The sequence below is a fragment of the Varanus komodoensis genome, unplaced genomic scaffold, assembly GCF_004798865.1.
Source record: "Varanus komodoensis strain SLA01 unplaced genomic scaffold, ASM479886v1 scaffold32, whole genome shotgun sequence".
Classification (NCBI taxonomy): Eukaryota; Metazoa; Chordata; class Lepidosauria; order Squamata; family Varanidae; genus Varanus; species Varanus komodoensis.
This window is the reverse complement of record NW_025335798.1, coordinates 24,220,437-24,292,525: the sequence shown is the minus strand read 5'-3', so window position 1 is coordinate 24,292,525 and position 72,089 is coordinate 24,220,437. Positions and strand designations below refer to the sequence as shown.

Below are 72,089 nucleotides of genomic sequence, written 5' to 3'. Positions count from 1 at the left end.
ATCCTCTTTAGGTGCTTTGTAACAGAGCTAGAATGGTGACATACCTGCCAGGATTTTATTCTTTGGTTAGAAGAGTTGTAACTCCCAAGTCTTTTTCCACAGCAGGATCATCGGACTCAGATGAGCCTTCTGTCGCTGCTGAACCTCCTGACATATGTAAGGACAATTCTAAAAAATTTTTTACATCAATTAGCATTTAAAAATCATATAACTGAGGGAATAATTCATATATACATGAAATTTCATCTGTATTTCATGATACTTGGAACTAAATATCATAAAATATGATGCTGTTTGGAACTAAGTTTCACTAAGAGCAGGGACCTAATTTCTCAGATTCTTCCTTGAACTATCTGGTATAATATAGCAATATGAAAAAAAAAATCTTTTACAACAGGAATGATGTATGTGCTTTTAAATGACATAAATCTAATCTGACTTTTGACAGGTCCAAGAACTGTGTGGCCAGATGAAGTAATGGGACCATTTGGTCCCCAAGACCAAAGATTTCAACTACCGGGTAACATAGGTTTTGACTGTCATCTAAATGGTACCACATTTCAGAAGACAGTGCAAACTCATAAAAAACTGCCTGACATATTAGTTGAACCTTTGGCAAGTGAAAGGCATGGATTTGTGATGGCTCAATACATCAGTGAATTCCAGGTAAGAAGCTACGTGTCAGTGCCACATGATCCATGGGTACTTATCTGGGAGAAGGGTTCTCTTCTCTCAGGGATAAAACTATTGTGTGGCCCAATAAGGCCCAGTTCTTACTGTGCCATAGATGTCAGTATAACTACTTACTGGACAAGAAGTTCTGCTTTGTGAACTACAGAAAGTTGTGAGGCTTGGTTCAAGCATTTTTGTTCAAGCATTTTCCAGTACGCCTCTCTTTCCATTTAAATAACTGGTGGGCTAGGGTGGGCTAAATGTTTGAACAGTGACTCCTAATGTATTCTGACACCATAAAATGAAGGTAGCAATATTGGAGTAGCAGTGATGAATCTACTGCTCAGGAGCAGTTGTGTTCTTGGCTTCATGCACATCAGTGAGAGGGCTTTAAAATACTTGGTGTAAAAATTGCATTGTCTACCTTTTACCTTGAGAAGATGTTGGGTAATAGTTAACACATCATAGAATAATGCAGATCAGTCAAAGTATCCCATCCCCTCCTTCCTCCTTGCTTCTTTTAACTTATGGCTTATGGACGCTCTCAGCCTTTATGCACAACTCTTGACTATCAAATAATAACCAATAATATTTTTCAAGCTTATGTTGTGGGACAACACTGCAAGTTTACTTAGAAGTCAGTCCCACTGAATTCAGTGGTACTATCTTCCAGGTCAGTCTGTATAGGATTTCAGCTTGAGACTAAATTCCTCAAAAGCAAGTAAAGGGACCTAAGGCACATCTTTTGCTTGCCTACTGACTACATTACCAGATACGCAGTCCAGACTGGCTGCTACAAGTATGTGTCATGATATTACAATGATATTGCAAAGCATTTCATACAGGGATGCTATTTAGGAAACGTATAGGATTCTATTCCGCTTTGGGGGAGTACTTGGATTTATGGCCAGTTCCAGACTCTAAAGACGTTGACTTGCAATTATTCGACTGTTTCACAACTTTTTCATCAGAAAATACTTTGGCCACATTCTGATAGATTCTGTGGCATAAAGATCTAAATTTCACCATCACTTCATATGTACATATCTCTAGCCTAGTCCGTTGGCCTTCACTGTAACTCTGCATAAATTGATTGTGTAGCCTGGAACTCAACAAGCACGCTCCTTTATCCACACATTGCTGGATAATATATTTAATAGTGAAAGTGAACTGCATCTTTGTGCTGATCTTGTCAAGAGCACAAATCCTACTGTGTTTTAACCGTGCTCATTCATTCTGTGGTGGTATTCTGAGATGAAATTACCAATACTAATGAACTGAGCCTCTCTAACCTTGTGTCCTGATTTTTGAGGTGAGCACATTAGTGCATAGCTACCAGTGACCTAGGAATATAATGTCGTGTTGGTCGCCTGTAGCGTATCATAAAGAGGGAGGCACTTCAGTTGGTCAGAGTTGAAGGATACAGCTTTTTCCGAGTTTTAGCATTCTAAAACTGGCACAGCATTCTATACCAAATATTCCATCACACTTGCTATTGTATATTACTTCAACCTAATAATAACCTGTTGTTATTTCTTAGAACCGTGATTTTCCTCATAAACAACAAGAAGTTAGTAATGCCAAGAACTACTTTGAAACAGCAAGGGTAGAATGTGCAATACAAGCATGCCCAGAACTGTTGCGCAGAGGTATGTGTGCATTTTCTCTCTGGCATTTTCCCAATTTTAATTATCTTAGCTAATTTCATAATCAAAGGGAAGAGTGCTTTCTTGTATAAAAAGAGTACTTTTGATCTTTGCTGCAGCTTCAGAGTATTGTGATCAGTTTTCTTTTCAAAATCTTTGTTGTTGTTTTTTATGAAATAGTATACTTTAATAAATGAGCAACATGTGTAACTCAGCAATAAGGCAGTATTTCTTTCAGGAGTGTATCTCTCTTCATTATATCTGGGGTTGCTGAGTAATACAATGGTTTTTTTTTAAGACTTTGCTTTTTTAAAAATTGGGTGGTGGAAGAAAGCAACTGTAAAACCAAGTTCTTTCATTGATTTCTTACTTCTTTGCAGATATTGAGTCAATGTTTCCGGAAGTAAAATCCAATAATCTAACAGTGCTTACAGTTACACAAAAAACATTAAATGACATGACTGCCTGGAGTGAAGAGGTAGAAAATGAGCGAGAAGGTCTGATAGAAAATGTAAGTCTAGGTGTCTTATGATGAAAAATAATATGCTTTTCATTCACAATGAGACTTTTTCAAATGTGCACAAATGTCCGTACGTTATAATTATAGAGGGATTTTTGCAGTGTTTTTCACACACATGCCTTTTCCACTTTAGTTCTCAACCCACAATCAGCTCCTTTTGTAGGTTGTGTGGCATGATGTGGGAACCTGGGCTGCTGGGTTTCTAGAGACTAAACTTATTGGTGAACCTGTATTTTGTCAACTGCTTGGTTATCTAGCTTCTAAAGAGCCCAGTAGTTCAGTTTTACCTATTCAGCTGCACAACCTATAAAGGAGTCAGTTGTAGTTTTTGTGCTCAAGCAGAAGTGGTAGGCACACAGAAGGCAGCTGTTTGCACACCCCGCCCAACCCCACACTTTTAAATCAATGGTCTGTCATTATGTGCAACTGAATCACTAAGAAGGAGTAATATGGTGCTCCCTCTGATACTCCAACTTCAAAGAATATTATAGACATTGTGTAAAACAGTTCTCATTGTCCAGCAGAAAGCACATTTCTCTTTAGCCTAGGCAAGCAACAGGTTCGTGCAACACCAGTTCAACAAAGGATTTCTTTTGTGCGCATTTTTGCATTGGTTGGATTGATTTCAGCAACCCAAACATTTTCTTCTTGAGACTGTGCTAAAGAGACTCAAAAAAAGGACATAGACTTTACACTTTATGTTGTGAGCCGCCCCGAGGCTTCGGCGAATGGGGCGGCATAGAAATGTTTTAATTAATAAATAAATAAATAAATAAATAGACTGCGTAAAATACCATGAGTTAATGAAACTGCTTTAAAAATACTGCTTTCTGAAAACATGGTTATATTTGGTTCTTGTATTTAAAATTCCTCTTTGTACAAGACAAAGTAGCCCCAAACTATTTTATATGTACCCACTTTCTAGTGAGACTGCATGCTGTAATGTTTTGCATTTAGTTTCCTCAGTGAATGTTTGGATCCTAAATCCTGCTTGTATTTACTATAAAGCCTACATTGGGTTTAGCCACTAGAGGTCATCCTTCCTTAAATCCCATGGTTTTTTGGTAGCTGGTTACTTGAATTTAAGAAATAATTGCATCCTGACAGATCAGTGCTTACTGCTGGGTATATACTATATAATGGTATTTGCTGGATGTGTTTTCTTTACTTAAATAGCTTTCAGTTAACAACAACTAGAAAGCCGTTCCCTTCACTGTATTTGAATTTTTTTACAGTCGCAAATAGCTTATATACAGTTTAAGATTATGTGGGCTGGAGAAGAATATATTGTTCAATTATCCCTGTGAAAACAGCATACAGAGGAGTACTCTATTTTAGTGTGTTAGTGTGTCCCTGTCTCTATGTTAGTCATGGTCTGTTGGTCTTTGGCATTGTAATCTGGTCTAATTATATCTTAATTGTCGTCCTCCTTCCTTGTGCACCTTCCTGTCAGTTCTAATATGTTAACTGTAAGGGTGCTGGAATGGTAGACATAACCTTCTGGCCTAAAGGTTACTAACAGCAAATTCACAATAGAATGGGCTGTTTGTTTGCATTGTAGGCAATCTGAAATAAGTTTGGGGGACTAACTTAGCATGAACTACTTGGGCTAGAGTAATGAGAGATAGTTGCGGGCAAATGAAGGTGTTGCAGTGCTGAAGACTCACGTTGTTTTAATTAACATCAGTTAGAGTGCCTATTGTGAGACGATAAACTAGGATCAAAAGACTACAGTGCATAAGACATGTTTGTATATTGTGTGTTGGTGTTTTATTGTCTTAATTTAAAATTGAAATGGGCAGATTAGACCTCTGAGCTTTAGCTTAATAAGAAAAAGTAGGTCCTCAGTGAAGATAAACTTGTTTTACTTTTAGGATGATTCATCATCAGAATTGCATTGCAATATATGAATGTATGGATCTCTCCATTAGTATGTGTTACAGGACAAATAGCAAATGTATTGATTGCAAATAGTATGGCTCATGGCAATTGTTAAGCTAAGATTAATATAAAGATAAATATCTGTATATATATGTATTTTGAATATTTCATATTATCTAAACTTGTTGTGCTCAGTTGCATAAGTTGAGGCAGAAGTGTATTTACTCATCGGCACTGAATTGCATGCCATGCTTGTGTAATATACCTTCTGCTTGTGCAACCATTGGAAAAACACAGTATCATTAATGAAATCTTGCCATTTGCTTCAGCCAGTCTAAATGCTAATTAAACTTTAAAAATAACAAATAAAATAAACTTCCCTGGTTTGGATCATTATATCTTGACATATATGCAGGCCTTTTGTCCGTGCACATAGTTCCTTTCTTCCTTTCATAGTCATAGCATGACCAATCAAACTAGGAAGCTTTGAACTAACCATAATTTCCCCTTCTGTTTGAAGGAAAAACCATGATTAAAAGTTTTGAGACAAGGCAGGATATTAAACCAACTTCAGGTTATATGGATATGTTCAGAAGTAAGCCCCTTTGAGTGCAGTTGATTTATTAACTGACAAATATAAGGGATTAAAGGCTAAACCCCTTATGGTTAATCAGAGACCTTCTTATTTGATTGTGCCGTGAAAGGACAGCAAAAGCCAAAATATGATTATCTGATGGTGTCCAAAGTATTGAACATCTGGAATACAAATTGACTCAGGAAGGCATTGCCTATACCAAGTGAACCTCCTAGATCACAGTCAGCTTCTACAGCAGTTCATATCCCTTGTATTGGGCATTTTCTTGATATGACTAATGCACTTCCTTTTGCCACAGTGCTAAGAACACATACATATGAGGACCTGTGAGTGTCAGGTTGTCACTTGATTCCCCTGTGATAAACTCGCATGTCTGAACCTGGCAAGTACCTTGATCTGGTGATTTAAAGCACACTTCACGACCCTAAAACAAGCTATGGCAACCATAATTAGGGAAATGAGCTAGCCTGCTATCAACATATCCAGGGTGGTGCTGGCTAACAAGCCACCATGGTTTATTAACCACTCTCACATGGTATGAATTTTGCCAGAGTTCCAGCTATAATCAAAGTTTTCTTCCACACCCTTATGTAACCCCTTTTGAGGCTTTCTTTCAGGCTTTTCTCCTGAAAGAAAAACATATATTTAGAGGTTAACACAATCTTTGCATATATCTGTTTTCAAAATACTTGCTATAGGTTTTGGGAGATACTACCATTCGTGCCTGACACTATGGCACACTGTTGTTATATTTAAAATGAATGTATAAGAAATTTCAGGATTGCAAGGGGGGGTTATACACTATGAAAACAGACAAAACTTTGGAAAATATGTAAGGTCTATCTGTTTAATTTTTTGAAATATGAAGTTAGCCAGTATGATGCTGCAATCCATATAAGCAATCCCATTATCCAAATGGTACAAAACTATTAATCCTTGACTAACACACATTATTTCTTCTAAGCTTCATGTAACCATAATATTTCAATATAGGTTATCAATTTTAATCCTCTTAATACTGTCATTCAGCTTTTTCAACCAGAAGTATGTTCAGACGTGCATTAACTTTGTGCAGGGAGAAGCAAAAGGCATTAACCTTACTTGTATTGAGCATCTTTCTATTTTTCCTGTTCTAGTTTATCAACGGTGCCAAGGAAATTTGCTATGCTTTATCTGCTGAAGGCTACTGGGCCGATTTCATTGACCCAACTTCAGGATTGGCAGTAAGTATTTCTACCAATGGTAGAGAGAAGATTAAGCAGCATTCATCTCAGGCAAGCTAACAATGGAGTATCAGTTCTGCCTGCCTGCTGTTTACTGCTAGTTCTTCTTGAAGCCATTCGTAGGCTTACTTGAATTCATTTTTGTAGCCTTCCATTTGATGTTTGTGACAGTCCGTCTCACTTTCCAGCCATATCAAAGAAAGCCCTATCATAGTTGGCAAATTAAGAATTAGTAGAATTTTTGTTTGCTTGCAGTTGCCACATTGATATTCTCCCTTTCCTCCAAGGAGTTCAGGGAGGTACATTTGGTTTTCCTCACTTTCTTCCCACAACACCCATGTGAATGTTATAGGTTAGGTTATGGAAATGACAGACTCGGGTCACCCAGCTAGCTTCACGTTGAGTGGGTATTTCAACCTAAATCTTTCTCATCTTATTCTAATGTTCCCCTGCACTGATTCTTGTTCTTCTTTTGAACTATTAAAGTATGCAAGGTTCATTCAGATCATGATGGTGATGTGTTAAGGATGGTAGAGGCTTCCTTGATTCATTCATGTGCAGCCATATCAATATCATTTCTAATTTGTTAATCATTGTGAGGGAAGTTGCCATATCAGACTCTATACCAAGGTACTACGAATATACCAGATATAAACTATCGGTAAATTCAGTCATATAAAAAGCAATGCCTTACCCTTAGTAAGGGTATTTTATATTCCCTGACTAAGTGTGTCTATGAGTTTTCCTTACACTTGAATCTTAACAGTGCTGATGTGGATACTTTGCTAGAATGTGCTACTGCAGTATGTGGCATGCTATTGATTCAAAGTTCCTTAGTGTAAGAATCAAAAACACATTTTTGATATAAATATAGATGAAGCAATGAACCTGTGTCATCATATGATCTTGCAGGGAATTTCTAGTTAGTATGGAGAATGGTGCATTATAATTACTTTTGCACCAGCATTTTTAGAAGACTAACAATTATAGTATAAAGCATACAAGTACCATACTAAAGCATTTATGTCTGAACTTAATGTCATTATATGCTGAAATACATTCAAGAATGTCACTATAAAGATACTTCAAGTTTTCTTTTTCCCCCTTACAGTTTTTTGGCCCTTATACAAACAGCACCCTTTTTGAAACGGATGAACGCTATCGCCATTTAGGATTCTCTGTGGAAGACCTTGGTTGCTGTAAAGTTATTCGTCATAATCTCTGGGGAACACACGTGGTGGTAGGAAGCATTTTCACTAATGCCACTCCTGACAGTCCTATCATGAAGAAACTGCGTGACAATTAACTACATCTTCTTACTTAAGAGTTGCTCAATAAACACTGTTGGGACATACTGAGCGCTTAATTACACTGATTTATAGATAATAAAAGACCTGTTATTTATTTTTTATGTTCATGGGATATGTAGTCTCTGCACATGATTTATCAGGTAGTACCTTTACTTGAAAGGTAGGTCTATGTGATGTAGTATTCAATATTTTAAAGTGTTACTTTCTGATATTTTAAATAAAACAAAACATCCACAATAAATCCTGTTTTGGAATACAAATCCTCAACAGTTTAATAACATTTCCATTAGTGTGTTCCTGATTATTAATTAAAATTGAGCAGACAGTAGTCTTCCATTTTTATAATTTTGAGCAAAGTATTTTTAGTAGGAAGGAAAACAATCTCAACCCTTCATTTATACTAGCAGTACCTTATTTCTGTTTTCCATGTTTTAGTTGGAATCTGTTCCAAGCAAGAGTCTGTGTGTCTGTCTTCATGAGGAATATAAGCACGCAATATTACCAGCCTGTCTTTTAAAGGCCAGCTTCAATTTTCCCTACAGCTACAACAGCTAAATATGTCTGATATGTAACATGTTTCTAATTGGCCTCATATTCTTAGTCATAGAAATCTGTATGTAATTGCATCGCACATCAGCATGTCATAACAAGATACATTTTAAAAGTAGACTGAAATTCTGTACCACTCTAGTTTAGAGTAGGTCCACTGAACTCAGTAGAACATATTTCTGAGAAGACGGGATTGCACTGGTAGTAAAACAAATTATTCCAGTGTAAATAAGAAAATCAGTTTTTATACTAAAGACTCTTTTCTATCTTGTTTCTACTAACAAACATAAAAGAATGTAATATTTTATTTGTATTAGCAAGCAAGATAGCTGATTTCCCCTTTGCGGACCCTGCCTTGAATACAGATATATATTCTGTCAGTAGAAGTCTTTTTTGTTTGAATGAGTACTGCCCATTGAGCCATGGTCATTGTACCTGCCCTCGTTGTGGGGTGTGTCTGTGTGTACACTCAGTGCTTGGGGTATTCATTGCTTTTCAGAGCAACCCACTGGATTGCAGTAAATGTCCATGTAACATCATGGGTTACTTGGGTTAGCATTCCTTATCTGGATGCCTGCTGTTGCACCAAAGCTGTTTCATAAAGAAATAAGCTATTTTTTCAATAGACTTCTTTGAAAGTTCACGGTGGTGGTGGTGGTGGTTAAAGATTTCTGTATGGTCAAGTCTTTGGTTAGATTTTACTTAGATATACACATACTAAGTATATGTAATATATGTGTGTTTATATCATTTATACTTTTTTTTTCATGTAGTCTTGCTCAAAGGTGCTACCTGTTGGCCAATACTCTCACTATCTAAAACTTGGTATAGGAATGCAACAGAATGAGATACCAGAATGGACTTTTAACTGGAAGGTGATATAAGCATCAGTCAGTGGATTGTATCCACTGCCACACGAGTGGAATTCCATTTGTGCAATGGAACTTGCCCATCTTCTCTTCCCCTGTCCTCCATCAAAACCTGCCTTGGATGGTCTCCCATCCCTCCAGAGCAGATTTCAGGGGGATGCAGGTGAAATGAGGAATCCAGTCACCTGGTGGATGCTATTTTGTAGGCTACCGGTGAAGAAATCACAATATGAGGGCTCCTTTGCCTCAAATAAAAAACTTCCAGTGGGTAGAAAGCAGGGAAACATAGAAACAGAGCGAGTCAGAAGGGGTCTCCCGAGCCATCTAGTCTGACCTCCAGTAACAGCCGGCTCCGGAAGTGGTATGGATTAACCCTTTTCCCTCATGTTGTAGTTTCAGTGGCACCTGAAGCAGTGCAATCTTGTTACCTCATCCTGCCGCATGTGTTGATCAAGCCTATTTGTTTGTTTGGTAGTAATCAGTTCTGTAAAAATCAGAACTTTTGATGAACTGTTAATAAAGACTGACTTAAATACCTTTTAAGGGCAGCCTAGTCCTTGAATGATCAGAGGTGTGAATCATGACTTTGAGAAAAGCAGCACTGTGTCACCTGCACGATACCACTGTGCCTTATTTGCTTCTAAGTAGCACAGGCAGTGGTTTAGTTCAGCTTGGTTCTGACTCTTCACTTTCAAAAGGCCAGACATGTGCAGCTCCAGAGCTGTGGCATACAAACTGAGCATTGGTTTGCTACAGCCTGCCAGCGTTTTTTTTTTTCCCCCTTAAGCTGCACAGAGGTTTAAACATGCTATAAAATGTCCCAGTAAAATGCAACATTTGGATCACAGTTATTTGTTTAGTTCTTTGCTTCAGATAGTTCAATTTAAATACCTGTGGTGTATGGGGACAAAAAAATTAAAACGAACCTTTTCTTTGCCTTAATAGAAGTAATATAAGCATGCAAATTAGAGCTCTGTGCATCAAGGGCGAGCAGTGCATGGGCCAAAACATCTGCAAAGGCTCAAGTACCTAAAGCAGTGGAACATTTTCCAGTGCAAACTGAAAACACTGTCATGCATTCTTTTTAACTCCACCTCACTGATGAAGGGAAACTCCCAGTAAATGCAACAGAAGCCTGGTATGTGCTTAAAGTTGAGTATATTTTGAGGCTATGAGGGCAGCAAAGAAACAACCTCACTGCCTCTAACCAGTCTTCCCTTTGTCACCCAGTGGAGCTTTTCAGGATTGTCAAGAGCTTGTTAAAGTTTGGTCCCAGGGACACCTTAGAACCATCCACCTACTGGAGTTTACTTGCTCTGAGCCCTTCCAGGGGAAAAAAAAATCACTTAATTTTTCCAAGATATGAATAACAGTGTTTAGCAATTGAATTTGTGGAGATATCCAGAGCACAGCCTGGCCCAGTTTTATTGCATGAAGTTCTGTTGGTACAGCTCAAGGATATGAACAAAGGGCTTGGACCGGTTTGTGCAACCCCTTCTGTACTAGTTCCTTTCTCCTCCTGGCTTTGGCATGCAAACAGACTTAGTCATCCTGCATGATGACCTATCCTGGGGGAGAGAGAGAGAGTGCAACCCTGTTGTTACTGCTGGACCTTTCAGTGGCATCCAGTGCCTTCAACCATGGTATCCTTCAGGGGCATTTTTCTGGGGTATCTTCTGAGTTGGGACTTTGCATTGCAGTGGTTTCATTCCTACATAGAGGGCCATCCCCAGGAGGTGGTGCTTGGGGAATACTGTTCACCCCCATGAATTCTCCAGTGTGGAGTTCTGCAAGGGTCCATTCTGTTTCCCATGCAATTCAATATCTACATGAAACCACTGAGTGGGGTTACCCAGAGTTTGGAATAAGTTGCCATTGGTATGCTGATGACATGCAGCTCTGTTTCTCCTTTTCACCCTCAGCAGGTGAAGCTGGATGTGCTAAACTGGTGTCTGGACTGAAGGAAGGCTAACAAACTCTCTCCAGACAGACTGAGATACTATTGGTGGGTGGTTCCTCTGACAAGATGGAGGATGTTCAACTTGTTTTAGATGGAGGACCTAAAGGAGCAGCTTCATAGCTTGGTGGTCCTCCTTGATCCATCTTTGTCACTTGAGGGTCATGTGGCGTTGGTGGCTCAGAGTGCCTTGCATCAACTCTGACTGGTGGCCCCACTGTGCTCCTACCTGATGTAATCTATGCTTCAGGAATATCTGAATTACATTTCTGTAGTGCACTTTACACGGGGCTGCCCTTGAAGATGGTTCAGAAGCCAGCTGGTGCAGAATGCAGCTGCCAGATTAATAACCAGGACCTGCAGGTCTGAACATGTAAGACTGGTTCTGGTGCCCTTGCATTAGCTTCCTGTATACTTATGGTTCCAGTCCAAGGTACTGGATTGTAAACCCTACATGGTTTAGGACCACTATACCTGTTGGGAGTTCCTATCCTAACTGTGATCTACTCATGCCTCTGGCTCATTCCTCTGAGTGCCAACTCCAAGGAAAGTGTAGAGAGTGGCAACTAGGGGGAGGGCTTTCTCAGTGGTGACTCCCTGTCGATGGAATAACCTCCCCGTTTCAGCCTGGTTGGTGCCAAACCTGTCATCGTTTTGGCACCAGATTAAAGCAGCCTTCTTTTCTGAGGCTTTTAAAGACAGCCGCTCAGGTGCTTGAGGGCAATTACCAGGTGTTTGCAAAATCACATTTCTTGCCATTCGTTGAATTGTCTTTGTATAGCCTGTTTTCTCAACTGTTTTTAGCTGGTTTAATTTTTAATGTCTTTTCTGATTTATAATGATCGTTTATTGTATTTATAGAATTTGTTTTTATGGATTGTGTAAACCTCCCAGAGAGTTTTGACTGTGGGCTGGTATAACACTGATGAACAGTTTAGAAGTGTGGTATCGGGTTTATGATATCACCTGCCTTCCATATTCTTGTGTGTAAAGCCAATTTTTATTAAGAGTAGCTTTGCACAGTCTAGTTTTACACAGCATACTGAAGGTGGTCAATCAAGCTAGTGCTTTCCATTTGAGTGGTTCAAGAGAGCACGAAAAGTGATCCCAATAGTTGAAATTGCCTCATTCATAACAGTGTAAAGCCTGAGAATTCTGTTGACTGTTCACCATTGTTGCCCTGAAATAAAAAAAACCCCTCAAGACATCTGGAAGGTCAAAGATGCATATTCAGGAGAAATGGATTCAGTCTTTAACTACCGTCTTCATTTCAAGCCTTTTGCCCTCTGCAAGTAATTGAGGAGATATTGTAGCTAATAAACTTTGAGTGAACAGACATGTAATTTTAGACAATTCTTAACAGCTGACCCAAGTCAAGTAAGTCTGCAGAAGCAGGCATCCTGCATTCTAATAACTCTGCCATTGTATAGAATCCAGCAGAATCAACCAAAACTAGTTGCTCCAGATCATAATATAAAGAATTGTCAAAAGAAGTGTATGAATTTAAAGCAATAACTTGATGAAGAGAAGCTGTGCTGTCTCTTCAGAGGGTCTGTAAAATAATAGCTTCATTAGGCTCTTCCAATATTTGCATTGCACATCATAATAATACCATATAAGACTTGTCTGTAAGAGTCTTTGAGTTTTAAGGCAGAAATTTTTCCCGATTTCTTCTGTATTGTGAGAACTTCGCTGTGCATAAAAGTCCATGGTATATACAGAGACATGATTCTCTTCAAAACTGTAAAAGTCAGTGTTTTACCCCACCCCTTAATCTAGCTCTTAAACTCTGCAGTGGATCTGTGCAAGGTTAACAGACCTTCTTTGGATTCATTTTCTGCTCATTTCATCATTTTTGATACACTTGTCAAAAGCTCACTTATCTCAAGTCATTCTTAACCTGGTTGTATTCATAGTCTGAGGGTCATGTGGTCACCACCAGGACTGCATTACTCTTATATTCCCAATCCTAATAATTTTATGAGACTCCAACCTACAGTTTTAAAACACAAAATTCTAATACTTTTATGGGAGTCATTAGTAAGTTTAAAACTGCTTATATGGGTTCCCAGTGGTCTCCCTTACAGACACTGATTAGATCAATGACTTTCATTTAACCATCATTATAAGTTTAGGTGTTCCCAAATGAATTAGTATAGTTTGATTATAAAAATAGTGTGGAGGTAGGTTCCTACAGTGCATAATTTGTACTTAGTACATAATGAATAATGCACGATAGCAACCTATCTAAAATTAACTGGATATATACTTTTAAAATGTCAGATACATAGTTCATTGTCATTCAACATGACCCGTCTGTCCAGTAAGTTCCCCTTGTAAAGAAGCATAAAATATTGGTGTGCTGTTCTTCTACATCAGAGAACTGCTAATAGAATTTCTCAACTTTGAGGAAGCGGAACCTCTGGGATTCATACACCTTGTTTTACATTCCTTTCAATCCAGTTTAATGATCACTCATTCTTGTGTAAATCAAAATGCTTGCCAAACTAAAGCTAATGAAACTTGGTCAATATTATTAGTCTTGTTAGATGTTCATCCACTGCTTGTTCACCTTGTGAAACCCATTTATCAGTGGAGTAAGATGAAACACAAACGGTCCTGTAGGGTCCTGCACTTTGGTAAGCAATATAGAAAAAATATACTGGGTGTGCTTTGAAATTGGCCAAATTCTGAACAGAATTGGATGTGGGTTGGTCAGATCTGGGAGAGGTTTGTATTTAACTGTGACTCCTCTGATGCAGATCCAAATCTTGGCATTCCTGATGATTTTGGGTGTGGGGAAATGTAGATCATGTGCTGCCATGATCACTTTCTCCTCTAAGCTGTCCATATAAGGAGAACAACTTGCTCAGGGATGGGCATAATTTTATAACTGATAGCTCTAGCTTCTAATTTCTGTGAATGGTTTTACCAGGGCTTGCCAGTCCCAGGGCTGGGGAAGCAGGGGTGTCGAAGTAACATACAGGGCTGTGGTGGAGTCTCTTGGATCTGGGATACTGTAGCATTAGATGCCTGACTGGGAAGCGTTCAAGTTCTGCCTCTACCACAATATGTCCCTCTTTCCTCATTCTCTTCAAACCTGTTGCTCTATTTGTCATTTTGGCTGAGCAGAAAGCCGGTCTGAATCTGTCTGTTTTCCATCCATCATAACCCAGTGAAATCCAGTAGGTATCTTAGCTACAGCCATCCTTAAGTCATATGCTGATGTTATAACAATAGCCTGCAAAGCATAGCGTGAGATCCAATTTTGGGACTCCCCTTCCCACAATTCATTGGTGATCTACTTTGGAACCCATAATATTATTGGCACTGTGTAGCTCACCAAATGTTCTTGGCAACATTTTGATTAGTGTAACTATTATTACTATAATAACTATTGTAGGCAACTATTATGACATTGCGTTTACATCTGACCTTTTTTCCCTCTTGTGTGGAACCCAAGACAGCTTACATACTTCCATTTTATCCTCATAGCAACAACCCTGTGAGGTAGTTTGGGCTGAGAGTCTCAGAAACGTGCCGAGTGTCTCAGGGAGTTTCATGGTGAGCAGGGGCTAGAGCCCAGGTCTCCTGAGCCCCAACACGCGCTACAGTTGTGAAGACTGACAAGCAGGAAAGGGCTTGCAGCTATTTGTGTATTTCAAATGATTTGTTTTTCCAAGTCTAGATTTAGATTTGGGCAAGAGTTGAAGCAAGTAGATTCTGAATACGAGCCAAAGGGGGCTTTTTCTTGAATCACTGAATTGTAGTCGGAACTCAATTTTGTGATTGATGCACACCTCAATAAATTCTCCCCATTTATTTTTAAAGACTGTAAAATCATAGTCTGCATCTAACAGTAGGCATTTCTGAATGTTCAACAAAGTTATTTCCTGTTTTCTTTGTGGCTTTGGGTGTGGAGTTGACTGGTACTGAGCAAGCTCATTGCTGGTAGAATTTAAAACATATAATGTTACTAATTACTCATGGCAGTGTTTTCAGTATAACTTAAAAAAAAAAAAAAAAACTAGCCAAAATTCTGTAGTCTTGCGTGACATCCGCACTCATAAGGTATTTGAAAAAATGTTGCATGGGCTGGCTTATCTCCTGTCAGACACGGCCTATAATTTCAAACATGACTTCAGGTGTAGCGTGGGAAGACTAAAAGGTCAGGCATTGACATCGGTGATCGAACTGGACATTGCGAAGATTTACTGAATAATGTCACAGAAACTTGATCACTTTCAAAAAAAGCCTGTTAGGAATCAGAAGTGTTATTGGAATCTTTGCTTTTTCCCTTTTTAAGAAACATTGGATGAGACATGCCATGAACAGCTAATACGGCCATTGTCAAATGCGTTCTGTATTACATAGAAAAGGAAAATAAGGCACATCTACTTGAAAATAAACTTTGACAGTAGAAAGGGGACCCCCTGCTGATGAGCCATATGGCCCTATATGTAGGGCATGCATTAACAGAAATGTAAGCACGTCTGGGTCAGAGAGCAGCAGACCATAAGACCTGGATGGTGTTGCTGCAGTTGCTGCTGCCGCCACGGCAAATGCAGAAGGTCTTTCAGACCCAGATGGGTGAACTGAAGAACCCTTTGGGGTGATCTGAGCTGTATGGTTGCAGCACTGCAAAAGAATGCTACATCCCCATCCAAAGATGCCTTGGGGAAGAAATGCCATCTTCGCAGCTCACTAGGATGCTAGTGTCCAAGCATGCTTTTGCTCCTGTTTGGAAGTTATGGGGCCTTTCACTTCCAGGAGAGGCACCACCAGCTCACTTCAGAAAGGTAGCAGGTTCTTGTTGAGAAGATCTTTAACAACACAGACTTCTGCTTCAACCAACAAGAAAAAAGAGCAAGTGCAGTTATGTTCCTATGCACATAACTTTCTAAGAGCTTCTCAGCTGTTTTCTCCCCCTAACCTTTTCCCTAAACTTTTAGGATTTGGTCTTAGCCAATTAAAAGTAGGTCTGTTCCATTTCTAACCTACAGAAAAGCCTTACGGTATGTCCAGCAATATTATAAGTAAATTCAGTAAGCTTTGTGCGAACCAAAATAACTTTGTTAGGACTTTTAACCATTGTTCAGCCTTTACTGATCCTAGAATCCTGAGGCTGTAGCTCAACCTAATGTTAGCCAGATGTTTTAATGTCAACTTCTGTCAGCTGCAGCCAGTATGTCTCATGTCAAAGATGCTGGGAGTTCTTTCCCCCCCAAAATTGGAAGGTTGGCATGGCCTTTTGCAGATATTCTCAATTATGCATACGACAGTGGACAGTACTGTTCTCAGATGTACATACACTGACAGCCGTATGTGGACTACCTCAAATCTTGTTCTCAGAATGGGCTGCTCACTTCATCCAACAATCTCATCAGAAGGGACACCCAGCCAGGGGGATGCTGATGGTGGGAAATCCAATCTGTTAGAACTCAACAGACTTCCTGCCCACTTCCAAACATGATGGCAAGCAGGCCAAGTCATATTTTTCATTGGCCTTCTGCCTCTAAGACACATGATTGTTCGTGCATTTTCCTTTAAATGGTCAGGAAATTTGTGCAAATCACACTATTTGAACAATTTGCACACATTTATGTAAGTTGTGCTATTTGTATATACTGGAAGAACTATAGTTCTAGATCAGACTAGAAGTGGGTCATCTCTGACTTTCAATAATGTGATTAGGGCAACTTTCCTTAGTGCTTAAATGTGAAAACCTTGGATCATCTTGGAGAAGGAAGCTGGCTTAACTCATACAACAAAGTCAACCATAAGCATGGAGTTAACAAATCGAAATCTTGGGGCCAAATTGTGAAAATTCATTGGATTCCTCAAAAGTCTCTATCCCCATACATCCAGAGCAGATTTGCAGAGTACAGAGGTGGAGACTGCAGTAGGAAACTGCTGGTGTATTCCAGCAGGGGAGGAACCCAGCTAGTTCTCAACTTAAATGCCTGGGAATCTTGATTACACCCCTAGGCCTTTCTAATATACAGACACATTCTCTTCATACGGCACAATGAATGCGCACACGTCATGGAGCCAAGCATACTGCTTTGATACCGTTCTCCTTTATGCATTTATTGTATGCAGAATAAAAACGTGTAAAGGTCTTACGAGGACTCATCAGGGGAAAAAAGGAAGGTAGTCACTCTAAGTGTGTACATCTCTGTTCTGAGTATGCGAGTGTTTGGAGGAAGGGATTCTGGTCCACACTTCCTTGGCCAAGGGGCTTTATTATTAGAAAAGCCCCAGCTTGTTCTGCCTGGCCCACCAAGGGCTCCAGATTGTGCAATTTCCGATTTATGTGCAGTTGGGAAAGATGTGAGAATCCACTAGGAATGCTGTGCCTTCATATTCCAAGGCCATTTAAATATAAGAGGATCAGGTTTAAGTATGCCTTCAGTGCCTTTGATTTTGAAGCTCATGTCACAAAGACTAATGAAAACCCAAGCAGCTGCATGTTCCATTGTCAATCTCATGTGTATGAAAGTTTAGGACGGAGAAGTAAGAGATGCTTCCTTTAATCTGGTAGTAAGTAACAATTGCCATTCATTTGCTGGTGACTTGTTAGCAGCTGGTGCTAAACAATGCACTGCCTTCTACCTGTTACTTTGCACTTGACTGAACTGGTGGTGGGACAGTTGTCCAAGTAGGATCCCCATTGCAGTGGTTTTGCACCTGCTTGGATGGTCAGCATCCTGAAATAGCGCTTGGGAAAATGTTGCTCAGCCCTGTGGTGTTCCAAGTGTGGGGTTGCTCAGCCCTGTGGTGTTCCAAGTGTGGGGTTGCTCAGCCCTGTGGTGTTCCAAGTGCGGTGTTCCAAGTGTGGGGTTGCTCAGCCCTGTGGTGTTCCAAATGTGGGGTTCCACAAAGGTAAGCTTTGTACTGAACATATACACGGAACTATTCAGTGAGATGATACAGGTGGTGCAGTGGTTTAAACTGCTGGGCTGGTTGATCGAAAGGTTGCCGGTTCGAATCTGCACAACAGGGTGAGTTCCCGTTGCTTGGTCCCAGATCCTGCCAACCTTGCAGTTCAAAAGCATGCAAATGCAGGTAGATGAAAAGGTACCACTTCGGTGGAAAGGTAACAGTGGTTTGTGCACTTCGGTGTTTAGTCATGCCGGCCACATGACCACAGAGACTGTCTGCGGACAAATGCTGGCTCCCTCGGCTAGGAAATGGAGATGAGCACCGCCCCCTAGAGTCAGGCATGACTGGACGTAAGGCCAGGGGGAAACCTTTACCTTTATTCAGTGAGATGATCCTGAGTTTTGGTATGTTTTGTCCTTAGTATGTTGACATGAAGCTTCTAACTTAAAATATTTCCATTTTTTGATATAGGTAGTGCCTCAAGTTTTTAATGTTTCCTTGCTTATTTGCTAGAGGTAGAATAATTGTATGCTGCAAAACTTCCAAAAGGAGAGTTGACTTTATTTAGCACTGCGTAAACTATAGCAGGCAAAAGTACTGTTGATGACAACTCTTCCAAACCGGACTTGCTTCCTTTGTTTCCCATCCATCACAGTGACTGCAGCTTCACTGCTATCGGCCATCTGAGAGCACCAGCCCAGTGTGCAAATTATTTCAAAGAATTTCTTTGAAAACAGTAAGACTCATCCATATGAAGCAGTTTGAAGACAGTGGTAGGCGGTTTTAGGAGGTAGGGAGTTACATACACTGCTTTGTTTCTTTGAAGCACTCCTAAGTTCCAGTCCTATTAAATTCTCAAAATGGGATGAAAATCGTGTGGCCATGCTGTGTCGGATGTCCTGATTTTCCTGAAATGAATGGTGTTCAAACCTGTGGGGAAATTTCTGTTTTGAATCCCAGCAGATAACTTCAAAAATATGAAGCAATAGTACATAATGGTTACATGTATCTTTCATGTATGTCAGCAGTCTCTGAGAAAATCTTATAACTTCAGCACTCTGCATATCTAACTACCAATAATTCATTATGTCAGCATTTCTCTCCCACTCCACCCTCTGACTCTTAGAAATGACTTTCCCAATTACTGACTCGGCCAGGTTTTGTTTGGTGATGTTACGATAGCTGTGGAAGATTCTACCCGGAGGAGGTATGCCTCAAGGAAGCATGTGCACTCACTCGAACACGCAGCAGAGCTAATCTCATTACCAAGGGGGGAGGCACATCCATGGACTTCCGTGAGGCCCTACATTCTACAAACCCGTGATGTGAAGGGTTGTGTTTTTACACACAATCGTTGAGTGTAGCCTTTCCCAACTTGGTACCTTCCTGATGGTCTGGACTCTGTCATAGCCTTCACGGTAATAAATCCTGGAATTTGCAGCCCAAGACATGCAGAAGGCTCCAGGCTCTAGTGCATGTGATGCAGAACGGATGATGCACATGATTTACATCAAGGGTAGGAAATGTGTAGCCCTGCAGATCTTTTTTCCTACAGCACCCATCAGCCCCTGCCAAGCATGCTCAATAGTAAGGGAAGATAGGAGTGCTAGGCCAAAACATCTAGACAGCCACAAGTTGCGCATCCCTGCTCTCTATAGCCCTTCAGAGTATTCAAATCACATGCGTCATGTTGGATCTAGAGTTCCGCTCACTTAGCTCCCCTTCCCTTTGCAGTCATGGTAAACCCAACAAAGAGAACCCCATGCTCCCTTCAGAATATGATGTGAGGTGACAGAGGGACTGCAGCATTCCCTTTTCCAACAAGAACAGAAGCCCTCTCCTTGCTCACACTTCTTTTCTGGAGACTTCTGCATCTGTAGCTAGAACATCACCTTGCTGGCTATAATGCAAGATGATATTTATATCTCACCATTTTTCCTGCAAGGAACCCAAAGTAATTGGAGAGGAGGAAGAATATTCTATTTCACAACAACCCTGTGAAGTAGGTTAGGATGACAGTGACTGGCTTTAAGTCCCCCACTGAGCTTCATGACTGAGTGGGGCCTATAAACGTTAATCTCCTGAGTATCACTGCAACAGGCTAACTGCTACACCAAGTTAGCTGCTATTATTATGCTGATGTTGCCACAATTATCCTCTTGTTGTGAATGAAGACCTGAAGAGAAGTGGGTTGCCTAACACCCCCTAGCAAAATGGTGGGGGGGGGTGTTTGTCTCCTTTTAATTGCCCAACTTGTCCCCCTCCAACTCTGCATCAGCTGATACAGCCTTTCCCTCTGAATATGTGAGGAAGACTCTTGCACAGAGAAGAGCCAAGTTAGCTGCAGAGAAGAAGGCCTGTTCCTCTTAATATCAAGTCTACAGTGACTTGAATCCACATGCCATGGAGTCACTCCTACCCTCAAGTGAACAAGCTGGGAATAAAGCGGTAGATTGGTCTAATACCAGGCTTCTGAAGGTGTGAATACTCATGCAAATGCGAACAGCTGTCTAATACAACACAAACTTCTTTGACCATGTGTTGCCTTAGTTTTGATTAGACCAACCAGTAGCATATGGACACACCTCCTGGTGCACGCTCATGTAGATACACACGCACAGTTAATATCCCCAGCAACAGTGTGCTCCTTCACTTCTCTTAGTCGGGAAACCATCAAAAGAGCCCACTCTTATTTACCAGGCATTTGCTTTGATTCCTTGGAGCCTTTCCCTTAAACCATGCCATGCTCTGCTTCCTGGCACCATGCCTGGGATAACTAACAAGGAGCCAGGCCAGTGTTGTTTTTCTTCAGCTACACTCGAGGAAGCTCTACCAGCTCATCTCGTGATTGAGAGGCTTGCCGTGACAAGGTTCACGACATCCTGCAGTAATGCATTTTGCTGCACCGTCTGTAGCATCGCAGAGTCAACAGATCACAAATGGGCCAAATCCATCACAAGCAAACTCTTTGTGGAGCAGAATGAATAGCCACTCTTGGTCAGCAAATAAGCAGGCATTCACTCAAATTCATTGCTTCGTGAGTTTCTCATTATAGTGCCCTAACATAGATTTGAATTCTTAGAATAACTTAGTCATGTGAATTGATTAAAGGACTATGGAGTAAATCCATTGAAGCAAGCATTTCCTATACAAAACTGTCATCTACCATGACCAATGATTAGTGTTCTATAAGGAATTTGATTATATATCTCTCTGGATTTGCCCACTAGGGCAAAGATTTAAATCTACCGTTCCACATGGCCGTGGTTCTTTAAAGCTAATCTTGTTAAAGAATGTGCTACACCTGTGGTGGGGTGAGACTATGACTCAAGGCTTATTTATACCTGGGTGACTTTTCCAGCCTCACCACAATGCTTCCATTGCATTTAGTGTTTTGTTGCAAACAAAACCACAATTATAACAGGCTGATCCTGGTAGAAATTCAAGACCATTCTATAAAAAGGAGCAGGGCAAGTAGCAGAGTTGAATGGAAAGCTCACGCCGCAGAGCTGCCAGAAACAACAAGGCTAAGAATAACGAGCTCAGTGTTCAACCGATATAGTCATTTTGAGATTAGTCGGGTAGCGATCTGATTAAATAGCCAAGGCAACATTATTAGAGTCTTTTTACAAATGTTGCATATGATCCAATGCAGGGACCAGAAGAGAAATGTAACTAAGTCATTCTGCATGTGATCATTGCACAGAGAGCTTTTATATTTCTTTAAAGTTCATCACCTTTCAAGCTGCCACTCCTGGTCACCAGAGAAAGATCTCAGGTGTGTTATCACCCCATCTTCAGCCATTTTCTTGAATCTAGTATCCAAGAATCAAGAAATGGATGTGATAACATTTGCTCTGGACTCTGAGCTTGCAGTGCTTTCAGAGGGACGGTTCCTACAGGCACTACCAGTCAAAAGACATTGTGGGACACAATTCCCTCTTTTGCTTGTTAAAGGATCTCCTGAGGTGAGAGAGAATTCAGAAGCTGTGATGAGAAAACATAGGAGAGTTTGCATCACTGCTCCCTGCTCCCCCCCCCCCCCTTTCTTCATGTGTCTAAGTCAGGGAGACTGTATAAGAAAGCCCATGTCTGGAAGTAATCTTGGAGTCTAGCAATGCCAGGTGGCCCTTGTCATTCACCATCTCTCTGAAGATGGCATTAAAATCATTCCAATTTGGAAGGCAACCCAATCCATAAAAGTGTGCAAGAGAGAGTGCACACATGTGTGTGTGTGCACACATGAGACTACATTAAGTCCCCCAGTTTTGTCATTGGTTGTACTCATACCTGGGGATGAAAACCCTCATATCTGTATCATCATATATATATATATATATATAAGATATATACATACGTGTGTGTGTGTGTGTGTGTAATATCCTACAGATATCCCTATCTGTAGTGACAACATGAAACACAACCCTGTTCACTGTGATTCTACTGGTAAGGGCCAAAGCAAATATTAGTTTTCAAGTGTGTTTATTAGCTATTTAGCTCTCTCACTCCATTTTTACTCTTGAGTAGATGCAGGGCCCTCTAGACCAGATCAGGGCTCTAGCAGGGAGGATGGGAGCGCTTTTAAGAGATGGATCTTAAAATGCAAAGAAGACATAATTTCTGCACGTATTTGAAGTCATGTTTGCTTGGGCCCTGAAAGCACTAGATATCAGAACGGACGCTTCGTCTTTCTCTCAACAGCTTTGCTGCTGAAAGGAAGTGCACTGTGTGGAAAAGGGGGAAGGAACTACCTTTCTTCCTTCATCACTGTAGGCAAGTTTCTGAGGACCACACCTGCCACTTCAGTTAGCATAGGCTGACAAAGGATAACCGCATGATTTGTAAATCATCTAGTCTTGACTTTAGATTGTTCAGCAGGGATGACATCTCAGAGTGAGACATCCATCAAGCTGCTGTTTATGAAAACATGTTTTCCTTTTGATTGGTAATGCGGAAGACAACTGCCTTGTAAAAATATTGCCTTGAACTGGGATTGTATGACATACCCAGGGGATTTTTCCTTGAATTTCTACTGGCCATGGGCTTTGACCTCTTTTCATTCAAATCATGCTTCTATGTTAATTTAAATAATTAGATTCCTTTCAGTGCAAGCATCCCCCCCCCCCAAAGATTACTCATTTTTAAAGTTTGGGAATGATTTAAAATTCCACTGTCTCTGGAGTTTCATGCACACAAGGCATTAATCACTGTGAATGCTTAGGGAGAAATACTAACAGGATTAGCAAAATGAAATTTCCTGTGTGTTATGTCTCATAAAAACAGTAACTCCACACTACAGAGTTCAACTGGGTTGTGGGGTTGAGCTCAGGAAGAATCTGTTGTGCATTACTTCACACTGTGCTTCTTTTAATACTAGTTAATATGACAATAAAAAGGACTGAAAGTTGGAATGTTAGAGAACATGCTTATTTACAAACTAGTAAAAGAATAATAGTGTGACATATTAAGATATTAAAGCAGCAAAGTACCTACATATATGTCCAACTCCGCAATCTAACTGCTATCTAGTGCAGTGATGAATAAACATGTGGTATTTCTTCCCTGTCACAAGTGCTATTGCACTACAAATGTTGGAGCTGCATTTAAATCGCAAGCCAATCCACACCTCATGCTGCTTCAGTGGTGGACAACACCATCTCAGTTTTTCATTCCTTAGTGACATCCCAATTCGGAGACTTTATTGCCCTCTCTGTGCAGCTGGTTTTGAAGCATTCTCCAACTCAAGCATGCACAGAATGCTGCTCCCAACATGCTGGCAAGAGTGGGCCACTCGAAATTTAGGATGCCAATTTCGAAACAACTTCCTTGGCTTCCAGTTGGTTTCCAGACCCAATTCAAGCTGCCATGCCAACCTTCAAAGGCCTAAATGACCTGGCATCCGAATATCTTTATCCATACTCACCTACCTGCAGCTTAAGACCTTGCTCAAAGCCCTTCTGCCATCTGAGGTACAGTGGATGGTTACCTAGAACAAGGCATTTTCGGCCATGGCAGCCGAAGTTGTGGATCTTCATTCCTGGGGAAGTTTAGGTGGTCTGTAATGAAATGACCTGGCAGTTTTGGTCAAGAGGAAATCAGGAATGCAGGGAGAACAGCCCTCTGGGCTGTCAACCTGGGATTGACAGGTGAACCGCGAGGGAAACGGTGGTGGATTTGGCCTACGAGAGACTCCTGTCAAAATAACCCCAAGGTTAGAGTAGCTAAGGATTGGAGCTACTTTGTTCCTTTTGTGCCATTTCAATAGACCGTCTACGTGGCTCTTTGGGCAGTTTACAACAAGTATAAAACCATCAAACAAAACATAAACATCCAACATAAAAACAAATTCAAATGATGAAGCAACAGTTCCAATGAAAGCATCCCTTCCAACAGCAGGAGCACCAACCGTGTTGACTTCCTGAGTACACGTTCTGGATGCTGAGCATTTCGTCTGACTCAGCCTCATATTGAATGTGCGGCGAATCTTGTGGAGGGATTCTGAAGATTCTCTCCCATGTGCTGTGCTTGCCGTCCCTGCATTTGCAAAGGCCCAACCAGGGCAATCTGGCCAGTGGGGAATGGTGGCAGTGACCCCACATGAGCAGCCTCGGTAGAATGAGCTATTGATGAATGCTGGAGAGCCCCCCAAGTCACAAGGATGTGGTGTGTAGAGTCACCAGTTTGGAGAGGACATTGGCGCCCATCCTCTTGCCCAGTGCGGGCTTTGCAATACCTGCCAAGTGTCCATCCAGCATGCATTTCAACACCTCCAGGGGAGAGGAGCCCACCATGCAGCACGACAGTCCGTTCTACTGCTGAACCACTCTCACTGGTAGGAAACTTTTGTTACTAGAGTGTGCTTCAGTTAAATTTCAGCTGGGCATGTGTGCTACCCAACAAAATTACTAGCCTGCAGAAATAGGACTTTCCTGCAGACCAGGAGCCCTGTTCCTCCTACAGCAGCATGCTGCATTCCTATGCTCAGAAGAGGGGCAGAGCACCCCGTCCGGCCATGCAGGCGCGCATCCTTCCTTGGCCAACCCGCTCACTCACCTGCATGGAATTCTTGGTTGCTTGGGAGCTACCAGGCTAGGACTTGATTACAAGGGTGAATAAATAGCTTCCTGGTGGTGATAAACACACATGCGCATTGCATTTTAAATGTTACAGTGCTTTTCCTTACACAGATATAGTGCTCTGTGAAAGATGGGATTAGCATAATTCCAACTAATCTTACCATCTTAAAGTAACAGGTGGGTGCATTGCTTTCCTCAGATCTATTCTGCCGATTTACACATGGATTGGAATCTTTGATTCAAATAGAAGCAAATGGGATCTTCATGAACTGGATGTGTCTGATTAACGAAGTTAGCCCTTTCTTATCCCAAAGTGGGTTTTCCCATATCAAGAAGGAAATAACAAGGCCTACTGAGGGTGAAACAGCAAACTCTGCCGAAATGTATGGAAAGCATCTGGGAGCGGAACTAGATGGCACATGATATTGCTGCTGTGAAAGTTGGAAATAATGTATCCGATCCCTAAGTGGATCAACTCCTGGTTAAACCAAAGCCATGGTCACTGTAGGCAAACAGAGAGCATGGCCACACTCTTCCGAGATCAACAGACTTCCAAAGTTACAAGAAGCAAAAGAAGAAGAAGAAACACTGAAGGTAGAAAAAGTTTGCAAGCTAAGTTGGGAAGACAGACAGACAGACATTGTGTGCTGTCAGATTGCATAAGAAAGATGCCCCTGTGCAGTCATACTTAAAACAGATCCAGATCAAGGGGGCAGTTGCAACCAACTTGTCCCATTCATTTCCGAGGGAAGTAGGCATGATTAACCTGAAAATCAGTGGTTATGCCCAAGCTGAAAATGGTGGGTTCAGAGTTGCTGTTTAGTGCGCTGGAGCGCAGAGCCCACCTCGGCCACGTGTGCTTACTCTTTTGGGCAAGGCCCTCCTTCTTTGTGATTGGCCCCGTTTCCCATGGCAACCATTTTGGGCCAGCCCCCAGGACAGTTTTTCAAATTGCTGAATGCCTGCGTTCACGCATGAGCTGATGCAGAGGTGGATGATCTTTCATGACTATTTGCACCACCCTGACATTTTGTACCTCTGAAACTCTGCTAGCAGCTCAGTACTCGCGGTTTATTGTTTAAGCGTGAGTCATGTCTGCTAGACTGGGACCAAAATTAATCTAGTACATTTACTGTCACATGATGTGATGGCCATTGGCTGAATTGGTTATAAGGAAAGATTAAGTAAATACATGCATGCATTCCCATCAACTGCTTGTGTTTAAAGACTGTGTTTCTCTGGATAGATGTTTGTGATTATATGCCAGTTTTCAGGCAAACTAGCTCCCAAACCAGCTTACAATCGCTAAAATGTGGCAGGTTATTATCAGAGCTACAGAGCAGGCTTTGGTTTTGGAGGCTGCCACCCCTGCTGGTCTACTTGCTCACTGCTAATGCTGCCAGCCACTCTTTCTTCTGCTCCTTTTCACTGCTGTCCCTGAACAGATGGACAGGCAGAGAGCAAACGAGCAAGAAGGCTGCAGCACAGAATCATAGAACAGTAGAGCTGGAAGGGGCCATGGAGACATCTCCTGCTCTTCCTCTCCACCGCCATCACTATCTGGTCCAATTTAAGGGGCAGGTGAGCAAACAGCTTGCAGCAGTCCAAAGAAATGCAACTCCAGGAGACTCTTGTCAGGGAATCCCTGCCAAGGTACCGGCTCTCAGCAGGTCTCCAGCCATGCTTACTCTTGATGTTGGTTCTGAAGCTTGAGCTTACTCTTGATGTTGGTCCAGGTGCAGGTGTGTGGCCGTCTCCTCTGGTCCCTGGCAGTGGCTAACAGTCCAGGCTTCTCCACAGGGATTTATGGATGGCTGAGAGCAAAGCGGTAGCTCCCCCCTTCATCCTAGCATAATTTCTTGGGGAGCAGCAGCAGACGGAGGCAATTATCTTCAGGTGCCTGTCTGTGGGCTTCAAGCATTCAGTTGACATTGCAGCAAACAGGATAACAGACCTGCTGGCCTAACAGAATTCTGCATCGTGCAGGCCCTCCCAGGCTGTCTTGTGCACTGGAGAAAGATGCAAGTCTGCCGCTGTGGCCAAGCTGTCGCCATTCATTTTGGTATAGATTGATTTGTTGTCCAAGATACTCTAAGACTAAATAAGAAAAGCTGTAGGTGTATGGAATGTGGCCAGGGATGTAAAGATTAGATGTTCCAGAGAAACCAGGACATTCTCACTTTCAGAAATCTGCCTCTGTCCCAAGGCATTCAAAGTGATTCCAATTTATCAAGACCTCTCCCCTGGGTAATCCCCATCACGCTGTAGTAGCCTGAACCTGTCTGCCTACCTCACACGGAGCTTGTCAAACTTCTCATATCTGATCATTCTTCAGGAGAAAAATTAATTAGAAGCATCTTTCAGTCTTCAGCAGAACATCTATCACTAGACCATCTATCTAGTTTTAGTTAGAAATAAAATTATGTCAATTGACAGAACAGTTTATCAAACATTTAACAATCGTCTTTTCCATATAGTCCAAACATCACTCAGAGACATGGAAATAAGAGGCCTAACGCGCCCTTCCAGGCTGTCAGGGTAAGCCCTATCGATTTCAACGGGATTTACTTTGAAGTATGCTTTAAAAAGTCTCAAAGACGACAGCTGAGAAATTGGAGATTTTGTTCAATATTCAAATTTCAGTTCATGCATTCATGAAAGCTTTTAATCATATCATCCTCCTCCCCCGCCACCACTCCATGGTGCACTTCTCTCAAGACATATCGCTGTGCCCAGGCCTATCTTCTGGGAGGGACCTCATTCATGTCTCTGTGTTCCCAGCCCGTAAACACAAGAGCAAACGTGATGCACGGACTCTTTATTCCTGAAGTTGGCCAGGGAGGCCAGCATCACATGATATGACTCACTTTATCAGAAGCTTGTAATATGAGGATGCAATTTCAATTACTCAAGGTGTTCGTGACTTGAATCTTTTATGGCTGTTCACAAGAGTTCCTTCCAAGGGAGTTTTTGATGTGTGGAGGGGGAAAGCCACCCCGAGGCTTCGGCAAATGGGGCGGCATAAAAATGTTTTAATAAATAAATAAATAAATAAATAAATAAATAAGCAGAGTGCTGCTGCGGGCTATGTCCTCCAGCCTCTTGCTAGGTGACAGGTGAAAAGCCTTTGCACAGAAGCCTTTATTGCAAAAAGTCCAGTCCTGCATCCTGCCATTGTTTGGATATACATGTGGAAAAGTTAGGGATCTAGTAATCACCGATATTCAGGCTCACCAAATTCCTCAACTTCCATCTCAACGTTCATTGCAACCCTAGCACATATCAGTTTGTGACCCCTTTTTTTTTTTTTTTGCATGAAAATCTGTATTTTCATGTGTATTTTTCCAAGAGTATGCACCAATTTTGTGTATGTTCTTCTGCCATTGATTAAAGTATATTAGTGTGCATTATTCATATGTATACATGAGGTGAAATGAATTTTTGGTCTACAAATTTCACATCAAGTTCAGAAATGTACTAGTATCATCCACAAATTGCATCTGAGTCCATGTTTGGTCCATAAGATGTAAACTGGCTAAACTCTGATAAGAAAGATCTACCACACAAATTTCTTTTGTGAATAGTTTGAATAAAGTTCAGCATTTTCCCATTTTATCCCTCAAGAAGGAGAAATTAATAGTTGAAATGTGAAATTACACAAGATCTTTCATCTCCGCATCAAAGTGTTTCCTAACTCTCCGTTCTTAACACATTTCCCTGTTGTTCTAGTATGCATTTTCCTTCCTTCCTTCCATGCTTGAACTGAAAATCAAACCAACTAGGAAAAAATCTATGGTGACTTTTATTAATAGTAATTGGTCCAGTGCTAATCGTAAATATGCATGTTAATTCCTCGTAGCTGTTCTGGCTTCTGTATCCCCGTTGTCTGCAAGCAAATGCTTCAGCAGAGGCCATCAAAACCAGCCTTCCTTCACTGAGCAAACACAAAGAGAAGCTCTCTCATCAAATCCATTGACTAAAGAGATACTTCCTCCTACTCATAAAGAATGCATGTGCAGGAATGCCCAAGGCTGCAGTGAGACATGCCAAAACACAGCTTCCCAGCTGCCTCCTTCACTTATCTTGTTAAGAAACTTCTGGCACCTGAAGGGTACAACTTCTGCAATGTTTGAAATAAGTATAACAATTCCCAGACAGTGCTGTGGTTTTGGTGTACAGCTGAAAAAAAAATTACACCGGATGAACCTAAGGGTCTTTGAAATCAGTGGGATTTAACTCCTCGGCTGCTTGCACAAATCCGGCTGCATTTGAAGAGCATTGTGGACCACTGTGCACACCATGCAATAAGAAGCCCAGGTTTGCCAAGGAGTGTGTGCTCAGCAGGCAGCCAGTCCTGCTTCTCATGACTACATTTGCATGATGCATAGTAGTGCTATCAAACACCTGCTTGCTATATTCATGCCCTCCAGTTTCAAGGAATCACTTCTTAAACAATTCAGGTGTGAAGAGAAAGACATTTGTATGATGCTGCCAAACGCTGTAATTAGTCAGCTCATGGGCTGAAACTCACGGGTTTATAACACTCGGTGAATCCAGTTGAATCTGGATTGACTTTGTTATCACCATGAGAAAGAATGGCAAGCTTCGGATCATACTTGGTAAAACAAGAGATTTCCCCACTCATCACCTCTCTGCCAGGCCACGTGGAAGTAACCAATCAGAAAGGGGCACTGCACGAAGGGAGCCGAGTGGCACGTGACATCACGTGTCAATGCATGATTCCAAAGTAGAGCTCCCAAGATGCACCTTGTTATTGCACATGTGCATGAACATCATACAAGGTTTTGCGATTTTTTTCTTTTTTGTGCCAATAAAGGATTCCGTTGGGGCTAGTTGGTCCATCCCCACCCGTAGTATCTTATTCCTTCCTTTGGATAGCACATGAGGTGGTTCCTGGGCATGGTGCATCCACCCCGCATGCCATGGCAGAGACAAGGCAAAAGACCAGGAGAATGGAATATGTGAATTAAACACTGCCAACATGGCAAAGCTGGCGCAGCTTCTCACTTCACAGCTGGCATCAGCTAGATATAATCGCAATGGCTTGGATCTTAGGATGTGCTAACTTAGGGAATGTTCACAGAAGGAAAGTTTCGCTTCCCCTCTTTTCCCACCTCCAGCCACCCACATCCCTAAATAGCCTGCCCCAGCCTGATGTAATTGCAGGTGTTCTGGACTGCAGCTGCCAGTATCCTTGACCATTGGCCATACTGGCTGGGACTGATGGGAGTTGAGGTCCAAAGAATCCGGAGATGGGAGGCCACCAGGTGGGAGGCTGGGTGGGTCCAGAGGCTCAGATCTTTTCCTGAGGGATGACTGCTGGGAAGAGGAGGAGATGGGAAAGTTTCCTTCCATTAACATCCTTCAGATCAGATCAGATGCAAGCGTAGCAAAGGGCCTCCCCAACTCTCAAACTAGCCTTCCGGGAGAGACAATTGGCTGTACAGGGAAGGAGCTGACTGGGTTTTTTCCTTCCATGAACTTGCTTAAGACTGTACTATTATAGACTCCTAGATAAGTAAGTCTCATTTTTTATTTATTTAGCTTCTTTATTATATTTCTGTCCTGCCTATTTCTTCTCCTGAAAGGAACCCAGGGTGGCTTACACAATCTTCCTCTTTGTCCCCAGTTTATCCTTACAATAAGAAGTAAAGTAGGCTGAGCATCAGTGACTGGCCCAAAGTCACCCAGTGAGCTTCCTGACTGAGTCCAGCACTCTAACCACTGCCTCATACTGCCTCTCATGAACTCCAATGGGACTCATAGCTGAGTAAACAAGTATTGACTTGCACTGTAAATTAATTAAGGAGCCAGGCTTCTGCATCCTCATTGCATGTATTGTCCAGTGTAAGCCTACCTTGGCCCAGCTCTCAGGTAAGGACAACCTGTAGCTTGGGAGGAGGGATGGTTGCAGCCAAAGAAAAGGCCAGGGCGAAGGGCTCGTGGGAGCCTGCTGCAGGCTTAGCGGTGTTCTGCAAAAAGTGTGTGGCCTGAGACTGTTGTGAAATAAGAGTGCTGTAAAAAAGTGCATATAGTCAAGGCTATGGTTTTCCCAGTTGCAATGTATGGCTGTGAAAGTTGGACCATAAGGAAGGCTGAGCGCTGAAGGATTGAGGCCTTTGAATTGCGGTGCTGGTCCCTTGGACTGCAAGGCGATCAAACCCGTCAGTCCTAGAGGAGATCAGCCCTGACTGGTCTTTAGAAGGCCAGAACCTGAAGATGAAACTCAAATACTTTGGCCACCTAATGAGAAGGAAGGACTCCCTGGAGAAGAGCCTAATGCTGGGAACAATAGATGGCAAAAGAAGGAGGGGACGGCAGAGGATGAGGTGGTTGGATGGAGTCACTGAAGCAGTTGGTGTGAGCTTGAGTGGACTCCGGGGGATGGTGGAGGACAGGAAGGCCTGGAGGAATGTTGTCCATGGGGTCGCGATGGGTCGGACATGACTTTGCGACTAACAACAACAACAAAAATATGAGATATTGTAACATTTGGGGCATTCAAGGGCAGGGAGCAGGGCTGCTCACACCCAATGATGTGATAATTTCTAATCTTAACTATGGCAACTATAGCAAACTGTCTAAACTTTTTTCTAGCAGGGAGGGCTAGGAATAATTTAGTGTCATCAACAAATTGGCCATCTAACTGCTCACCCCTATTTCTAGGCTACTTGTAAAAAGTTGAAAAGCATCAGTCTCAGTGCCGGATCCAACTGTTTCATGCTCCCACTGGAAGGATTTATTCTTTCTTCCTACTCTCTATTTTCTGTTCTCTAACCAGTTACTCATGCCTAAAAGAGCCTCTTCTCTCATTCCATACCTGCTCAGATTGCTCAGGAATGTTCGGTGAGGGATAGTCAAAGGCCTTTCAGAAGTCCAACAAGGCTGACCATCTTGTCAGTCATTTGTCCTCTCCAAAGACTTGGTTACTAAGAGCTTTATGCTAAAATATGGGGTTCTCTTTTGCATTTTGCCCCACCTGCTTTGACTTGTGAGATATCCTACCAGTGAGATATGGCCCTCAAAAGCTTTTCTACAAGAGATTTCAGCCTCATCTTGCAATGCCAAATTAAGATTGAACTATGGGCCGCCAAGCTGGGACAGCAGTACTTTTCAGGTTTGCTGGCATTTTGGTTTCTTCAGATTTCCCACAGTTAATATGTATTAACTTTACAATTGTGGAAGGTATGGAGGAGGAGAAAGGTTGGCACTTGAAATTTTAAGTTGCTTGAACTTTTTTCTAATCTATCTTAGAGCAGTTTTGGGATACTATCCAAAATCAGGAATTTCATGCCGAATCTCACTAATGCTCTCATGTAAGAAGCAACTAGTAGATCCTAGTAATCTTCCAAAAATTCACCTCCAGGAAGCAAGATGTCTTTCAGTGGAGGTCAGACTGTTTTGTAGTGGTGTAGAATTTGGAACCAGGTTTTTTATTTGGGTCAGTGATTTGTCTCTGAAATCCCTTGGTTGAAACGCTCTCTTCAGGCCAATTTAAATAGCAAAACATCCATGTTAAAGAAAGGAAACATTGCTTTTTTAGGCATTTTTCTCCCAAGCTCCACTTCCTACAAACTACACTTTCAAATACCTCTTTATTATTAATGGTCAGGACCACTGGATAGTCATATCCGGGGCTGTATCCAGAGTTTCACAGAACTGAATTCTCCTGCAGGTATAAAGGAGCAAAGCATTTTCTGCAAAATGCTGCAAAATTTGGCTAGAGCCAGGGGTCAGACTAGATGGCCCGGGAAGCCCCTTCTGACTCACTCTGTTTCTACGTTTCTAAATTGCAGAGCTCTGTTCAGGTCTGTGGACTCATGGTGATGTGATGCATGCGACCCCTTGGAGTTATTATATAAAAATGTATAAAAGTTACAATCCTCTAAGTTTTGTGCATATTTCACCTGTTTTTAATCCAGTGAAAATGCTTAACAATGATTGCAGAAAATGGCTTATCAAATATGTCCTAGAAAGAGAGAGACTTCCAAAAACTGAAACACTCCAACTTTAAGGGGGGGGGGTGGAGGACAAGATCACACACTGTATACAAAAACATTAAGATCTTTTCTAAACAAAGCTGTTAACTGGCTATGCATCTGCTGTATTTTCTTCTGGTTTTGCCACAGAATTGAGATCTGAGCACAAATACCATGTTTCCTTGCCTGCTTCTCTGCTGCAAAACCATGAAGTAGCACTCTAGTATAGTGGAAGAGTGGCATTTTATTTATCTTCACAATTAAATGACACCTTTTCCCTGCTCAAAATAACCCTCCCATACATGCTGGTTAAACCAAGAACTGAGACTGAAGGGCCCTGCTGTCAAAATAACCCATCAGCAATCATGCGCCTTGCATGGTGCTCGTCTTCAAATATGCAGTTGAGCAAAGGGCTTCCAATCATTTATTTTAATATAGCTAGCTACAGTAGGTAGGTAAATTACCTCTCTAGTACCATCATAACTACACCCTAAAGGATGATAACCAACCCACAACTTCCACTGATGTAAGGTCAGCAGAATAGATTCCATGCTGTAGGGCTTATGCCCCCTCAAAATGTTACAAAAAGCCAGAGGACTCTCCAGAGCAGATTTGGGAGTTTGCACGGAGGAAGCAAAGGCGAGAACACTCTTTCCCACAAGCAGACGGTGTACCTGCAGTGGCTGTTCTGCATGCACAGCAGAGAAACCACCTGGGCCAGACCTTCCCTTTTCAGAGTTAAGATGTCCCATGGTTGTCAAACAGATTGTGGGGATTGGGGAAGGAGAAAGCATTTGGAACATGGACTGTTTAAAACATCCTTTATTTATAGAATATACAAAATGTACAACAACATTAACAACACTATTTACACGGAAATACTTCAAGAGAAGAATATAAAATGCAGACAGTAGAAGAGGAACAATCAGGAATTTTGCACAAAATTGGCTTCAGGTTATCATGCTCTTACTGTATGTTCATTTTGTTCATGACATGAGGAGAGGGAAGGAACTCTTTTTCACAGTCTAAAAGTCTAAATTCACAGTGACGTACAAGTGTGGAGATATGAAGTCAGTATATCATCATGCTTGGATTACAAAATTTCAAATGAAGTTTTAGAAATGTGTTCCAACTCAATGGTTACAGAGCGGTATGTTGTTTTCCACGGGTGAGAATCATGTTGCATTTGTAACCACAGATGTCACAGACAGAATTCCATCATTCTGGTTTGCACAGCAGAAGAGCTAAACGAAATGGATGTGCAGGGTCTCCCACGTATGTTACATATGGCTAGATCATGCAACAACCAAACACACAAACCCCACCACCTTTTCAGAGAGTTCACAAGGTATGCAACACGTATCGTTGAAAGGAATATACACTGCCATCCATTTTCTCAGGGCTGGTTCTCACATTAATAATCCACAAGACCAACAAAAGGGAAAGGGATGTGATGTTGCACAAAAACAGGACAGAAACTTTCAAAGTACCCAAAGCACTTGTTCCACCAAACACGTTTCAGAAGTACGATTCATTCTTCAGGGACAACAAAAAAATACCCCTAAGTTCTATAATAATGATTACTCAAGAACATCCAAATAATATTGATTCGTTAAGAACATCTAAACATCATGAGCAGTTTTCTACAATACAACTACTTACTTGCCTCTTGCCATTGATCTATTAACAACCCTTAAAATTTCCACGGCAAATGTATCTCCTTAACATTGCACCAAACCAGTTCCTTAAAAGGCAGGGTTACCCTTATTCTGATCTGGTGGCTTCATGCTTGCAAAACTATCTACACGCATGCATACACAAACACCAGACCAAGAGAAATTCCGTAACCTGGCTAAGAAGCCAAACTCATGCCTACACACAAAAATTTTAGGCTCTCATCTAGCACTACCAAAAAAATCAGGGAGGCGGTGGGGAAGAGGCAGTTTTGAAAGTCACTCTCTCCCCCTCTGCTCTTTCTGTTGACTCCCAAAACATCTACAGCAAGGAGCCCTTCTGTTCCTTTCTCTAGTAAAACTGACAGGATAATGCAGAGAAGAGTTATGCAAGTGTAATTCTATCCAGGGAAGCTGCAACTCATCATTATTTGTGGAACACCATTCATTTATGAGTAATCCCCCGGGGTTCTCACAGAAAACTTATAACAATAACAAATATTCTAGATCTTCTTTTAAATCTTTTGGGATTAGACTTTCTGCTTTATGAACCCAAAACATCTCCCTTCTCAGGACAAGACTTACATCTAGATTTTAATTGTTCTATTTTCTTTTGTTTCATAGAAGGAGATTATTATTATTATTAATTATATTTCTATACCACCCATAGCCGAAGCTCTCTGGGTGGTTCACAACATTAAAGTCCCCCATCCAGATTCCAACCAGGCCTGACCCTGCTTAGCTTCCAAGATGAGGCGTGATCAGGCCCTTCAAGCTACATTGTTACAAAATGACCTGCAATTAGAATATGGGTGAACCTGCTTTTTAAAGAAATGGTTGGGCACAATATTCTTAGCATTTATTTGTGGTTGAAAAAAAAATATTAATTTGATTTACACTACTTCCCACCAAGAAAATGGTGCTCAAAGCCAACAGTAATAGCAACCATTATTTAAATTAAAAATAAAGCATAGGTAAAATAAATATACCGAAACCATTAAAAAGTAAACTATCTTAATTATAACTATAACAGAGATATATATGCCATTGTCTATTTGATGGAATACAGCTTATAATTCTCAATTCATCTAAAAACATTTTGAGTAATCATTACAATTTGATTTGGAGAAGTTTTTAGAAACCCCTGAAGTAGGAACTGTATTTCGGAAATGTGTTGGATCGAATACATATTTTAGGCACTGAGAAAATGCCTTCTTCCTTGTCCCGAGCCACATGAATCATCACCACCACATGGAAACTCTTTGAAATGGCAACTCCATGATGCCTTCTCTATGCTGGAACAGGTTCAATAAGTAATTGCCCAAGTCACTATTTTTTTCAGAACACCAGTACCGCCACCAGCACCAGCACCAGCACCAAGCACTGCTGATGTGGAGACTCTCCACATGATCCAGACCCACCACCGGAGCGGCGCTGCACTTTGCTGTGCCTGGACACCCCCATGGGGGCAGCGCACTAAGGCAGCTGGTCCAGAACTCTTCACTGCCCAATAGCAGTTCCTCCTTTTTAGAATATGGGGAAGGAAAAAATAGTCGAATTAGGGATGGGTCGTGTTTTTAAAAACATATAAATATCAAAAATATTTCTCATTTATAGCAGTTTGACCCTGTTATTTGGTACATCGAGGGGTATTCTGGGAAATGGGCTCAGCAGTGCAGCCTGAGGGAGAAGGCTGCTTGGCCCATGCCTTGCTTGACAGGAGCCGTTTTCGTGCTCTGCCCCATTGTTCAGGCTGAAGAGTGCCCTGAAACCAGGCTGTGCTCAGCTTTCAAGGAGAAGGAGTTATCAAGCCTGTTATGTAGGGGATTTGAGTTCTGCATTAGAAATGTGCAAACAGCTGTGAAGTTCCTGAAGTTAAGTGTCCACGGCCTCTATCCTGATCATGTTAGCCATGGTGAAAGCAGAACAGTAATAAGGGTGTCACAACTGAATTAAATCTCATTTCCTTCCATGGGACTTCATCATGATTAACTTTCACTGTATGGGGGCTATCAAATTATGCTAATGCAGTGCCAGCTTCAGGTTCTATGGGGCCCATGGGCCACGCACCCATGGTTCCCCCTCCCACTTCTCATCACAATATTCCTGCGAGGTAGGTTAATCTGAGACCGACAGACTAGTATGAGACCACCCAATGAGCTGCATGGCTGAATGGGGATTTGAACCCTGGTCCTAGTGCAACATTCTAACCACTACACCACCCTGGCCCTCCAAACAGAATATAATTTGCCGTATCTTGACAGGCGCAGTGTCAGCAAAGTAAATGGGACACTGACTTCAGGCAATACCAGCTGCAAGCTTTTGAGGGCCAGAGCCTCAGAGAGTCTCTCTTCACCCTCTCCTGGTGCTCCTGCTCCTCTTCTCCACCATGGGCTTGCTGGACAGGCAAAGAGCAGGGGGCAAGCAAACAAGCAGCTGCCAAGGCCAAGAGGAGGAGAAACTCCGGGAAGCTCTTGCCTTTGGGGTTAGGGTGGCAGGTGTCCAGCTATGCTGAGTACTGATGCCAGTCCTGCCTCCGTTAATCTTGCCCCCGAGTAAGTTCCCTCCTCCCTCAAGTCCATGATGACATTGCAGGATGCTCAGAACACACTTCCACAATGCCTGAGATCCTACTGAAGAGCAGTGGGAATGATTCCTAGATCATCAGTCCCACTTCTGAGCCCCTTGTGTGCTGTGGAAGCCTGGTCTACATGGTCTGCCCCGTCACATTTGATTAGGGGAAGTAGGTTCACACGCATAAAGGAGCCACACAAACTCCTGCTTCCTGCATTACCATGACCAAAGGGGCTGCTTTATGTAAATATTTTTGGAGTTTGATCTGTATGTGTGTCTGCATACCTCCATGTACACACAGGGAGAGCAGGAGAGCACGAGGCTGTAAACAGCTGATTTATTTGCCTATCTTGATGTGTTTGATGAAAATCTCTGTCCAAAGCAAAGTTTCCTTCCTTGGCGGAACACATTTCACCATGCAAGTGCCCCCTTTTCCTTTCTTCCTCCACACTTTAAAGCATGAATCTGTGTTGTAACTTGATAAAGTGCCAGTTCCCCACTGATTTTTGTTAGCCAAAAACAACTCATAAAAATCACTATGATTATATGGCTATTTGTTGTCTATAAAGGTCTAACAAGCTTTTATGCTGCCATAAGCCAGTGACATATATCTGAATTTGCTTCAACCTCACCAACCATTTTTTTCCCCTGCACTAGTTTAAAAAAAACAAAACAAAATGTCTTTTATCACAAAATATACATTATGTTTCAGACTTAACAGTAGCATTGCCAGTTGCTGTTTAAGAGTGGAAATCTGTACATGTTATCAATTCTGATTGTATCATACAAAAATAAATATTGTGATCTCGTAAGTAAAATAAACCACACTTTGTGCCAAAGTTTTTTACCCAGACTAGTAAAAATTGAACACATTAAAAATGAGTCATTCATTAATTGAAATAAGAAATTTGTCCCCAGTAGATTTGTCTGTCAAGAAGTTCTGATTAGGCCTGAAACTCCATTTTGTTTGTTGTAGACTAGTCCTACCAAAACATCACAGTAGTCTACTAATCTTCAGCTTCATATCCCCAGTTCAACAGGAGCCTAATACTCCCAATCTGCAGCACAGATTATCTTTTCTGTTTGCTTCCATCACAGGGGCAGCTCCAGAAAGGAAATGGGGATGCGCATACAGAACTGACCGAGACACTGCCATTGGGGCTGCAGCCGTAAGCCGGCTGCAATTGGAGCAGCAATATTTGCAGCATCCTCCCACGTATGTTTACTCAGAAGTAAATTCCGTTTAAACCAATGGGAAATGGTCCCAGGTAAGCATGCACTGGGTGGAAAGCCTTACAGCGCAATCCCATACGTGTCTAGTCAAAAGCAAGCTCCCATTTATTCCCTGGTAATGCGTCCGACTGCTACCTTAATCTATTGTTTAGCTACATTAAATCAATTAAAACATTTGATTGGTTAAAAGCAACCGCAACTGATCAGGCATTGAAGATCTTTTTTTCTCTAAAATGATTTTCCATCTATTGCATTAACTTTCACAAGAATGGGGCAAACTGGTTGGATCCAGACTTAGCCATGATTCATACATGCCAATGAGCCATTTTAAGTATGATTAACATCCCATTAATTTGAGTGGATCTACTCTAACTAAATCTAGATCCATCCCCATATGATCGAGAGCATCATCTAATGTGGCTCCCTCTAAGCCTCCCAACTCAGAGGATCATGGGCATCCAGTGGAGGGTGGAAAGAGAGCAGAGGAGAGAATTTCCTCCCCCTGTCTCTTTCCTTCCAAATCCCTCAGGCGGCCAGGTCCAGCCAAGTGTTTTACACTGGCAGAGGCACCACCACAATTCCTCACAAGACAACAGTACCTTGTTCCTCCCTCCCACTGGAACACTTCTTCAATGCTGGCTCCAAGGTCAGTCTTGTGACCTCGGTGCTGTAGCTGCCATGGAAATAAGCATGTTAACTGTGGCCAGAAACTCCAGGGCTTTTCTCCAAGGTTGTGGCCAGGACTCCAAGCCATCCTGTGGGTTTTAGACCATTTCTAGAAGCCATAGGATCACACTCTAACTTTGTTAAGGGCTGTCAGAAGATCTGTCAGAAGCCTGTTTTGCATAGCGGAGTTTTTTTTTTTTTTTTTTTTGAGGATCCCTGATTTTCAACGGATATTACTGTGGATGCACAATTCTAGACACAGTCCTTCACAAGCACAGAGCAACTGACTGGAGGGCAGGGTGGAATACAACAAATATTTTAAGCGACCATACCATTAAGGCCTACAAAAGGTTTCCTCCAAAGTATTTGAGTACAACTTAATTTCCCCCATTTCTTAAAAAAGGACACAGATCTGAAATATGGCTTTTGAACTAGCCAAAACAAAAAGGCATCCAAAAAAGTAAATTTAGAAATGTCACTAAAAAGTACAGTTTGAAACATATATTAAATTAAGATCATAGATGTATGCATAAATATTTTCATCCTCAATAGCTTTCCTTGGTATGTAACTGGCACTTTATCACAGGTCTTCTACGTAGCAAAGACTACCAAGAGACACATCATTATTACTGATGCACTTTGCAAGTGTCTCTGGGTGTGATTTATGGGGGTTGTCGTCGCAAATACAGCATCACTTGCATTTCTGGGCAGCGGCAGATTGCAGATGTTTCCTTCACAACACGAGGTGCAGACCTAGAAGAATAAGAGACTTGATGAAAAGTGTTACTCAGATGGACAACTTTTGCCCCAGAGGGGCTTCATGCAGCATGTACCAAGGTCAGGCACAGTTAAAATGAAAAACTACTGAAGGAAGAGGGAATATTTAGGGTTTGCATTCCTTCCTCCCCTTACATGTTCAGCCCAAGCAGAATTCGGTTTTTTAAAAGAATAAAACCCATTCTCAACAGAAGCGTCTCAATGTAATGTGTTATTAGCCCCTAGGCAAACTATCTGTGGGTGAAATATCACATAAAAATGGCCACAGCATATGCTGGGCAGTAGGAGGAATTGCATGTTATTGGCATGGGCTACAAATATTAATGACATGTTAAAAATGCAGATGGAAAATAGCACAATGCCATTATAATAAATTACAAGCAAAATGGCTTCAAATGCAGAGGGCGCCCTCCTCCCCAAAGCGCTCATGTGCACTGTAAAAAGATCTGCCCATGTTGCTCGCCTTTCATCTTGTACAGCCATCATTTTGATTCCCGGGGAGATGGGAAAAAGTTTCCCTTTCACTCGCTTTCCCTCATCATTTATATTCTCAACAGATTTCTAGCATCTTTACAGCAGAGGTGAAGAATCCAACTTGACAGAAACATCCAAACAGAGCTAGGAATGAAATTCTGTTTCAAGAAAAAGGTTCTTGCATGGATTTGCTTAAAATCCACATGGCTGTTGGTTTGGAAGCCCATCTCCCACCGCTTTAGATGGCCCAAGCCTAGTCTGGCTGTTGCTCACAAGCCTCCCCAACTCTTGCTGCACCAAGGCCTCATGCCGTTCTAGCAGGTTCTTCCCCTCCACATTTTTAGCCAGCCTGTTCAAATTAGGGTCAATCCTGTACTTTCTCGTTCAGCCTTGCACAGGGACACCAGCCCAGCCTTGGAAAGGCCTTTGAGCCAAACATCCACAGACTGGCCTTGGTCGTATCATGTTGCTGCTGAGACTAGCCTTACTCACAACTTCCATAAAAGTTCAACAGCAGAGGAGGGCAATTTAAAGTCTTCCAAATGTTTTGGCATACAATCCCCATTAGCCCAAGCTTGCATAGCCAGTGGTGAGGCATGATGGGAACTGTAGGCCAAAACATCAGGGGCCCACCCTGCTCTACAGAATCCAGGTAAACTCATAGTTAAGAATCGAGCACTTTTAAAACATAAAATACTGTGTGCACATGTGAGTGTGTATCTGAGTAGACATACATTTATCTTATGTAGCAAATCATGTTTGAAAAGGGGGGACTTTGAAAAGCAGATTGTTATGTGGCACTGAGGCCTACAATTTAAAAAAAAATCCCACTGGGTAGGTCTGCCTGTCTGTCTGGAAAATTCCATTCAGTGCCTCCTCCCACTTCATCCCCATGGAACGCATTAGCTTGCCTCAAGCAGGTTCCTCAATCAGACCCATGGTGTTACATGAAGAGGCCAATTTGGCTAACCAAAGCTCATATGTTATTGTATCGCCTAGACTTTACAAAACTGGTAAGAAAAATATGTGCTTCATTTCAAAATCTTTGTCAAATTGTGAAAGGAATGCAAAGTTCAAGCTTCTGTAAACTTGGGAAGAAATGTAAAATTACTCAAAAATTCCACAGAAAGTTTTCCTGATATCCAGATTTTTACTTTAACTAAGACAAACCCATTCTACTCAATTACAAAGCAACAAAAATAAAATGATGTAAATAAATGGCAATATCATATTTATTATTAGGTTTGTATAAAAGCCACCCGTTAGCATTGTGCTCTCTGGGCGGCCAATTGCACATGAAAACACAACTTGTATGTAAAAGAATGGCTGCACTTTGGAGTGAACTTACACCAGTGAACATATATTCTACTTTTTACCTTCAGTCCTTTATGTTGGAGATCTATGCATCCTGTAGACAAACAATCCTCTAGTGGCACACATCTCTTGGTGACAGATACGCTCTTGCCATTGGCTTCCAATGTATGTTGAGTATAGCAGTATCTTGTAGCTATCAAGAAAGACAGAGAAACATATTTCTGCATCCACCCTTCCAGCTAAACACTGGAAGAAAAAGCTAGAATCTTGGGAAACTTCTGCACACGTTTGCCTTTTCCCTCGCACTCATCTTTCAATGCTCACCTTTACAAAATTAGTACAATGCTGGACTTTTAATTATTTTCCTAAATAAAATTGACATTACTTTTGTAGGGGAAAAAGGCATCTGGACATAGTGAAGTATAGTCTAATGCTTTCAGATTTGTTACTGTGAAGTCACCTGCTCATGAACTGTATCCCATTATGTTCTGAATTCCACTTTGGAACACATCAGAAGAATTTCTGTCCACATCTAAGACATACGGAGCCTTTAGCACCCTTTGCTAAAGATGACAAACAATGACCTCCAAAATAAATTATGCCATATTCAACGGCACAACTGAATTAGGGGGAGTGACCACTAGTCCCATGGAAAGCTAATACTTGCTACAGAATACTGGAAACTTGCACAAACTAGCATTTCCAGAGCAGGGCAAGCTCATGCACAGGCATTCCACTGACTTATCACTTTCCAGAAACGCTAGTCTGGACTAGTCTCCGGGACTGCTGTGGCAAGCACTAGCTCCCATTATGCTTTTGCTCATTCCTGCTAGTGTATCCTGATGAGCAGTGATGGACTGCCGGTGGTGAATACTGCCCACTGTTTTCTGTATATTTTGATTAATTTAATGGCTAAATAAACTGCACTAAGTGAATAAAATGTTATCCAAGATCTGCACATCTAAGCAGATCTTGGGGCCTTTGTGGAGAAGATAAAAGATGGATTAGATTTTCCACCTGGTCAGTTCCAGCCTTCAAATCCCATGTTTTGTAAATATACAGCCATCACACTGTGACTAAAATGCAAGACCCCAGATATTCTTCAAAGTAGATAAAACAAAGGAGCTTTGGTACAAACCTAACAACAGCAAGTGTATCTCAGCTAGATCATCAAAAGCAGGTAGCTTATAAAGCTACACTAATGAATTCAGGGGAGTAATGGAAACATGAGTTCAAAACTGTAAACTGTCATGCAGCCTAATTAGTTGCTCTGCTTTAATGTCCTAATTTATGTCTCTTTGAAGCTGGGGAACATTTTCAGAAGTTATTGCTGCCGTTCACTTTGTTGTCTTTTATTGAACAGCCCCTTCTAATATAGAGAATTCTGCCGCTACCACAAACTATTGTTTCTCACCCAGCAGAAGGAAGCAGCTCTGTATCAGGTAAGGCCCAATAAAGTTCATGAGCTCAGCAGTGGGCAGTACTTCTGGCAGAGCCTGGGAATAAGAAGATTTTAAGCAACCTGGCAGAACTCTTCCTTCCAACAAACGTCCTCCATGGAGGAGAAAACAGGACATGCTGCCTGCCTTCCCAACTGGGTTTCCAACACAGTGCCTCACATTCCTTCCTCTGTACTGACTTCCAAGTTATTTGGAACTGGACAAAAACAAAAAACTGGGAACTTTATTAGATATATATATGTGCACATGTATGTGTGCATTTGCATGATATATCCATACAGAGAGACAAATAACAGCATCCTTTCAAAATAAATTTCGTGATAAATGTTTTAGCTTCCTCCCTCATCAGCAGCTGATAATTTTGGAAGAATCTGGAATATGTGAAATGAAAATTCTTAGGAAGGAAAAGGCAGAGGTGCCAGCTTATGAGTTATCCTCCAGGTTAAAGCCATGCAGATTAACTGTCCTGAGTCCATAGATTCAGAAGGTCTCCTTTCTGTGAAACATGTCAGTGCCTTTAGTTTCTTCATGTGGAAGTAATTTTAAGCCTACAAGACTATGGGCAGGTGAGTTAGAAAGTCTAACCATGGTTATGCATTCTAGTTATACACATGCACCTTAACCAGACATGTCTGGTAGCTTTTAAAAATATGAAATACCCCTAAGTAGATGTATTCCTTGAAATAAATGGTTTCAGAGGAATACAAGCCACCTCATCCTAATCAGTGAAACTGCAACAATGCTTGGGATCCATGAATCCATAATGGAGAGATCATGATGGCACCTACTCAGGCAAGTGCTGGTCAAGAACGACTAAAGTTGCTGACAACTGCCCCAAAATTCTGGCCGAATAGGATGCCGAAGCAGCGCTCCCCTCGTGTTCCCCAGTGACTGTGCAGCTTCTCCTGGTTCCATGGACAGACAGGTAGACCTCTCACCTCCCCAACAACCTCAGGCCTTGTCAGGTCTCTGCAAATACTGCGCGTATGATGCTGCCTTGCAACTCCAGCAAGCCATGCATGGGCACATTTCCAAATCCAAAAGGGAGCACTGAAGGTTATCCTGCTCTGGAACACACGTCCATGGTCTGCCACATGCCTGGATGAAGTGCGCATGCACAGCACTATCCGGGTCTCTAGGCAGGATACGACCTGCACGCTGCAGATGAGGCCCTCCCTGTTCTCTGGGTAACAGGTTAGGGTCAAGGTTAGGGCTTGGGCATGTTGTGAAATTCATCTCTATGATGGACACGCACAGCGGCCACATCAAGCTTGCTTACCTCTTGGGCAATAGATATCTGGAGCCCACTGGTTGCATTCATAGTTGTCTACCGCTTGTTCACAGGTGAAACATTTGAATCCGCCAGGGTATGGAGTGGCTGAAAATGTGAAGGGAACGATGAAATCAGCCTATCAATCCATCTGGAGCATTTGTTTTTAAAGCACATGTTCTCTCTCTCTCTCTCTCTCTCATACACACACACACACTCACACACACATGGAGGGAGGGAGGGAACTGGTTGTATTTGATTTTCACAGTTATACAAAAGCTGAATGTTAATTGTGCAGTGAGTGGAGTTGCAGCTTTTGTCTCCACATTTAACTTCAAAAACCTTTGAATTTTTAAAAACCTGTCTAGTCAAAACAAGAGTGGTTTAAAGCTAACACACAATTTGTCTGAAAGGAAATACTATGTATTATTGTGGGTTGTGCCTTAAGGGACTAGTTTAGATAATAACCAAAATGCTGACTGGACTATGATATGGAGACATATTGGCTGTTTCCTGCAGTATCAAAACCAGTCCTAAATTCTGTGGTTCAGACATAAGCTATATTCACAAAACATCTACATATACAAGCTCTGTTTCTCAAGCAAAGGTCTCACAAAATCTCCATCTACATTAGTACTTTTCCAGGAACACTGGTCACTATGCAACAATTGAGATAATGCTTTTCCTTCCAAGAAACGCCTGAATTCAAGAACAGACATTTGCTTCTGCATTCTCTAGAAGACATTGCAAATGGAATAACTGCAGAAAATTGCATGCTATTTTCAGTGACTGTTTGTTGGCAAGCAGCCTGTATCAATTTCATATGTGGTACCAAAATTTCTAGTTTGCATGATGACTTAGACCTTGGAACGCTGTGATAACTCATTCTTATGTTCAGAAAACAAACCTGTATCTTCCAAAAGAAAGAGGGAAAGATGATCATGTATTGTATGCCAGGTCTGATAAATAGTGACTAGGTTCTCCATTACCTACAAATTTATATAGGGGTAGGGCTTTAGCACCAAGCTATTTGAACCCTGTTTTACCACCTCTTAGTGCACCTCTGCACAGCTGGTTCTCTATGTATCATGTTTTTGCATTTGAATGAGATACAGGGATTGTTTGAACATGGTGAATTCGGTATCAGTCCAAAGGGACTGATTAAGATGCCATATAATTTCTGATCACAAAAGCTTGGTAGCAGCAAGCAACAGATGTTGCAGACATATTTTTACAGCTCAGAGGTGACACTGGAATCCCAAGAATCCTACAGATATGCAAAAACATGAGAGCCAAAGTACAAAAGAACTGGAAACAAATAAAAAGATCCCACATGTATCTGTGGCAGGGGATTCAACTACTGACAGACTTGTTGCTAACCTTCGTGGATTAATGGTTTCAGAGTAAAAGGGCAAAGTAAGTACATGCCAAACAGATGCATCTTGACATTGTGAAAACAGTTTACCAAACCTATGGAGAATACTAACATGCAGATAGAGAAACTGGTGGTTACGAATATGAGTTCTGAGTTGGAAACCTAAGGTTTAAGCGCTGCTCAGAAGCATTCGATGAATTATTCCTCAGCCTTAGGAACTTAAGATAACCTATGCTAGATTTGATTAAGGGTCATTGTAGTCCAGCATTCTGTTCGCAGTAGCCAGCCAGCTGCTACAGCAAAAACCCACAAGCACAACCTGAGTGCAACAGCACTCTCCTTTCCCAATAAGAGGATGCTGCTGCCATGCCTGATGAAACTGTTGTAAGGATTAGAGATAACATATGTCATGCGCTTTCCTGACATAGGAGGAACCTATCTTGGGATCTACCATGAAGGGACTTCACAGATTTTAAAGGAAATAAATGGTCTCGTTTGAAATGTGATCAACTCCAGTAGGTAGAAATAGAGAAAACCATTCAAATCCTCTTAGTATTTCACAGATTATAGGAAGCATACTTGCTACTGAAGTATTTAATACAGTTATCGCAGGAAACCTTGCACTACTGCTGATTGTTCCAATATCTTCTCTTGATGCCTATTTATTATGTTATTCCAAATTGCTTTCCCAGCCCTGTCTGTATTTTTACTTAAAAGCATCATGACACAGTTTTACCACAAACTGCGCAGAAACCTACTCAAGAGAAAACTGTATGCCACCGTCTTCAGTTCTTCCAGGATACTTGAACTAAGCCAAATATACGTGTTTGAGAGCTAAGCTAACATAGCCACCGTATGAGGCAACAACTCTTGTGTTGAGAGAGCAAATGACTCCCATTGTTAGGACCCCCCATGAAGACCCCTCCTATCTTTGAACAACACACACACCCCTTTCTCACACACAAATGCTGTGAGAGATTGTGAACTTTCGTGGGGGCTGGTTCTTTCCTCACTTATTTATTTAAAGACCGGTACTGAAAAGGAAGGTTCAAAGCATAGCAGCTACAACTGTGAGAGACTCTCGTTTGGCTCACGATCAGAGAAGTTAATAAGCCTGATAGACTGTGGTTCGGGGCACAAGGCCACAGTCCCCTTAAGAGGACTATTCTAAAGGAAATTAAAAGAAACTGCCCAGTGCCCAGAAATTGCCGGTAACTATATCTGGCCATTAACTCTCTTGGTCAATAGCAATGCACCTTCTATATCAAACTGTAAGAAAATAGGACAGATAATCTTCGTTTTTCTTTGTACCAAATACAACTAAAAATTAAAGTTGAGAAGAAGAAAAGAAAAGCAAAAAAGAAAAGAAAAGGAGGTTGCTTGTAGTTGTGCAAAGCTGTTTTTACTGTATTTTAAAACCACTCTGAAGATGAAAGCCTGCCTTTAATGTGCATATTTCATACTGCATGGGAGAGCTGTGCATAACTTAGGAGAAAAGAAAGAGGAAACATGGAAGAACGAATGGTATGGTGGCGAGAGAGAGAGAGAGAGAGAGAGAGAGAGAGAGAGAGAGAGAGAGAGAGAAAATCATTCATATTACCTGCAGCATTTACATTATTTTTGTGCAGCAATTTGCTTTTCCTATTCCTTAGAAGTTCATTTTGTTTCTTTGGGATAACTCTGGGACGGGTAGGTTGCCTAGTCAAACTAATATATAGAATGCAGGTACATTAATGCCTTTTGCTTCTCTAAAATAAGTACAAAAGACCCTATATCCGGTTCAGTGAGCTTTAATCCTTCCTCCCACTGTGGCCCCACTCTGGATTGTGATGCCTGCACCAGCCAATTGCTCTGGAAACAATCTTCCAACAACAAACTGAACTGCATCAAGACATTTTTTCCAAATAAAGTTGTTGATTCAGGAACCTGACTGGGACTATGGCAAGGGACAAAGATTCAAAGCACCTTGCTATTTCCCACATGAGGGTTCCCATCCAGATCAGATCCCTTCCAGATAGTTCTTAAACAAGGGGTTGTAAGCCGTCCTGAGATGTTAAACATAAAGGATGGGATATAAAAGTTTTAAATAAATAAATACTGTGCAAGCTGGATACTATGCATTAAAGTGCAGTTTGAATCCGAAAACACAGAAATGGTTAATCATATAACCAGGCTTCAGTCCACCCATGTCATTTGTGTGAGTGTGGCTATTTCCTCACTATACAGACTACTGAAATTAAAAGTGCAATCTGCGCAATTGTGTAATCTGTAGAGGAAGAAAAAGGAGACTAGGAATGCTCAAACAGTAGCTTCATCTCATAAGCAAGAGCCCACAGTGGAATCTACTCATATCTCAATCTTTATAAAATAGGAATGGACTACAAGTTAACCACCCCCGTTGCAGAAGAAGAATATATTAAATAAAGGCCATGGTCAGAATAGAATCCGAAACCATTGCTTAGCACTACATGAAGCCTAAGGTTCACCCACTTCCCCATAACCTCTTATCTTCCAACATACATCTGGTTTCTGTTTTTACTTAACAGCAGTTTACTGTTACATCCCTAATATGATAAACAATTGTCTGTTTTAACTGTGGTTTATTGAAATAAACTAGGACCAAAACATATTTTATAATGTTAACTAATTTAAATTAACCAGAATCTATTACCTAACAGAAGCTAAGTCTTCTAACAGCCTAATTTTAGAAAGCCAATTGTTTTCTGCAAAGGCTAAGCTACTCACACTATCAGCTACTTCTGCACTTTGAGCATTAGTCTGTCTCCTTTCCATTGGTCCTGGTACAGGAACGGGACATCTGATTATATTATGCTACTCCACGAGTCTTACTTGAAGGATGAAGATAGACAATATCTTTCACTGTAAAGTCTCGGGCTTGGATTCCCTTCAGGCTATCGGCAATCAAGTTAAGGAGCAGAAGCCAGGCCAGCATAGGCCAAGATTCCATTGCAGAGGGGGAGCCTCAAGCATGCAGATTTCTTGAGAAAGCTCTCTCCTTGTATCCCGAAGATATATGCACCTAAAAGGACACAAAGAAAAAAGGCGAGTAAACGCAACAGCTAAATTCCACACCTGCACAAAACCCAAGGTGTGCAGCATGAATGAAAAAAGAAGACTGATTGTTACTCCTGGACAAGAAGTACTATCCATGGCAGAGTCCAAAGAATTTTGGATCTGTTTATTTCTGCCTTTGTTTGAACTATGTGCATATCACTCCACATCTGAGCAGATTCCAGAGCAGTGAACAGCATGACATAAGACTGTATGTCCCATATCTTATAATCCAAAATATACTCCAAAACCTGACTGGAGGGACAGAATATTTAATTATGGTCTTCCTTCCTTCCTTCCTTCTTTCTAAGGCAGAGCATATTCTTTCCAGATCCAATTGTTCAGCTCTGTAAGAGCAGCCTTGGGAAACCTAGGACCTTTCAGGTATCATTGGACCACAATTCCCATAATCCCTGACCTCTAGCTATGTTGGCTGTGGCTGGTGGGAGTTGGGAGTCTGTACCTGGAGCTTCCTCATTCCTGTGTTCAAGAACCTTGGGTAGCAATGCTAATGAGGTCTTCACATAGCATCTGAAGCTGTTGCTCAGAAAGGTCAGCCCACTGCTGGGACTGATGCAACACGGCATGGTCTTAAGGCCACCACACAAGCTATTTCCCCAGTACACATCTGGGCTGTGTTCATCTATTTTATAATATATGTACACACTGGGAAACTGCCACTGAAAAGGTGTACCTCAAGTATGTACCTCTAGTGTACACCTTCTCCCCATTCTATCATACTGGGATATACCAAATTGAGGGAAATTACATGTAGAAAGCATTCCTCACTGCAAAGTAAATTCAAGGCTTCCCTGGACTTCAAATTTGTATTTCACTTGTATTTCATCAGCAATAACACAAGAACATAGAGTCTCTGATCAGTACAAATGCCTGTGTTCTGTCCAGAGCAGTTATAAAACTACCCACCACGATGCTCAATGTAAAAGCTACAGTCGGGACTCCAGATTGGAGCCAAAACCTGTGACTCTGGGTAAGTGACAAAGGATGTAAGCCTAGAAGATGTGGCAAAAGTCTGTGCGACCTTGTGTTTGTTAAGGAGAGTCCCACAGTCCACCAAGACCTATAGCCTTAAAAATACTGGCTGTTCCCCCACACCCCTTTAATCATTAGAGATTATTACTGGACAATTGCCAGTGATAGCTAAGAAAAAGTAAGATTAAATACTGTGCTTTTGTCACCTTGCCGTGAACAGGAGTCAACATGCTGCTTCACACCATTTGAACACAAATGGGCCTTTGCACACGATCCCTTACTACCAAGTCCTGGTAAGAGTGAAAACACCTTTGTTCTAAAAGTGAGTTATGAGCAATCCTAATTAAGCACCACATGGACTCAGTTCATATGTAGCAGCTCACGAGTGAAGCATTTATTTTTCTTCTTCAAACCCAAGTTGTCTAACAAGTGGGGGCTACGGACATAACAGACCAGCTATACTGATGCTCATACTGAACTCATTAGTGAGAATTCCTGGAACAGACAATTTTCATTGACTTTGCAATGACTTTTCAATCCTCATTTCTATTGGGAGGATGGTCTCCAGATCACTCCAACCAAATTGAACATGGAAAGCAGTGAGAAATACATATAGGAAGCAATGATCAGGAGCTATCTAGGGTTGTGAATCATAAAGCTGAACTACCTTAAGATATTTTTCTTAATAAGGAACTGAAAAAACTGTCTCAGTATAACTTATTTCTTGTGATATATATTTTAGAAGCCACTAAATAACAACCAAAGAACACTGAAAAGTTATTTCTAGATACTGTGTACACACACAGGTCTAAATGAAATGTATGTATGTATATAACAGAATTTGCCAGATGACTGAATTACTCCAAATTACCCTGTGCATCAAAATGAAGCAAATTTGTTATTCTGAATGGGTGGGATTCCATCACTGTATATATTGCCTGGAATTATATCAACCAACCACTGGACTATAAATTATACTCCTTGAGCACTCATTTCACTAAAATTCCTTCAACACTTCCACCATTTTTAGCACTGCACATTCCTGATATTCAAAAGCAGAAAAAATACAAGGTGGAGCCTTCTCTCCACCATTCTTAAAGTAACCTATTCATTATTACACATCCAGTGTTCCTCCAATATCAAAGAGGCTCTCTGAAGTGTTTTTTCTGGAACAATTTAAGGTTTTAATTGTAGTCTACATCTACCGTCTCTCACATATCGTGTCTGAGAAAAGATGCAATGCAGATGAGATGGCATACTCTACACTCCCATCATAATTACATTCACACCTCAAAAATTGCCCTTCTGTAGGAACACACACACCCTATACATAATGTGTCTGCTCTACCAAAATCTCCATGCCATTGTCTGCACTGTGTCCCTCATTGTGTATCCTATCCAATACCAGCATCACAGAGCCATGGATAGCACACAAAATCTCACTCTTTCCTTTCTCCTCCATCGGCTGCATGTGTGGGGAGGGAGTTCCAAAGAGGGCTTCCATGACAGCTTGAGGGGCACCACAGTGGCACGATCAGGTGTCTCTCTCCCCTAGTCTGCCAGAAGGGGCTGGTGTTTTGCAGGGTTAACAAGCACTTCACTTCCACCCTCTTACCCACTGGCAGCCATTGCCCTTCTCATCAATAAAAGGTAGCCACAAAGGGTGTGCTTTCGTCTAAGTAGCCCCTGCCCTGAGTCCTCTGCTGGCCTCATGCTCCCTCCGCATAATGGCAGAAAGAGCAGCAGAAGCAGAGCAGATGCAAGCCATTTAGAAATTTCTCTTTCTAAGCAACAGCATCTGTGCAGACCAGGAGGGGGATGGTCAAAAGAATGCCAGAAGGAGGATACCCATCCCACCTTTATTAAAGGTTTCAGTGTCAACACTTAACCAACAGACAAGTCAAATTAGAATTCAACAGACACAAAGCAGCTCAGGCATAAGCCACAGCTCACCTGAATGCAAAAGCACACCTGTTAGGCCCCAACATGCCATCTGGGCTTCCCAAGGAGTAAGGCAGCATGGCACCTGTGGCCACTACCGCATCCTAAGGCACCTTTCTTGATGCATCCCTTCGAAGCCAGGTGAGGGCTTCTGCTGGTCCCCTCTTCTCTTCCCATGACTGTCTCCGCATCACATAGGAGGCTCAGAGACATTCCTAAGAAATAAAAGCAACAGGTGGCAGCTGACTGATGAACCCATTTTGTGGTCCTACCCTGGGCAGTTTCCCAAATTTCCAAATGGGTTCATAGGCCATAAAAGCTTGCATACACCAGCTCTATGAGGTCAAAAAATTAGGAAAGAAGGCCCTGCCACCAAAAGATGGAGATGCAGCTGTAAGCATGTTAGGACCACCATATAAAATGGAAAAAGATATTTCCGAATTTGGGGGTTTGCACTACCACCATAAAAATAGCTGGGCCACCCTGGATTTTACATAGTAGAAAGCGTGGAATGATATTCTTAAGTCGTGCTTTTCCGTCAGTTTAGAAACCATCTTAACAATGGTACTGTGGGTGGCATACAAGGTAAAACGGTGGCAAAATTAAAAAGCATGGTGTATATAACAACTTTTATTCACATGAACAAAAGTTACAGGCTGAAGAGTACAAAAGCACCAGAGTCATCGTGCATGTTATTGCAGGAGTTCATTCTACTAATGCTATTGGTCCAGGTTCAAAGAGGCAGGCACAATCCAGTGGAAAACATGAACTCATTGTGTGTCATCGTTGCCCATCAAGCTGGTGTTTTTGTTTCACAAGTGGATTTCTACAGCCCAAGTAAACAAGAAAAACGAATATAACCAGCATCTTGTCACCAAGCCCCTCTTTACAGCTGTGCTGTAAAAGCTCAGGAGGGCATAAAACCAAGAACTGGAGATAAAAGGCAGATCAAAAGAGCAAGCTGCAGAATCTCAAGGGAGAGCAGAGGGAGCAGTAAATACATTAAAACTGCCCTAAGGCAGAGCTATTCTAATATACTGTATGCATATTACTACCAGATCCCCAAAAAAGCCCAGCAGACAAGTCATCTGGGTCTTAGTCACAGCTGCGATCAGACTGAAAGCACATTTACATACTTAACTACAGAAGGTTATCAATTTGCAATTCATATTTGCAAGACAGATTCTTTTTATGGAAGAAATAAAGCGAGAATCAGTGGAGAGTAATAAAACGGGGGGTTACCAGACTCCAGTGCTTCATTCCATATGATTTTGATATTTTACCCCAAGGAAGTGCTGTCAGAAAGCACATGTTTCTTTATACAGTGCCAGGAGGTCAAAAAAAAACAACCCAAGCAAAACAAAAATAAGTGCGTAAGTAGTGCCTTAATACTGTTATTAACTGAAGCAATTAAAGAAAGGGAGGCTAAAGAGCCTAAGAGCCTAGGAAGAGCTCTGCTCGACCAGCCCAAGGACCCTCTAGTCCAGCATTCAGTCCCCACAGTGGCCAACCACCTGCCCACGGGAAACCCATAAATCGGACATTAAAGTAACAGCACCCACCTGTCCATGACAGTTTAGGCATCATATCGCTATCAAGACTTGAAATCATCGATAGCCTTATCCTTCATGAATTCATCCAATCCCTTTTTAAAGTCATCCAGATGGGTGGCCATCACTGCTTCTCATGGAAATGAGTTCCACAGCTCAACTATGTAGTTGGTGAAGCAGTACGCCCTTTTATCTGTCCTAAATCTCCCATCAATCAATTCCATAGGGTGACCTGACTGGGTCCTAGTAATACCAGAAAGGGAAAAAATTATCTCCCTTGTATACTTCCTCCACATCATGCCTACATTTGCACACCTCTATCATGTCTTCTACAAATGCGTTTTCCAAATTAAACAATCCCAGATGTGCAACCCTTCCTTGCAGAGCACTTGCTCTAGCCCCTTGATCACTGTAGTTGCTCTCCCCTGTACCTTTTCCAGCTCTATAATATCCTTTCTAGGTGTGGTACCCAGAATTATACAGATGGTTCTAATTGTGGTAGTGCATATATTTATATAAGGGGAATCTGACCTTGGCAATTATATTTCCACTTCCTTTCCCAATTATTCTCAACACAGGATTTGCCGCATGCCACGTCGACATGCTTATCAAGCTGCCACCACAAGCCCAACAGCCACCACAACCCCAAGAAGCAGCATCTGGTTTGAACAGCCTGTTCCAGCCTAAAGAAGCGGCTATGCGTCCCAGACAATTAAGAGTCAAAATATCCATCAATCAGAATTTTAAAATTTCAGAGCATATTTTGAAATCCCCCTCCCCCAGCTCAGGAAGTAATTAGACTCAAGGGAAGAAGCCGATCTGAAAGAACGGGGCGTTTACATTTTTCTTTTTTGCAAAAACTAATAGACACGAACACAAACCAAACTCTAACACAGCCCATCCCTTGCAACTCCTGCCCCTCCTCCCAACCAACCACACATTCCTCCCCTGCATTTCAACCAAACAACCGGTTTTGCCTTTCCTATTCCAGATGTGTTGCAGTGCAATTCCCATCACTCCCAGGCAGCATTGTGCACTACATTCAAGCACTGGTTATGTGCTTATTTTTGGGCTGCGTGGCCACAGTAGCTGGGAACGGCGGTAGCTGCACTGCTGGGGGAGACAGCCCCATGTAGTTGTCCACAGGCTTTTGGTGAACTTCCTCGTTATTCCTTCCATCAACTCTTCATTCTTCTCTTATCTACTCTTTTTTACAAGTTTAATTTTTATTTTAACTTTCTGCCCAATTTACTTACCTGATCTACCCTAATACCACCTTTCTTTACCAGTTTCCTCTTCCATTTTACTACTGCCTCCTTGATTTCTTGTTTATTGCATAGTTTGAATGATTGGTATCTCTCTTCCTATTTTCTGAAGGTCCCCGTGTGTTACATCTATACCTGCCTTCCTCTTTAAAAGAGTTTATTTCATGATCCTTTACCCTTATTGCCCTAATGTCTAGCTTTTCTGTTAATTTTTTTTCCAATGCAGTCTTCCTGCCCTTCTTTCATGCCCTTTCTTTACAATTCTCTCCTTGATCTTTCCAACCAGTTTTTCACTCTTCAGGCAACTGAGACCGCTCTAACTCAGATTTCCAGCTATTATTCGATTCTTCTTTTTCTCCATATGCCCATGCACTTGTTAAGTCATTAAGAGTAGTTAGTCACAACCATTTTGAAGCCTCTAGTCCAGTTACTCTTACAACACCTCCAATTAGTGTTTTTTGATTTACATTCTCTGCTCACTCTTCAGCTCACACTACCCCCTGTATATCATTTACTTCACTGGCTTCCTTTTGCTTCTCTCTTTCACTTCCAAATTCTGCTTAATATAGAAAGTCTCCAAACCCTTGCTCTTCAGTGTTCATCATTTAATTAATTTATGTAAAATATATTTAATCTGCCTTTGAGCTACACAATCCTCTCAAGAAAGCTCACATGATAAAAAATAACACTACCAACATCACCATTAACAGAAGCCTGTGACAATAAAAAAACAAACATCCCGCCACAAAAATACCAGACAAAAAAGAAAAAAACCACTGCAGTCAAAACCACCAACCATCCTATAAAACACTGTAGTTCAGGAGAAGACCCAGGAAACAAATGGCCCAAGGCCTGAAGGCTTATAGTGATGGTCCTTGACAGACTCTAAATGGTAGATGATCCCAGAGCCATGGGCCTAACACAGAAAAGACCTTCTCCCTTGCATCTGGCAACCTGGCCACTGTCAACTGGGATGCAAGCAACAGGCTGCCTCTAGTGCAAGCAGACTGGTATGTATGAGCAAAGGTGACCTGTCATGTTGAACCACTAAAACCAGCCCTTTAGCTTGGGCTTGGAAGTGCAGCTGGTGCTGATGCCACAGGTGGCATCACACGCGCAGACCCTGGGAGCAGTTGTGGAGCCACATCCTGCACTGGCTGGTTTCCAAGCCATCTTCCACATAGCATGCCTTACAATAGTTCAGACTTGATATCAAGTGTGCATGAATAACAAAGGGCAGGATTCTCCCGATGGGGCTGCAGCTGACATAGCAGCCTAAGCTGGTAACAAGCCACATAACAAAAACATAACTAATTAACATTTAGTTAATTCAGGCAGGTAATGTTAAATCAGCATCATAATCGTCACTGCCACAGTGGTATTCACGATAATCTTTTTTTAAAAGAAAACATGCCTTTTGGAAAAGAGAATAGCTCAGGCTTCTGAAAGTTTATCATGATGCCAGAGATACCCTACTACCCTCAATATCACCAAACAGATAAATTAATATGTGGTGAAGACACAAGGACTGCGCCTTCTCCTGCATTGTATGAAGTGGTCCTTGAAAAGGGAACCCTCACTATATGATATTATCTATTGCTAATAATATACACTATAGCTAAAGATGACTTCGATAGGTGGTCACAGAACCATGTAGCTGTAAAGGAAAGGAAAACCACGTAGTCTTTTAACCTGACACAAAATGTTCGATGCGCATAAATCCTAGCAGGCATCCCCAGACTTGGTGCTCTCCAGAAGTTTTAGAGTTCAGGTCCTGCAAGTCGTAAAGAGGGGCCGAGAAAAGTCACTACAGCCCAAAACAACTGGAGGACAGCAGATCAGGAAACGTTAGAATGGTCCGTGTTACTGTGATTACACTGTTTTTAAGGAGAACAAGATCCTGCAGAAGTATACCAAGTCAGCAATCTCTTCTGTGCAAGTAAGACATTTAGTTACAAATCCAAATGGTGCCAACAAGTGACCCAAATATCCTGTGATTTTAAGGTGCAGTGAGGAAACACCCTGCACCACGCTTAGTTCATGCAGCCTACACTCAAGCTATCTCCAACGTTCTGGCAAGAAATCCTGGCTAACTTGAAATTCTCTCTGCCTTACCCAACTTGCGGCAAGCAGCGACACATTTCCCCGATACTTGACAGGCCGGCTCCTCCCTGGCCTTTTGCTCTGAAGCAGAATAAATGAAGTCACCCAGCAAACTCACCAGGCAGCAACACAAATGTTCATTTGTCAGATCTGATTAAGATGGCGACAGGTTGTCTTTGCTATTGCCAGCCCAAGAGACAAGTGCAAGCTGGGGATAATAAACTGTAGCAGAGACTTGTCCATGGGTTGCTGCTGTAGCAGCAATAATGAAACTTTCAATTCTCTTGAACGTTAGCAGGATTTACAGAGCATCTCGCAGCATTCTGTCTTACCCATACCCAGAGCCCACAACTAGCCAGATGTGGAACGCCTAATGGAAATGGAAACCTAGTTTAACAGTCTGGCAGGTCTCCTAGCCCACAGTACACCCAGCCTGCACAAGTATTAACTCAAAGCTAGACTGTTGCCCAGCCCGGACGTACTTCCATGGCATTCTATGGGGGCATTAAAGCAGGAATCGTTGGATCTCTTCCTTCTCGCTATTGTTACAGAATATATTCAGTGCAGCAACCCTCCCACCAATGACTAAAAATACCTTAACTTTAAGCTCTTAAGCAATAATTAGAGCATCCAATCCAATAATTGATCGCATACTTAAGATGTGCATTTTTAATACAATCTGTCTTCCGCAAAAGAACATGTATTGCTAGTGGCAAAGCTGTAGATGATGTGGGGAGATCTGAGCCAGGGAATGCATTTCACGTGATCTTCTGTGAAATATGATTTCACAGAAGAAACGATTTCTTTGATATGCTATTTGACAGAAACAGCTCATTTAGCACCCACAAAAGAAAAGAAGTTTAATGGAAACAACGAAACCGTCTAAAAACATTACGTCTATCAATCCACTGGTAGATCCGTCCTATGCGTTCTTATATTAGGAATCCTATGTGGTTTACTCCCTACTAGACTGTTTAAAAAAATATTTCTAGGGAGTTTCATTACTGGGTTGTAAGAACTGCAGAACCCAAAAGACAAAATCACACCCAGATGTAGCAACTTTTTATTTTATTCTTACTGTCTGTAAGCACACAGTTCAAACCTCACTGGAGGAGTAGAGTGGAAGGCAAATTAGAGTGTTTTCACAGGTTCACAGAGAGGAAACAGTTGAGTGGTCCCCCTCTTGGGCTTTCTGCTATTTCTCCACTCAAACTCCCTCTCCTTAAAAAGTGTCAAAAGCTTTCAAACCCCATCTTAAGGTCACACCAGAGAAGCAGGGATCACACATAATTCTTCAGATGTAAACACAACCAGTGTTACCTGCATTGCCTTTAAATTATTTTAAAATGATAAACTACGGATTTCATGGGAGGCTTAATCTAAGTAGAGAATACCTTCAAAACAGAAGGAAGGAAAACAGAGGGCTGATCCACACTGGCATTTTCTGATGTGCAAGAGAACATTCAAAGGTGCATATACTATACTATAATCTGAAATGCTAGGACACACGCTATTTAAATAGTTTGCCCACAAGACGATTGGTCTCTACATCTTTAACTATCTTAAAGTTTAGTTGTACCTTGCTTTTATGCAGCTCAATTCTCTTTACTCAACTTCTCAAGCCACAGTCCTAAGAAAATTCACATCAAAAGTGAACTAAGCTGAATTTCTCAAGCACACCTATACCTAACCCAGCTTTTCCCTAGAACACATTTTGAAGGACAGTGTTAAGAAAGCACAAGTCTGTATCTCAGTATAGTGCAAAATAATTAGCCTCTGCTGATCCCAAATCACCCTCCATGCACTGGACATTAACAATAAAGAATTCTAGTGCAGACCATACAATCCAAGCCTGCCTGTGCAATCTGAAGGTAGGTTTGAACCCTTCCTCAACCCCTATTAGAAATCACACAATGGGCAACACCATTTTGAACATGCAGCTCCTTGATTTAGGGTGCAGCTTTCATTAATTGCTATAATGCAAAGGAAACATTGGCCAGACAAAGGCTAGCTCTGACCACTCTGTTTGCAGCGTGATTTCTCATAACCTCCCTTGTTATTGTGTTCTGTTGTATAAGCACCTAAGGAGAAAAAGCCTTCATAACAATGGGCACATGGTGCACTTTCACAGTACAGTCTTCCTGTTACTGTTATATTTGGAAGCATTTCATTTTGTTTCCACCAAAGTAAGGATGAGGACAGACTAATTAGACAAACAGGCTAGAATACTTTGGATGAAATCCGATAAGAATAAAAGGCAAGGCCCTGAATCTGCATAAATACCACCAAAATCAAAGTTACCACCTGAGAAATCTCTACCTGTCAAGTCATTGTGCAGAAAAGGATGTAAGAGGTCATAGTAGACGGAAAGTTGCGCATGAGAGTCTTCCCTGATGTTTAAAATATAGCATATAACAGTCAGTGATGTTTGCATACTTGCCCCAAATTGGTATCACAAAGAAATCTGACCCAGTACCTATCTTTAAAGTGCAATAAGGGACCCACTTTTTACCCATATATCTCGATCTTCCTCCTTTCTCTAGGGTGGCCGGATATAAGAATTCTTGTACCCTAACAGCTGTGCAGCACACGGAATTTTGATGGATGCCGCTTTTCATCCAGGGGCAAGGTAAGTGCTGAAATTCCCTTTTCTACATACCTGTTCAAAATACAGGAAGCCCATCTCCATCTGCCTCTAGACACCCTTTTTCAAAGAAGTGGCTACTGCCATGATTTAACTTAGTTTCATATAACCCATTTACAGGTCATAACCCCACATTTGAACACCAGTGTGTTAATTAATGCCCGACTAGTGGTGCTAGATCCCACAATCCTCTTGAAGTTTCTTTCTGTTTGTTCATTCTCTCTTGGTCTTTATTCTCCCTACCAGAACCACCCCCTCTTTCCCCCCACAAGGGCTGGCTGTTTTGACATTTCTAACAACAGCCTATTTTTTCTATGTTTCAAGTCTTTCTCCCATCCACAAATCTCTCTCCCTGCAACACCTCCATTCATTTTTTTTACTTTCCAGTTCTGCTCCTCTTTCGAGCCTTGGGAAAGGTCAAATATATCCGGGCCGTTTTGACGTCTGTGCAGTCTTCATTATATCAGATTGTCATCAGTAAGACCCAGGAGCAGACATGGTGAAGGAGTTCACCATCCCACCTCAATTACAGCAAGCAAGTATGGTCAAACAGTCAAACACAATTAGTGTACTAATTACTCTCTGAAAAGTGGACCATCTAATCTTGCTGCTAATTACAAGCTGCAAGTAGAGTTCACATAGCTAGCAAATCAGCAATTTTTAAAGAACCACACAAGTATATTCTCTTTCACACACGTGGCCTTCTTCATAATCTTACCAAATTTGTGTTGACACAGCCTGCTTTTTCCACCAATAATTCAAAGCGGCTCATAAAACCCCATACAATAAGATTAATCATAATTAAACAATAAAGTAACAATTGAAAACAGAAATTTTTATAGCAGTAACTAGTTAAACTTGGCGGTCTTGTTTATTTTCTTTTTGAGGCATAAGAAAATAAGATGAACTTCATTTGGTTCCAAAACAACAGGGGAAGCTGAAAGGGAGTTTCCATTTCTAGAAAGGGAATTTTCAAAGATTTGGTACCACCACAGATGTTTTCTCCCATTTATGACCAGATGCATAATTCTGTCTATACGATTTACAACTTAGGAGTTATTAATACCCTTCAAAAGATTAACACTGGCCTATGCAATTCTAACAAACATATTTTTGCAAGCCAAATATATGAATGCAAATAAAATCTAATATTTTTTATTAATTGTAAACCTTAATTCAAATGTAAACAAGCCTTTTTAAGCCATTAACTCTAGTACCGACTTCTGGAAATTTAATCCCCCCCCCCCCCCCCAGAAAGCCTAAACAAGTTTTTAGAAAGCCTAGATTCAGTTTCTCTCCCTCTCTTTCCCTCTCTCTCCCTTGCAGTACACATACAAACATGGGGGGAGGGGGGATCCCAAATGGCTATTTCTCCTTTGAAAAATCCTAAAATTTACCCAAAGATAATAAATCAGGAGGAGACACAAATTTGAGGGATGATCAGGAAGCCCATGAAATAACCCATTGAATTTATGTCAGACATTTCACTCTACCAAAAGTACTCTGTGTAAGATAATGGTTTTGTTCATCTACATCTGTTGCGATTGTAGTGCCACAGATAACGCACAGGCTCTCTGACACATATATTATGCTCTGTGTATTCAAATAGCATTATCCCAACGGTTCAAGAATCGATTTTGGATCCAGAAGCAGCAGCAGCAGCAGCAGCAGCATGGAAGGCTGCCAGGAAAGTCACCAAGCCGTCTCCAGCCAGCCACAGAGACATGAGCTCTCTCCATTGATTAGATCAGGGATGGGCAACTTCTGAATCCCCAGAGGTTTTTTGTCTACAACTCCCATCTACTCTAGCCAGCATAGTTAGTGGTGAAGGATGTTCCCCTCGAAAGTCAAATTCGTCGCCTGATTCTGGCACCTATCCCAAGTTTCTTGAGCTTTCTCGCCTTGTTTGCTTTTAATCAATCCATCTGCCTTGTATAACCAGAGAAAAGCATTATCACCTAGTAAAGTGTCCATCAAATCCAGGATTCAACATAATACAACAAAACCTCCTGCACCATCCAGCCATTCCAGGGCCTCACACATGACTGTGACCTATGTTGTTGGTTCTGAGTCCAGGAATGCTGCAGATAACATAAAACACACAATACTGTCTAATAAAAATCTGTTTAATTGCTGAACACACAATTTATGAATCATACTGGGAATTCTAGGGAGAAAGTACATTTTAAGGGTCTTTATCTAAATTCTTCTTCCTTTTTTAACCAAATCATGGTGGCTCTTGGGTCCCAATAGTAAAGCCTCTATTAGGCATCCCTGTTATTCCTGCAACTACTAGTAGATCAATATTCAACTATATTTAAATCTATCAGCTATCAAGAGAGTTTGTTCATTCATTCATTTATAGCTTTTCTAACCCATCCACTACTAGTGTCTCGGGATGGCTTACAAAATTGAGTAGAATAAAACAAGCACCACAGAGCATCCAACAACTGAAATATGAAAACCCCAGTTTGAGAGTTTCATCCCATTTTTGAATCTGTGACAAAAAAGCTGAGAAAACCAGCCACGGTCTTCTAGCCTATGGCATTTTTCAACTTTTTGTAACCAACCAGGAGCCAAAGTCCTTTTTTGTTTCTCTCCAGGGTTTCAGGCAGACTCCAGAGTCTTTTCCAAGCTTACCTAGAAATAGCAAGGATTGAACTGGGGTCCTTCTGTAAGCAGTGTAGGTGCTCTGCCACAAGGCTTCTCTCAGCCAGGGTCAAAGGACTGGGCAGAAGTCTCTGCCTTGGTGCTGTAACTGTTAGGTGTTAAGAAGGAAGGTTTCCCTTTGAAAGACAGGTGCTCATCTGTAAATCATCCCCAGATAAAATGCTTGCTAGGTCAGAAGGAAAATGCTCACAAAACAAATACTGAGTCAGACCACTATATTGGAACACAGTCTTCTCAGAAACTGTATAAAGTGGTCTTACTCAAACCAAGTCTTCAGATATTTTAAATCATGCTGCCATTGTTACTCTTCTCCTGGTAACAGCTCTGTACATACAGCAGCATGCAGAGGTTCAGTGGCTTAGCTTGCTTCCTGACATGGAGATCCTGTTTTGGAGAAGGCTTTACTTATTGAATGTTTGTCAGACACTAAAAGTGTTAGGGAGAGACCTCCCCAATCCTGTTCTAAGAGAACTATCTTATGGTCCTGGGAGAGCATCTCATGGACCAGCGGGATCAGTGGAATTTCCCCCTCCCCACAAGGCCAGAGATACTGCTTCAACCTCAGAAGGCAGTCCTGAATTTCCAATCTCTTCCCTCACCCCCTCCCTGCCACCGTGGAAGAAGCCAGGCCGGCTGCTTCCCAAGATTGCAAAAGCCGTCATGGAGAGGGGCTGACTATGAAGAATCCTATGGCACCACCAGTTCTAGTCCTACCCCCACCCAGCACATCCATTCTGGACAGCCTCAGAGTCTCATCCAGAAAAAAACCCCAGACACAGAGGACAGGAGAGGCAAAAATTGGCCCCAGTTGACAGCAGCTCTAAATGGAGGTTTCCATCTTATTGAAGACGCAACCCACAGGACTGTGCCCAAAATATACATCCTACTAATTAAAAACATCACCTTTACATGACTTTGCAGTGATGTCTCCATTAGTGGCTTTAATGTGTACATGCTATCCCAGAAATTACACAAGCACCAGTTCAGTTGACATAAATATTTGGATTTCTGTTTAGTAAAACCCATTTAGAAGACAGTGTTGTGCAGGAGTATTTTCCCCCTGGATGTAGCCTTCTACTGCACTCTATTCTTATCACATGAATAATTTGGCAGCTTCATTTCCAGCAGGCAAGAATCTAATGAATACTGGAGCAAAAAGGGGCAAGTCCATATGCACTGATTCAGAAAGCTTTGAAGTATCCTCCCAGCGCTGGCAAGCAACTTCAACCAAACTGATCTTCCCAGTGCTGTTCTGAAAGTACAGAAACAGAGTTTAAGCTGACATTCCTTCAAGCTAGATTAAGGCAATGAAATATTAAATGTGATAGGACTGATTTCAGCATAAGGATAACTTGAATGCATGTAACTTACTGAAGCGATCCCTTCCCTGCAATGCAACCCAGGTGAGCAGTTTCATCTGCACTGAAGGGCCGACTAGAAATATCTAAAAGGAACTGGAAGATTACAACTAACGTGGATCTGCAGCTCATGGCTGATGGAAAGCAGCCTCCTGGGAGGCTATATTACTCTTAAATCGAATTGCATCTTCCTCTTGACAACTGTTTGGCACAGGTGTGGCTCAAGGTGCCTGTTACATCACGGTTCCAGCATGACTGTCTGAGATACCCACTTCATTCCAAGATCCACCTTCTGGGTCCTCAGCCACCAAAAATCCCTAGTTATATCCCTACGGGAGGCTCTGTGCCATTGAATACACACTGGAAGTGATTATTGCTCTTTAGGACCTCAGAAGTCAGACTCTAGACAGCAACGTGTAAATACAGCTAATGGATAAAAGTCAACTTCATCCCCGCTACTGCTAATTCTATTCTAGGCTGCTGCCAGATAATTTGCCGTAGGCTTTCTTAGCCCTCAGGCTGAAACTATGCACAGGTTGACAAACACAATGGCCCACCATGAAGAGATTTAATGAAAAAACTAAAGGAAGACTACCCTGTCCTGGCCTAGAACTTCTGCTCATATAATTTTGGCTACATAACCACATAAAGAAGATATCCAGCTTGGTGATTATAAGCTCAAATTTCCACAGTGGCATGGTCCTGGTATATGCAGAAGAGCTAATTTCTTCAGAAGTTTTGAATCATTCCTTTGTGATATTCGTGCAGCATGCAATTGCAAAACACTGCACTAAGAACCTCACTTCCTTCACATTTCCATAGAATGGCAACAGACCCTGTACACACATTCCCATCACTACCATGCAGGGACAGGAGTTCACCTGGTGCCGGTACATTTATGCTTCCTTTGCACAAACGTACCTAACTTCCTTTGCAGCACACCAATAATCTCACTGGTTGGAAAGGCTGAAAGAGACATCAGCACAGAGATGCCCTATATCAGTGGTGATGAACCTATGGCATGCGTGCCACAGCGGGCATGCAGAGCCCTCTTTGTTGGAACACAAGACAAGTTGCCCCAGCTTCACCCCAGCAGCTGAACATTGGATAACCGCACACACAGGGGCCATGCGCATGCTCGGAAAGGAGTGGTAGTGCCAGGAGATGACTCATTAGCCACAACTCGTCCAAGCTTTCACATGGCTGGTCAGTGCACTGCCAAGGATATATGTATATTTACTTGGACTGGCTGTGAGGTGTTTTTTCTAAACTAAAACCTCAGTATTCAGGTTTTATTGCAGTGCTAGCACTTCGCAATAAATAAGTGGGTTTTGGGTTGCAGTTTGGGCACTTGGTCTCTAAAAGGTTCTCCATCACTGCCCTAAGGCTCTAGCATATAGAACTAGAGCTCATAGGCAATGCAGCTGCCCAGGCACTGGTTGAGGCCAATTGGGCAGTTCACGTGACATTTATACTTGATCAGTTAATCTGGATGCCACTGCATTTCCAAGCCCAATTTAAAGTGCTGTCTTTGCCCTCTAAAGACTTTAATTATTTTGGTTCCAGTTACCTGAAGGACAGTCTCCATCTGTATCAGCTTACCCACATTTTATGGGCAGTAATGGATGCACTTCTCACTTCTTGCCACATAGAACAAGCCAGGATAGTCTCTGCAGTAGTCCCACATCTCTGGACTGAGCTGCCTCCTCGCATCTGTTAGACCCCATCTGTGCAGACCTTCAGTGACATTCATAAAGCCCACTAGTTTTCTCTTACTCTCTTGAGTTGCCTTTTATGTAATAGGATTTTAGCTACAGTTATTTTGGCTTTTTACTGGGCTGAATTTTATTTACTGGTGTTTACCAATCATACTGATCTTTGTTCTATTATTGTACTTTTAAATATATATGCTCCCTTGAAAAAGGTTTAGAAAGTAGCTTAAAAACAATCTGAAATCATTAAATGAAACCCTTCCACAAGAATTACTAGATCGCCCCTTCCTCACTGATCACCAAGTACCTCTCCATAGCCCAGGCCCTGTGTGCAGAGGTTTTGGCAGCACTGTCCCGCAATGGCAGTCAAAGTCAGTAGAGAGCACAAGGAAGAACTTGGCTGGTACAGCTGACAGCATGTGAAAAAACGAAGAAGGGAACTAAAACCTGCTATCAATACCATCATGGTGAGGCAGATACATGAAGTAGCAAGAAACTCAGCTGTTGAAATATTTTCATCCCCAACTTTGGAATGTCCCCACAACCTAAATCCTTCCCTATGGAAAGACATCAGGGTCCTGTAGTGTATGCTTTTAGGCAATCAACAAGCTTTTAATATGCAAGTTACTCCTTTTATGGGCTACTAGTGTTGTAAGGTAGTGATCCTATAACTACTTACCTGGGAGTAAGACCTTAATGGGTTTACTCCCCATCACTCTACATAGTCATGCACAGGACTACACTGTTACTGTTTTGTAGTTTTAGCTTGCATTTCAGATTATATTTGCTTTATTCTCTGTAAGCAAATTTACATGTTCATGTTTCATTTTAAAATGTTGAACCTGGATTTTTTTAAAAAATATATAAACATGCACCCCCTCTTTGCAAGTTCCACATGCAAAAATCCAGGACAATCATACAGCTTCATGTGCTCAGTGCAGTCATTTTCAGAATAACCTTTAACCGCAAACCAACTTAGTAACACATTTATCAAACATCTGTACAGGTTTAAAGCCTGCGATTTGTTAGCCAAAACAAACATCAGACTGTCAACTTTAACTCCCTGCCTGAAAGTCTAACAAAGAAGATAAGGCACTTGACTTCAAGTTTTAAGTCTTCTACAATATTTCTGTTGACACAATCACAACTTGTTCACTAGGTAGTTTTATAAATCTCTGGCCAAAACAGATTACACACTGTACAACCTGGTTCACACATAGTAACAGTCTATAGTGTGGCTTGTTGGGATGTTTAAACATGGCCATACTAAGAAATCATAGACAAACCGCAGTTTGGGTTGTAAACTCTGGGTCCTCAAAGAATGGTTGTCATCACAAGCCCCCAGGGACCAAGGAAAATGGTACTTTGACTGTTTCCCAGACAAACCCTGAGTAGGGCAAAAATCATGGCTTAACCAGAGATTCACTTGATCATGGTTAGTATCACAAGCAACCAGAACCACACGTCATAGCTTCCCTTGAGGGATTATGCACTCCCATGCTGTCTCTTATTGTTAAAAGGCCGAAGATATGTGTAAAGAAACTCTTCTAGTTTTCATGTCTGATTTGCTTTTTTCTGGGAAAAACATATTAACAGCTGTCTTCTACAATTCTTTATAACTGAGCCTTCCCATTCTTATTTAAAATACTTCCACTCTATTTTTCTTTTCATTCAAGGTGACTTAGGCTCAAACTAAGCATACTGCAAATTCTGCTAAAGGTGCAGAACTGTGTGTGACTGGATCACTTACTTTAGTGCAAGCATATGTGAACCCAATTCAAACAGGGATCATGGCAATTCAGAAGGGAGGAATCCAATGGAAACTTGTTTTCCTTTTTTACCCCCTCCCAAGGGGGCTTTTTGGAAGGGTGGTAGCTTAAATCTCCCTCCCAAATTAGCACGATCCAGATCCAAATTGGACCTGTGCATGCTAACAAAACACTAAGAGTAAGCCAAGGACACACAGCTGTTCTCTACATGGTTCAGAACATTTAGTTCTGGAGAACCATGATAAACACAAATGCATTAACATTCAAAATCCAGTGCCTGAATGGGAGACTGCCTGGGGACGACATGAATAGCTCTTTCTCTACTTTGAGAAGAAAGAGCTGGATGTGAAATGAACTCTGCATGGTCCTCTCATAGTCTTCTCCACTCCCAAGGGAGCCACTGAGCCTCCTGCTATTGTCTGAAAGAGACAGAAGGAAGCCGAGCAACAACCCTTGTGACACAGCCTCGAGGCTACAACCAGAGCAGTCCAACAGCTCTCCTTTCTCTGCTGCTGTCTTCACCTCCCTCAGTTAAGGAAATTTTGAACAGGTCCAGGTGACAACTGAGGATGCCAGAGCCTGCTCCCACCAACCACCCTGTGAGCCAGAGAGGAAGAAGCAGCAGCAAACTGTCACCATTTCCTCAAGCAGACTTTTGAACTGTTTCAAATTATATAAATCTGCCTTCCTGATCCCTTATTACAAGGCTGGTGCAAGACAGTTTGCTTGAGAAGAGAAAAAGGCACCCCTTGCCTTGAGAAGAGGCAAGAGAAAAGATGGCACCCCTTCGCATTCCGTGTCCAAAAACCAACTGGACTGGCAGATACACCTTTCCTCTCACGAATGATGTGGCAGCATCCTCACTGCATCGAAAGGCATCAGGCTAGCTCGGAGGATGCGGGACAGGCCTCATGGCACACAGCTCTCTCATCCAGCATCCGGCTGCTGCCACCCTGCTCCACCATCTGACAATGGCCACGCTCTGCCTACTGGTAAGACCAACCCTGTCTCTTTCTTTGGGAGCCATGTCTTAGACTGGAAGTGTGAGGGAGGAGACTAATGCTACATATCACTACAAGCTGCTTTGGGAGCCTTCTTGGCTGAACAGTGGGGTACACGCAGCATTTAAACTGCAGCTTTTTTATACCTCACATTTTATTTACAGTTGAGATAGAAATATGGACTCAACCTACCACATTTCATTTCCACTCACAGCCATTTATGATTACAACATTGCTGATCTGGGAGCAATTTCTTTGCCTATTTCCCTACAATGTAAATTTTCCTCCTAAGACCAGCAACTCTGGTTGGTTTGGTTTTGCTTTTTAACTTTTAATTTCTTAATAACTTCTCCCACATATGCAGAAAATACTTCGACACAGCATGCCAGCACAAGAGACATTCATATGTGATCGTAAAGCAGCTGAGCTCTGAGAATGGCCATCGGTAGTTATTATACTTTTGAAAGCAGAAAAGAGGCGCATCTTTCCTAGGTGACTGATGCAAGAACTTGGCAAAAAGAAAAAGGAAAAGCAGGAAGGAGAGTTCAAGTGGGGAAGTTTCAGGAAAATAGTCAGGAATCAGGACTAGCTGAGACTCGGCTGGAGACTATTTGCTCAACTGTTTCTACCTCTTTAATGACACACACATTTTAAATGAAGAAAACAAGAAGTTCTTCAGCACAGAGACAGATCACAGAATGTGGGACAGCTTTGGCCCTTGCTTATGTGAGTGTTTGGGAGTCACACATAGAAAATGCTAAGCTGCTTAGGCAGACGAGGGCACGCTAGCCAGCTCAAGCCACCTATCTCCACATTCACAACCTGAGTGCACTGCAGCCAGCCCAGAGAAAAGCATGATCCCCACACAAAGGCTCTTAATCTACACATTTTTAGATATAGGGTTCTTTGCAGTGAAAGGAATGTGGCAGAGCAACAGTAATAAAGCTTAACATACAGAGGTATCAATTTGCCAACGTTCTGGCAGTGTCCGCACTGATAACTTCCAGTAGATGTGCAAATAAAAGTGCAAGCTGGTGAATAAGAGGTGGGGAAATCAACAGCCTGGAACACAGGTCAGACCAGCATCCTCCTTTTCTTTTTCCCACATCCTTTTCTTTCCCACATCTTTCCCCAGTGGGAAGGAACGCAAAACACATTTTATTAGCCATATATTTCCTCCCCACTCCCTTTAAAACTGATCGTAGTGGAAAATCAGCAGTATGGCAGCAGCTGGCACAGTGGCAGGGGATCCAGTGGGGGCAGCAAACAGGGTACCCCATGTTGACCATCCTGCTATGCAGATCCAATTGCCTTATTTTAGGTCAGCTGGTATAGGATCCCTGCTTTAGGGAATGCTGCTCATTGGACTTTTTCTACCTATACATCCACAGCATTATGTCCTCGGCTGCCTAAATTTAGGGTTCTCTGAATTGTTCCCTAAGCAAGATTTAATGTGATTTTTTTCTGCCTTGTGAAATTTGAAGGCTCTGACTGAAGCATGCTGGGATTTGTACAACTTTTATTCTGTCTGAACATGACCACTATTGTTCCTTTAAAACATCTACAGTGCTGCCCAGTCCCAAGTCGATCTTTGTTCAACCCCGATACCTTGGGTGTCTACGTGACACTCACCTTCTCTACATGAGGACCTTAACCCACTGTGTTATGGGTGCTTATTCCATTTTCATCATGAGAGAGAAAATATGACCTTCACATGGTTTTTTCCTCCTAGGAGGTTGTGTTTTCGCTATTCTATTAATCAACCACAATGTGTCCCTGTGATATTATTGTCATATAGCAGATCTGCTACAACACACAAGGCTCTTCTTCTGGTTTGAAATTTAAAACCTCACTTTTCTTGCTCTTAGGAGGAGGCGGCGGCAGCGGCGACAATGGCAGCAGCAACAGCAGCTGGAAAACATGGAAGAATCCCTGGAGAAGGATGGATGACATAATGGAATGGCCCCACAAACTTCCTTGAGTGAGGGATTGCAAGAGCACCTTGTATAGGGAAGCTTGTTATCTCCTTAGAAGGCAGATTGCCCCGAGGAGAGATGACAGAATACCTTATATGCTTTCCAGCATTCTCCAACAGGTGCATTTTCCCCACAGAACAGCATCATCAAAAATGCTTCAACTAACAGAGAAAATATGGACTACTTTATTGACTGATAATTCTTAAAGCTGAAGGTCAACTTTGCAGAACCAATCACAACTCCTCTGGGGAAGAAAAGTTTAGTCCCTCATTAAGAATAGCACTTTTAAAATTAGAAGCACACATTCTGCTGAGCTATTGGATCTGTTGGTCTTTAATTGCATTGATTGAAGTTGAGCAAACTATGTTTAATGTACAGCTGCTCCTTGCTGTCATTACTGGCTGTTAAACTTTATTAAAATATTGAATACAGTACATATTTTCCCATCCACTTTTCCCAGTATAACCCTGCATTACAATAGCCCTGAAGAAAGTGATGAAATTCTAATTATAAGCCAGCTTGGACACCTCATTATCACAGATAAGAAAGGAATTTATGAAACTCCTTCTGCCAGCAAAAATCTACAAATCCAAGAATCTCTTTGCCAAGAACCTTTTTTTGAAATACTTATTACAATCAGGCGCATTTAATACACTATACTTACAAATGCACTGTAAATGGAACTTTTAAACATGCTAAAATGGATGTTCCGGGGTATTTGTCATACTGCATTGGATCAGATTCCATGTGCAGGAAAAAAACTCCCTATTCAGTTCAACATGGTGTACAATTTATTTCAACACAGAAAGCTGGAAACAATCAGAACAAGTTACAAAGCAACGTGACCTTCTCATAAACAAATGTTAATATACTACAAATCAACATTTATAGGAGGTATTTTATGTCCCCAAGACATTACTGTTAAATTGGAAACATTATTATTTTCCCATTAAACAAATATATATTTTTAAAAAGCATTTAGTTCAGCAAACACACTTGCCACTAGCAAAAGCTTTTAAAATAATTCCAGCCCTCATATTCTCAAAACAATTAATTGACAGCATAAATATGCCACATTCTTAATTAGCGTTTTGTCCCAGTTATTACATTTAGGGGAAACAATGCTGGAAGTAGTCTCAGGTACACACCATTACAGAAGAAACTGTTTATAAAAAGCCATTGTTTTGCAAGTCTTTATTTCTTATGCATAAAAGTCATCATGTCTGCAAATGGACAGAGAGATGAGAAGTAGGTGGCTCTGCAGCGGGTATAATGGTCTCCATACCTGACAGGACAATGCCAGAGGAAGCTCAAGAGCATTCAAAAGCCAACCCTATATCCCGAGACCTCCAGAACTGAAGCACCAACCTCTCAGTCCTTTAAGCAGTAAAATTCTGTGTTGCCTCTTTCCAAAAGGAAGAATTGAGCTCAAAGGAAATACATGCTCTGAGCCTCAAGATTTTTGAAGAACCTCACTCGTCTTATTTCTTCTGAAGGATATCTGCTCACTCCTTCTTTTGCAAGTGTGCCCATATTCATTGGTTTTCCTTAAAGCATTGAAAAACGGGATATTGTTTTGCAGTAAGCCACAAATCCATCTGCGGTAAGCCAAAGCCCAATCCTTTCAGCAGTCTTACTCTATGACTACAAGTACATTTACATCCCACCTTTTGCAAGGAACTGATGGTGGTGTTGCACATGAACCTTCTACTCTCCATTTTATTTTCACAAATGCCCAGTGAGATAGACCCGATGCTGGTCCATCACTGGCCCCAAGCCACACTGTGAGCTTTCTGGGCAAGTGGGGGCTACAGCGTGGATTTCCCATGGCCCAGCCCAACATTCTACATTGCATTTAATCTTTGAGCAGCAGAGTCACCGCTAGCTGAAACCTGGTGCGAGAGGAAACCTGCACTTCAGCCCCACTCCATTGGTAGGCCTCAGTCAGATGAGTTACAACTTGGCACACATCCACTTCAGCGGAATATCAATGCATGACTGTGTTCTTACATTTCATAAAAGACCATGCCAAGGGA

General features: G+C 41.7%; 2 protein-coding genes across 4 annotated transcripts in view; one reads left to right on the top strand and one right to left on the bottom strand.

Annotated features, from left to right (window-relative positions):
* The window catches only part of MMADHC (metabolism of cobalamin associated D), a 15,562-nt gene extending 7,435 nt beyond the window's left edge, over positions 1 to 8,127 (top strand). For all 3 annotated transcript variants that reach the window (XM_044438300.1, XM_044438301.1, XM_044438299.1), the window contains 6 exons: positions 12 to 156; positions 449 to 666; positions 2,213 to 2,321; positions 2,699 to 2,829; positions 6,451 to 6,537; positions 7,649 to 8,127. In XM_044438300.1, the coding sequence (XP_044294235.1) occupies positions 12 to 156; positions 449 to 666; positions 2,213 to 2,321; positions 2,699 to 2,829; positions 6,451 to 6,537; positions 7,649 to 7,843 (885 nt within the window). In that variant the 3' untranslated portion in view covers positions 7,844 to 8,127. The remainder of the gene's footprint in view (positions 1 to 11; positions 157 to 448; positions 667 to 2,212; positions 2,322 to 2,698; positions 2,830 to 6,450; positions 6,538 to 7,648) is intronic.
* A 31,793-nt stretch (positions 8,128 to 39,920) lies between these two features.
* Positions 39,921 to 48,967, bottom strand: LYPD6 (LY6/PLAUR domain containing 6). The gene is made up of 4 exons (XM_044438421.1): positions 48,850 to 48,967; positions 44,634 to 44,732; positions 41,957 to 42,087; positions 39,921 to 40,082 (listed from the first exon to the last, which is right to left on the bottom strand). The coding sequence occupies exons 1-4, from the start codon at positions 48,965 to 48,967 to the stop codon at positions 39,921 to 39,923; spliced, it is 510 nt and encodes a 169-aa protein (XP_044294356.1).
* Positions 48,968 to 72,089: the final 23,122 nt, after the last annotated feature.

Coding starts and splice junctions, on each gene's coding strand:
- LYPD6 (XM_044438421.1), bottom strand. CDS start 48,967: ATGGAATCTTGGCCTATGCTGGCCTGGCTTCTGCTCCTTAACTTGATT. Junction 44,733..48,849: donor TGTCTATCTTCATCCTTCAA/GTAAGACTCGTG, acceptor TCACATTTTCAG/CCACTCCATACCCTGGCGGA. Junction 40,083..41,956: donor TCCAACATAAAGGACTGAAG/GTAAAAAGTAGA, acceptor TTATTCTTCTAG/GTCTGCACCTCGTGTTGTGA.